Consider the following 72,089-nt stretch of genomic DNA (forward strand, 5'->3'; position numbering starts at 1 on the left):
CTAGGAAAATAATGAGTGGAATTGTGGAATTTCACCGTAATAATCAACCCAATGGTAGGAGGAATGGATCATATAAGATTGGGTGGCCCGAATTGTAAACACAAGACATGATCAAGGGGGAAAACAGACGGACAGTAGCAGCTTTGATGGAAGAGACAACTATGGAAGTTACATAAGAAGAGTATAATGGAACTAAATGGAGCTCTAATGAAAGGAAAGTAATAGCGGGCGTTACCTAGTGAATAAATGAAGTATAATGAAGCATATTGATGAAGAAATAAAAGCCAAGGAACTCGGATCACAATGGAGGACCAACACACACAACAACAATCAATCGATTAAGCACATTCAAATTTTCTCTGTTTTTTTCTTCCATTTCATTCTAATTTTTATTTTTACTTCAATCCCTCATGCATTTTCTCATTTTTTATGCACTTTTTCAATGTTTCTTACTTTCTAATTCAAATCAAATTCGATTAGTGTGTTTGTTCCTTGGTGGATTTAATTTCACACCACCTATTTACCAATCCATTTGACACAAAAATTTATCCTAAGGGCTTTATGAAATGCCTTAAGAAACCTTTACATTTATTTTTTGACAAATTTTCTTAGGTTGTTCGACAATAGAATATCTGAATTCTTTTGATAGAACATGTCCAATCTTTTTCTTTTTTTTTCATTTTTTTTTAACAAAAGCTTTCAAAGCCAATAGTCAAACAAAAAAATATTTTTATGCTATGTGTGTTTGAGGTTTAAAAAAAAAAATCACTATTGAGTATTTATATATATATATATATAAAATATCAAGTCAAATGCATATTATTCATTTTTATATTATATTATATTATATAAAAATTTTATATTTAAGATATCACATCAATTTCATATAATATTAAACAACTATTTAAAATTATTTTTTTTTATAATTCAAAATATAAAGGTAAAATTGTTTATAACTCCCATGTGGTTTCGAAATTCAGCGTAAAATCTTCATGTACTTTAAAAATTGCATGGCGCCTCTTATACTTTTAAAAACATTGCATGAAATCCCACCGCCATGAAACTTCCCTGGTGTAATAAGAATATGATTTCCTATCTATATTTTCTGCATGATGAGAATGTTTAATTCAACATTTTTTTAAAGTATAAGGGAGCGTCATGAAAATTTTTAAAGTAAAGAGAGGATTTACGTTGAGTTTTGAAACTAAATAGGTGTTTCATGCAATGTTTTTTAAAGTATAAAGGGACGACATGCAATTTTTAAAGTAAATGGGGGATTTACGTTAAGTTTCAAAACCACAAGGGAGTTGTGAGCAATTTTTGACAAATATAAATTCAAAACTCAAGCCTCGTACAAAATACGGACCATTAGATTTGTTAGTTCATGTTGGCATATTTATTTATTATTTGTGTGGGATTCCATCACGTCCTTTTTCTATTGTTGGAATAACCAGAATAACCTCAATTTCTCAAAAGGCAATTAGCGTTACATTGGTATATATATATACATATAATAAGTGCATTGATTAGGGTTTTGTTATGGATTTAAATGGGGTTGAATCTTGGCATATAGCAAATGATCAGATATTGAATTAATAAAAAGCATGTCATCATGTTAATTTGTCTCTGTCATCACAATAATCATCCTATCGTCACTATAAACTATTTGATTTTGTTCTATGATTGTTTTTCTTATCATCTCACCATATTTTTTTTTTAGGAAAGATCAATAGATATATTAATACCGAAAGAATAAAATAACAAATACACTGAGCATATCCAAAGGATCAATGTCGAACTACCAACAAAATTTGACAATATGGACTATTCAAAATCAAGCACCTTATGGATCATTAATAAGTACAACGGCCAAGTAAACAAGTCCAAAAAGACCATCGGCCAAATGCTAAACTATATATATGATAAGCGAAACCTTGAACTTAAAACAAGGAATTTATTATGAGTTTAATGAGTGAAGCGTGTATTATTGAGCATGTTCTGATATAGATAAAAGAAGTGAAGTTGTCGACCCTAAATTGCATTATCACAATTATTTATACTTTTTGTACTGGTGAGTTTCCAGGTAGAACACAGGGATTTTAAATCGTGAAATTTAATGAAGAATCTATGCAAGCAAGGCACAGTGGAAAAGCATTTGAGCTGGCTCACTTACGAGCGAGCCAGAGAATAACACTACTGTGGAATTAGAATAAAGCAAGTAAGGTGAGCGGATGGTGAGACGTTCGGCGAAGGCAATATGCAAGCGATGGAGGCAGCGAGGGTAGTGGTGAGCGAGGGCAAGTGTGGAAGGGAAGTGGACTATAGATATGGGAGCGTTATTAGGTGAGCGATAAAAGGGACCAAGTAATGTTGTGTGTGATTTGTATGTTCTTAGATGGCTAGAGTTCCATGGTTGTAATGAGCTAGTGATATTAGTGAGTAAGCGAAATATATATATTTATAACACGTAGTGACAGAAGAAGTGAATGTAATTGCTCAAAATATTTAACACAGAATTTGAATTCTCTGGTACTTGACCTGAAGGGATTTACAACAAGACTTCAATGACCGTCAAAATCAGAACATTATAAGTAAGAAATTCTACTATCACTAGAAATTTCTATAACCAATAGAAAAACGCCTATACCCCATTAATTATCTTAATCTCTGTCTCATTTGTGGTTTTACCCTTTTGTTACCTCTCTTAATTGGAATTGAATTCAGGACAGCAATTAAGCAGGTCGACAAGGCTCCCGCGTACTTAACTACATTGTACTACCTAAATTCTCTTAATGAATACGACGCAATTATAGGCTCAGATAATTGATTCTTTTATATTCTTTCTCAAAGAAACATATAGACATTTTGACACAAATATGAAGCGGCGGTGAATGCGATATGAAGAAATCATGATATTTGATTAACTACTAAGAAAATAGTAAAGATTTACATTACCAAAACAATAACAAAGCCATAAATCAAAAACAGTAAACTATTTAAAAAACAGTAAAGTAAGCGGCCAGATGAGGAGAAAAGCTCAACTCCTCTGGCAATTTCTATCTAGAGAACTCCCTTACAGAGTTGGAGCTCTCGGAAAACACAAAAATTTGCAGAAAATAAGAACTAAAGTAGTGTATTTCATTATGTATATTTATAAATGGCATCTGCCCCTACTTATAGGTCTATGAGAACAACGGTTGCAGAGCGGTTTAGCGGAGGTTGGAACTACTAACCAGTTAGGCGGTTTGCAGCAATTAATCTGTTGGAGCAGTTGCAATGGTAATAACTTCCTGATTGCTGCTTCGCTCGCTTTGGAATATAAAGTCATAGATCTTTCTCACTTGTCTAGATGGTTGAAGGGCATCTGCACAGCTTAAGCGGTGTTATCCTCGCTGGTTGGTAGCGGAATGGCTTGACCGCTGAGTGACGAACACTTAGTAAATTTTTAGAGTGGTCCAATCTCGCTTTGTAGAGGCGGATGTCTAGTGGTTGGCTCTAGTGCAAGTGGTAAGTTCGTCGCTTGCCAAGCCGGAGCGCCGTTGCTTGTCTTACAACACTTAGCTTTTCTGGGCCAGAAACATCATTTAAAAAGGTCAAAAACATTAATAATCTCAACAGAAAAGCTTTTGATCATACCAAGCGATGCAACTCAATAAAGTATGTCATAAATAAGATATTGTGATGGTTTTCACAAAAAAATTCAAGTAAATACACAATTTTATCAAGCAAAAAGTATGTTGTTATTTGGATTTATCAATATATAAAAAAACTACATTAATCGACCATACCTAGTGATCATAAGGAATTCTGAAAAAAAAAAAAAAAAGAACAGTCGAAAAAGGTCAGAAATTCTAGTTCTAAACTGTTTTATGCAAGCATCGAAAGTCAATGGCAAATTGTACACATCCCAGAATAAAAAAATGCTTTGTACCTTTACTGATCAACAACATCTCAAATCCAACAAATGTGAAAGAAACTTGCTCTTGAACCTTTGAATAAACACTCTTGAACAACTAAAAAACCTACTTCTTTAAGCCAACTCCCAACCAGTTGCTCTGATAGATAGCACAAGCATCTCTCAGAATATTGCAAACCAATATGGTATGAAAATATGCCTCGCATATGTAGCCTACCTCATGTTTAATGAATAACTTTCATCGTCAAGCCAAATCATTTTTTTAAGAGATAAAACCAATCGAGGCATACAAGATACAATACTAATTATGTTTTAATCTTCATCAGTGTGATTTGAGGATTCATAGAAAATTTCAAGCATGCATTTGTTTCGAGCGGTCTATAAGTAATAGATAGTTGATGCTAAAGCAGTCTTTTGCATTTTTTTTAGGCACCGATTTTCTATGTTTTTTCTTACTAAACCAAGTGGTGGCACAAGTGAGTGTTTTCAAGTCTGGTCAACCAAGCATTAATTAAGATCCAAACATGAGTAGAAAATAAATAACAAAAGAAAAGGTGTTGGTTGTCCTCCGGCTGGACCTTGCAAAGATCATATATCGGGTCGATGTCAAGAAAGCTCAACCTATATTTGGTCTTTAGTTTCTAAAGAGGCAAACCAAAGAATAAATAAGTGTTTTTGGAGCACAAAAGTAGTCCAAATGATGGAAACAACAAGCCATTTACAGCTCTTAGGTTGGAGAGCATCGTATGACAAAAGAATGTTAATTTTTTCCAACTTTAAATCATTTAGAGGTTTTCCTCAAAACACATTCAGTTAAGCCATATATATCAATTTATTCAGTCTGTTAGATCTCTTCTTCTTTGCGTGCGATTCTCTCTTTATTCTTCCGTGTGCGATTCCCTGTGGGAATTTAGGGGTTCTTTCTCCGGTGTTGTTTCAACCTTTTTCTTTCATTGATTTTTCCGGTGAGTTCTTCTTCTTTATGCACTGAGTGATCATGGAGTTTGATCGGAGTGAAGAGTTAGAGTTCGGTGTTAAAATCCGTCAGTTTAGGGTTTGTTTGGAGGCGGTTAGGTAGTCCCTAAGTGAGTCATTCACTGCCAAGAGAGGTTGTAGACTGAGCAAACTAAAATTTTCCCTAATCATTCTTGTTGAATTGTTGTCCGCTACTTTGTCGAAAGAGGGTCGTCAAAGTCATCTTGCTGCTGGAACCACCATCATTGTTGCTGCCTTTTTCTAGTCCGAGGACTAGAGACTGCCGTTGCCCGGAGAACATCACCATCACCGCTGCCCAATATACGTCGTTGATCGATTGGAATTTTCGAAGTGCTATTGACGTATGGAGCAATTAGGCTTTCTTTGTCCTTCAATTGCAATGACATCGAGGGAGTATTGGTTAAGGATTTGTTTGTTTATAGGGCTATTTCAGTTTAATTCCCTGGTAGTTAAATTGATATTTTTAGCCTTCATTTTGGTCCGGTTAATTTCTAATTACAAAAAATCTTTAGTTTATGTTACATTTCAATCTTGAGACATATTCTAGTTGATGTATTTTATTGTTTGACATATCAGAAAATATAACATGTGATGCATCCATTATACCCAAAACAACTCATTTTTATATTGATGAATCCAAATAAATTTGGCTAAGAATACCAAATTCTATGATGAAAGGTAACAAAGACTCAAAACTTCATTTACTATCTTGTATATTGATTTTCAAGCAACCATGGTTGTTTTGATTTTCTATCGGAATAATGAAAAGATAGAAAGACAAAAGAAACAAGTACCTTGAACCATTGATTGCATCAGATCCAAGTGGCCAACATATGAAAGACTGTAACCATTCCAATGTCTAATATGGTCTAAAGTTAAACCAATTAAGCCATAAAAATGGGTGACTCTAAATTTCCTGAGAGAGATCATCACTCCAAGATAATGTAAAGGCAATCTACCATAAGAGAAGCCTGAGAGTAAAGAGAGTTCTTCTGATTCCTCAGTCGATGTTCCTGCAATAAGGATGCTAGATGTTTCTCATATTAGTTTCAACCTCGAAACTCTTCCGAATCAATCAATAAAATCCATTAAAGTACTCAACAAATGGGAAACCCCACAAGATTTCGAATGTTGCCGCCAAGATGACACAATCTTGCCGATTACTTTAAAGCCAGGTTTTCTTGGAAATAATAGCCAAGCAATTCATAATGCCAAAAACAATTTATATCCACAACAACATCAATTGGAATTACACAAGTGTCACATTTGGGAATATAGTGAAACTCGATATACAATTTTGAGAACTTACAATTTTGGCTATTTTCTCAATCCAATTTGGTAATTTTTGGTGAGTTTTCTCCATAGAAATGACCTTCATTATATCATTTGACAAACTACTTTCACTTGACGAATGAGCGGAGACAAGAAGACATTTTGAGGGACTCTAATTTCACACGGTTCAAATTTAGCTTCCGAAAGTGATTCATTTCAATACGATAAACAAGACATCAACCACCCAAATACTATAGCAGCCAACCAAAATAAATTTGAATCAAATAAATAGATGAAAAGTCTAACTAATCCAAAAGAAAAATGCACTGCTAAGCTCTAAAAAGCAAAAAATGTAGCATGAAGGAATGTGCTCACTCACCTCCACCAACAAAAACACAACACCAAACACACTCAAACAACTGACACTTAGAGAATGTCTCAAACACACTTGCAACAACGACAAACAACTACTAAAAAATTGGAGAGAAACACCACAATAGCTAGCCCAAGCACCTCAGACCTTCAATCACAATATAATAGGACATCACAACATTTGAGATGAAAAAATGGGACACCCATACATCCACTCCACTCAAATGCCACCAAAGGAGAAGATATCTTGCCAAACAAATAACACAACAAAAATTGAGCAAAACTCCACTCAAATGAGAGAAGATGACCAATTGGATTAAAAAAAAAAAAACTTTAAGAGCTCATCAACGAGCATCAAACTCATATATTGGTCGGAGAAGCCTCCTGATGATAGACGAAGACCCAAGTCTAATGACCTAACTCAAAAAATAAAGAAACCAAGAAAAAAAATCTACTCATTATGAAGGCATAAATGGTCAATTCTATAAGAAATAAAAGTATGAATAGTTAATTCTATAAGGAACAAAAAATATCAAAACATAAATTTGATGTCCAATATCAAAGGGCGTATAATATTATTTTTTATAGTATTTTATATTTGTTGTTAAAAAGTGAAAATAGTCAATAAATGTGATAATTCATATATTGACCATAGTGCATTATTTAAAATTAATTATAATTGAAATAATATTATATAGAAAATGATATAATAAAATAAAAAATAAACATATTCATATATGCTTCCTCCGTCTGGGATATTTAGCTCATTTGGGCTCGGCTCGCAGATTAAAAAATAAATATTTTATTTAAAAAATAAAAAAAAGTAGAAAAGTAGTTGTGGGTATTTTTGAAAAATTAATTAAAAATTAAAGAGAATGGAGAAATAATATAATAAAGTTAGTGGTATTTATGGTAAATAAGTGTTGAATGAATAGTAATAATTAAATATTGACTTTTTAACTTTTTCAAGTATAGTAATAAGATAAATTTAACGGACAGGAGAAAAAAAAATATGAGAATAAATTTGGCAGACAAAAGAAGTATTCAATCACACACTCGAGTTTTTATCACTGATATTTGACTTTTGTTACTATGCTAACACCACAACCAATATGTGCAAACATTACATATATTATTTTTTTGGACCTAGTTTTCAGGGTATTAAGTTCGTTCAGGGGTTTACTCACAGCGCACTCGTCGAGTAATGACTGTCAGTTCCCACATTATTTTTTTAAAAAAAAACATTACATGTGTTATAAGCTAGCAACACATTTATATTAATATAATGCAAATATATCAAATAAACTAATAACATATAATAATAATCCACACAACATATAATACTATTGATTTCAACACATAAGATGTGTTAATACAACTCATTTATAAAGTATAATTATCATCACATGCTTCAATTGATACAACATGTGTTCTACTAATTGAAAATATGTGCTTTTTGTTTATCTTTTATGTGTTGATTAGAATTCATCATCTTTAATGTGTTGATTAGAATTAATTATTGTGTTTATTCACCATAATCAAAACATGTTATCTCCAAAATTGATTTTCTTTGGATGGCCTACGAACTAAGCCGGTCGGAAAGCTATTTTGTGGATACTCCGGAGAATTCAAAAAGGCCTTCGGGTTTTGTCTCACATATAATCGGTAAATGAAAAAAAAAAGATAAAGAAAATCGAATTAAGAAGACAATAAACACTCAAGAATGTTGAAATAATGGATAAGAGGGCAAAAAATTCAAACAAAATTAATAAAAAGACTAGATGATAAGCAAGAATATTTGAATGTTAAATTAAAAGACAAAAGAACAAAAGCAAAAATAACAATGAGACCTAATGCATATGATGCACACACTAAAACTAAAAAGAAGAACAATGAAAAATGTTAAAAAAAAAAAAAAAAGCAATGAAAGTTATTGTTAGAGTGTTTATATTGTTGTCCATATGTCTATTTATCTTAGTCTTTATCTCCTAATTATACTTTACAAACACACTTTATTAACAAAGTAACTCCCAAAGTCTAAATGATTTTATTAATCCTAAAAAAAATAACCGTTAGTGTAGAAACTTTAAGATCCTTCATCCTTCTTGTGGATTGGGTTTCTCTCATGGACTCGTGAATTTATACTTTTGGTACTGTGTTGAATTAATTACAATCGTTTCATTGAAGTTAGATAGTGAAAATGATGATAAATTGAGGAAAGAAAGAGTTGGGTCCAATGTGTTGATCACTGAATCTTGATTGGTGGTTGAGCAATTGATGCTTGGTGGTGGTAGAGGTGGCGGAAACTAGAGTTGTTAAACAAATCGAGCCGTTCGTGAACTCGGCTCGGTTCGACTCAAATCGGTTCGGTTAAAGTTTGTTCGCAAACGTTAACGAGCCGAGTCGAACCGAACAACATAAACAAGCTCGTTTGGTTAACGAACGAGCCCGAGTTTTGTTCGTAAACGTTCGTTTAAATCATATATTTATTATTAATATTATATATACATATAAAATTATAATTTATAAATAAATAAAATATTAATTTTAAATATATAAATAAAATAATTTTAAATTTTCCTTTTAATTTATATATAAATTTAAAAAATAAGACAAACGAGCTCGAACGAACTCAAATGAGTTTAATCGAGCCAAACACGAACACGAACTCAAACAACAAAAATCTTAACGAGCCAAACTCGAAAACTTAATAAACGAACACGAGCCTTGTTCACGAATGTTAACGAACACTTAAAATTTGGCTCGACTCGGCTCATTAACAGCTCTAGCGACAATTGAGCAACCAGTGAATGTGAAGATGAAAATGTGGTGAAAGTAATGGTGAAGGAACAACTGGATTTTGGTGGTGATGGTGTTAGCGGCATGACAGGTAGTTAGAGATAAAAACGGATGTGGGAAAAATGAGGAGAACGAGGCTTTTGTAGTGAAAGATAACTGATATTTTCTAATAATTGATATATTTTTCATTTTTATCTATTCCATAATAATTGACATATTTTTATGAGTAAAATTTATTAAATTAAAATATATTTAAAAAATATAAATTAACTTAATTAACTATCTAACATATAATATCATAAATTATATAGGACATATTCAAAACTCTTTTATTTATTTTTGTCGCTCTCCTATAAAAATAAATATTTTTTTTCTATATTTAAAACTTCACCTTTTTTTTGTAAAATTAGTTGTGTTAATTATAAATAAATAAAAGTATTTTTTATTTATTTTTATTATAAAAAAAATTTATTCTCTACAAAACTATATCCATATTGCATATATTTTTTATTACGATATAATTTTTAAAATATTTAAATACATATTCTAATTTTTTTAATTATATATTTTAAAATTTAATTTAAAAATATTAATATTGTCAATAATATAAAAATAAAAAATAAAATTATAATTAACTATTATTAAGTCAATTAAAGATTATTTTTTTAAATATGTATCACTAATGAAAGAGTTCAATTATGTTGAGACGGAAGTAATATTGATTTCAATTTAAAAATTAAAAAAAAAAAACACATAAGATTTGATAATAAATTATCTTATAAATTTATGAATTAAAATGAGTAAATGAACAATGTTGTTTGTATTATTTGACTTTTAGTTTGATTTAAATAATATTTTAATTTAATATTTTATAAAAAAATAATATATTTTTATGAAAAATCGTATAAATTAAATTATAATATTTTTTATATAAAATAAAAAAATAAACACATCCATATATTTTCAATTTAATCAAGGTACTATACATTTTAAAAAAAAAATTAAAATATATTATATTCAATACTTCTTTTCTTCATTAAATTTTTTACAAGTAAATTAAATTAAATTAAATTAGTATTTTATAAATATATAATATAATAAAATAATATAATATTTATTTTATAATTAATATTAAAATAAAAATAATATAAAAATAAAAAAATTTTAATATTTACTTGAAAGTTATTTTTTAAAAAAATAAAATAGAAATTTTAACTTAACAAACAAAAAAAGTAAAATAAGAAATTTATGTTTTGATTAAAGATGTATATATTTTTAAATAAAAGTAATTATTTATAGTAATATTTTTAAAATCACCTTCAATAAAAATATTTAAAAAAAGAATTTGTTCATTTTATATTTTTAATAAATGTTATATTTATAAGAATCATATTTATAATATAAAAATAATATTTTATATTAAATTATTAATTATTTTTTATAAATTTTAAAAATATATAGTATATATTATATATTTAATAAATTTTAATCATTTCACACATAAATGTTAGATGAACAAATTTAATATATCTATATGTTTCTTTGGCTCGAAATTTAATTTTTAAAAAAAAAAATATATTTTTTTATATTATATATTATTTTAATATCAAATTCAAACTAATTTTTTTTTAAAATTTTTTTAAAGAAACGTACTAATTACAAATTACAATTTTTTTATTAAAATAATAATAAAAATTGGAGTATGGGCATGAAATCGTTCACAAGCAACATATCTCTATCTTCATCCCCAAAAGCGAACCCTAAATTTCTCCGCTCTGCTTCCATCCCCATACGCTCCGCGAATTCCATCCTCCCGCACTCAAATTCGAGCCCCATACACTGGATTCCTCTTTCAATTTCTCTGCAATTGATTGAATCATGTACAGAGATCGCGGTGGGCGCCCCTCCAAGGGCGGAGATTTACTGGATCGGAAGCGAATCAACGATGCGTTGGATAAGCACTTGGAGAAGTCTTCTACATCGTCGTCCAGAAACAAGGGTGCCTCCATTGCCGCGCCGTCCACCTCCTCCGCTGCCGCGGGGAAGCATCTAGACCCTCGGGACAATCGCTCTTCGTCCACTCTCACTACTAACAAGAATAAGGCTTCCGATGGTGAGTTGTTTCATTTTTTTTATTTTTTATTTATCATAATTATTATTCGTAATTATCTAATTGAATCTCGTGGTTTTTATATACCAGTAATGGGGCAGGCAGTGTGTATTGTTTAGAATTTTCTTAGTTGTTTTAGTTTTCCTTCATGATAATTTTTTCATGTTACTTTTCTTCTTTGGTTATCAGTTTATAATATATATATATATGTATGTATGTATAGATAATTTGGGTGAATGTTGTTGCTGTTACGGATTAAAAGTATCCTCATTTGCTTCTGTCAGTGACCCGCTAATATGAGTGAGTTACTAAGACCATCCCCAACCCACAGAAATTACATGAAACATTGAAATACAATAATTTAATACGGAGTAGTATAAGCATTTCCATCTCCATCGATATGATTGAAATATTCGGAAAACACATTTGAAGTAGACTGAGGATTTGGTTATGAAATTCCATTGCCCTTTTACATAAAATTTCTTCTTTTTGGAGTTAATAATAAGCATGTTGAGTATGAACAAGGAATAAAATTAAGTCTGTGTCCATATTTTTTTTTTTTCTAAATGTGTGATTCTCTTCAATGTTAATTTCTTTCGTTCTATTTATATAAATTATTGTCTGTAAAAGATGATTTTTTTAGTATTTCTGGAACCACCTAATTTTGTTCTTTAGCTTCAGTAATATGGGCAACAACTTCATCTTCAATTTTTGTCTTCCACTTTGTTTCTTTCACTCTTATGCACCCGTTCCTATGAAGAACCACCAATATTATTATATAATTAAATGGTGGCCGACTCTCATCTTCATTTAAGTTAATAGAAAATGATGAATCTACGGGAGATTCAAAACAAGTGCTATCCGATGATGATATCTTGGTGGAATCATTATTTTGAGATATTTTATAAGGGTATCTAGCTTCATTGTGATCATTAAGTGTTTCGAAATCTTTTAATAAGTTCCAAATGCGCTCAAATTTAAAACTTTTTTTCTTTTTAAGCTTGCATCTTATTTCATTAGTATCTCTTTTGTTTGATTTAACTGCAAATAATACTTTGAAGTTACAAATAAGTTTTTTTTATATAGAAAAAAATAACAGTAAATGTAAGGATAAAAACTTACAATGTCCATCTCTGATGCACCATTGGGTTTTGGGATTTTTACTTTCTTGATGCAAGCAAATTGTTTTCTGACAGCTTTCTCCATGACTTGGATCTGGTTTTGTAAAAATTTGGCGCTATGTATCTCCCAATCAGTGTTTCTGTTTTGGTTATATGCATTGGTGACTCGATTATAAAATTGATCCCTTGATTATTGGCTGTCCATAATTGGATCTTGGAAGATATCCAAATCTTGTTGACCAATCGCAGTTGATGGTTTGGATTTCATCTTTGTTTCATTTGTTGAATATAGAACTATATTATTCAAATAATTATCATATATTATACATTATCAAAAATCTAGTCATCCATCTTTGACCAATCCCAAGTGATGGTTTGGAATTTATCCTCATTTCATTTGTTGGATATGGATATATAATATATTTAAGTTTCACTTGAGCTACTCATTCCATAAATTAGTATTCATTCGGCCTATAATTATTCATCAAACACATCTTTGACCTATTAGAATAATATTCTTTCTTTAGATTACTTTTCATCTTCAGATGATGATGAAGGTAGAAAACTTTTCATAGAGTCCATTCAAGAAGATGAAGTAGCAATATTCACAATACTGCAAAATAATGCTTATTTGGAACAATTACTCAACCCCATCAAGTCAACCCATCGAGGTTCTATCCCAGGTCATCGAATTATATAGTTTTGGGTTTTAATGTAAAAGTGGTTGATATTGAGTGCAATTTATAAATATGAGAAGTTAAATAAACTAATATAAAAGTAAAATATGTAGGGACTATTCCTTTTAAAGTAGAATTGGAGTTTGTGGATGGAGCAAAATTGTTGTATATCTATTGCATTTTCACTGTGGTTGCAACATTTACGGAGTTTGTGATTGCCGGTGGCCTAAATGTTGTGTTTTTGAGTTGTGAGTATACCTCATTGGCTTTGTTCTAAGCTGGATGCTGAGACTAACTAGAGAGTTATCATTGTGAAAATGGTATTTATATATTTCTTCTCTACTTCTATATATCTATCTATATATATATATATATATAAGCATTTGAGAAATTGGGAAAGCGCTGAAATCCGCCATCATTAGAATTTCATGGCTTTGTTAATTTTATATATGCCTGTACTTGAAGGAAATTAAGCCAGACACTTTAGATATCTAGAACCAGAGAAAAAGCATGTGCAATTATTCAGGTGTTCTACAGGGTTGCCAGAGTCTAAAGGTGAAAAAGAGATGCAAGAAAGTCATTGTTTAGGGCTGTAGTTTCAGCGTTAAGTTGCCTAGGGAAGGAAAACTATGCTTTAACATAGCAAGGCTTTGGAAAGGCTATGTTTCACATGTGTGTAAAAGAATACCTGTTTTTGTCCGCTTTCTTGAAGGGCAAAGGTTTATCTAATAAAGGATCTTTACACAGGGCGATAACTCAGTGATAGCCATAGAAGTATATAAACTACTCTGCTCACTGTATAGACTCTTAGCAATTTGATGTTTTTTTTAGATGATGATAATCTGCCCATTTGGAGCGCAGAATCTTATGTACATTAGCAGTTACTGTGTTCGAGGAAGCATGTTTGATAGCATCTACATTGAAAACAGCTAGATAACATTTTGAATGATGATACAACTAGATTGTAAACAACTTGCTTCTATGCTAGAAAGTTCGTCTAAAGAAAAAGTGTTAGATTGTATCTTACCTGCTTCTGTAGTTTTCCAAGTTACTATGTACTTTGCTGCTTCTGTTTGTTGACGTGATATTCTGACTCATACCATGTTTGCAATGGTATAAATGTTGAATTTAGCTTGTTATATATGTAATTCAGGAGTACTTCATTGTCTTATTAATGTTTTTGTACAATTTTTTAAAACATTGAAGAGTTCATTATTTTACATCCTTGCCCTACCATATGAAACACAAGGTTCAGTTGCATATCTTTGTTATGTATGTATTTTTCATGTGTGATAATCTACTCATTAATAGAAGTTAAAGTTGCATATGTATCCTGTTTTGCAGAGGAATCTGAAACAAATAGTGAAGAGTCCGACGTCAGTGGTTCTGAGGGTGATGATACATCCTGGATTTCATGGTTTTGCAACTTGCGTGGAAATGAGTTCTTCTGTGAAGTGGATGAGGACTATATTCAAGATGATTTTAATCTGTGCGGATTGAGCAGTCAAGTTCCATATTATGATTATGCTCTCGATCTGATTTTGGATATTGACTCCTCTCATGGTAAGCAATTTATTTTATTCTATTGTGACAACTTGAACAAGAGCTTAGTGTAGTATCACATGCTTCTTTTTTTCTTTCAAATTTGTTATGCCTTGGTGTACATGTTCCTACTTCTAATAATTTGTTTCAATATATGTAAGGCATTGCAAACTATCTTGTTACTTATGTCTATTAGAACATCATGACGTTTCTCCTAGTCCGATAAATTTATAATCATGCATTGCTGGAATTCCAATCAATTGGATTCTATTCCATTGGTTTGATTTTAATGTAGCTGAAGAATGTCGCGATTCTCATTGACGTAAAATTGAATATTACAATATACAAAAAACCCTAATATAATACAACTATCCAAAATACCTAAACTGCCCCTATACATAATATATCTAACTCTTTGCCTCATATTGGAGAATACACATTGTATTATCCAAGTGTAATACCCCGAAGTTAGGTCAGTGCTAGGCCAACTCCCGTGGATGAGCCGGTGCTATCCCAGGTTGAATATATGTTAAATAGATTGAATAAATTACTCATGTCAATAATGTGCGCATTCCTTTTCGGAAATACTATTGAAAGAACTCTAGAATTAAGTGTGTTTGTTCTAGAGTAATTTGAAGATGAGTGACCCCTGGGAAGTCTCTTAGAGTGCGAGTAAGCGAGGGCAGAAGCGCGCTAGAAAGACTCGTATTGACCTGTGAGGCAGTCTACGATCCAAACATGCTCGGCTTCGCGTGGCTTGCGGGCTGGGGTGTCACACCAAGTTTGTCACATAGAAATTTAATTTGAGGGCCTTTATGAGATTTACTAAGAATGTCTACAAGTTGATCATTTGAAGCAACATGGTGAGTGGCTATACATCCAGATAACACCTTCTCTCGAATAAAATGACAATCAATTTCTATATGTTTAGTCATCTCATGAAACACCGGATTGGACGCAATATGTAAGTCAGCTTGATTGTCACAAAAGAGTTTCATTTCTGAAACTTCCATCATCTTAAGTTCATGAAGAAGTTGTTTTACCCAAATAAGTTGACATGTCGCTAATGCCATGGCTCGATATTCTGTCTTTGCACTTGGTCGAGCAACAACATTTTGTTTCTTACTTTTTCATGAGATAAGGTTACCTCTCACAAAAATGCAATATCCCGAAGTAGAGCGTCTATCAACTGGAAATCCTGCCCAATCAGCATTGGAGTAGCCAATTATTTCAGTGTGACCTTGATTAGTGTACAATAATCCTCTACCAAGAGACCCTTTGATGTACTTCAAGATTCGAATGGCAGCATCCAAGTGACTATCGCATGGAGACTGAAGAAATTGACTCACAACACTTGCAACAAAAAAGATATCAAGTCGAGTAAGTGTGAGATAGTTAAGCTTATAAACCATTCTACGATATCTTTCTGCTTTAGCTAATGGTTCCTTCTGTCCCGAAAGAAGCTTCAAATTTGATCCATGGGAGTCTACTAACTTGCAATCTGACAAACCAGTTTCTTCAAGAATATCCAAGCGTACTTCTGTTGTGAAAGAACAATACCATCACGTGACTGAGCAATCTCAATACCAAGAAAGTACTTTAATGGTTTCATAAATTTTTTTTGAAAATGCTTAAATAGGTGTTGCTTTAAAAGAATGACCTATTTTTTATCATTTCCAGTGATAACAATACCATCAATATACGTAAGAAGATATAAGCACTTGTGTACTTATAAAAGACTTAATGGCCTAATGCACTTTGGATCATGCCAAATTCTTGTATAATACTGCTGAATTGACCGAACCAAGCACGCGAAGATTGTTTTAATCCATATAGGGAACGGCATAGTTTGCAAACTAGACCAGACTCCCCCTGAGCAACAAATCTAGGTGGTTGCTCCATATAAATTTCCTTCTGAAGTTCACCATTTAGAAATGCATTCTTAATATCAAGTTGATGAAGAGGCTAGGAGTGCATAGCAGCCAAAGCAATAAAAAGACAGATTGATGACATTGTGGCAACAAGTGAGAAGGTTTCAGTATAATCCTCACCAAAGACCTGTGTGAAGCCCTTAGCCACCATACGGGCCTTGAGACGAGCAACTTGATCATCCGAATCAACCTTAACTGCATAAACCCAACGGCAAGCCACGGGGGGCTTACCTAAAGGCAAAATACACTTAGTCTCAAATACCATTAGCATGCAAAGCAACTATTTCATCTACCATTGCCTACCGCCAACTTGGGTGAGAAAGAGCTTTACGAAAGGATTTAGGAAGAGAGACGGAGGATAAGTTTGACACAAAGGTATAGTATGTGGGAGACAAACAATGAAAACTAAGAAAATTGTAAATGGAATGAGGATTACGAGAAGAACGAGTATCTCGTCGTAACGGTGCAGGATCCGGCAAGATAGGAGCCGCAGGAGAAGAAAACAATGGCAAGTCTTGAGAGCCGGGACAGTCGATAGACGTTGGAGGAACATGAGCGGTAGAACCATAGGAAGGGAACACTTGCGTGTGAGGACAACGACTATAAACCTGAAAAGGTGGACGCAAAAGAAGAGGAGAGGAGAAAAAAATAGGTAACACGTGGTTGACAGTCGGGATCGATAATGACGTAGAGAAATAAAGTGTGGATTCAAAAAAGGTAATTTATCCCGACCTAAAGAGTGATTATGAACAAATGCAATACACCCTAAGACACGAAGGGGTAAATGATATAAAGGATCTTGAAGGAACAAAATCTGATGGGGAATTTTATTCCGGAGGACCAAGGACGGCATGCGGTTGATAAGATAGCAGGCACTAAGAACAACATCAGCCCAAAACTGGAAAGGAATGTGGTGATGCACAAACAAGGTATGAGCCGTCTCAATTAGGTGGCGATTTTTGCATTCAGCCAGCCCATTTTGGTGAGAAGTATAGGCACAAGAAGACTGATGTAAAATACTACGAGATAACATAAATTGAGTCATAGGAGTAGAGAAATATTCAGTGGCATTATCAGTCCGAAATATTTTAAGAGACACCAAACTGATTTTGAATTTCAGCATAAAATGTTTCAAAGATAGAAAATAGTTTAGAATGAGCTTTCATCAAATAAAGTGAAGTACATTTTGAGAAGTCATCAACAAAGGTAATAAATTACCGAAACTCAAATACAAAAGTAGTTCGACACGGACCTCATATATCAGAGTAGACTAAAGCAAAAGGCATATCAACTCTATTATTAATCTTTTGGGGAAACAAAACGTGAGTTTGTTGCCTAGTTGACACGACTCACAAGACAATGAAGATATACTAAAAAGGCTTGTAACAAGCCGACGCAACTTAGAGAGACTCGGGTGATTCAACCGTTGGTGCAATAGTTGAGAAGAACCGGCAGTGAACATGCAATTGAGAGTGAAAGTGGTGGAGGTTGGTCAAGGTGGTACAATCCATGGAGCTCAAGCCCTTTTCCAATCATCCTCTCTGTTCTACGGTCCTGAATAGAGAAGGAATCAGAGTAAAATGTTATTGACCAGTTCAAAGTTTTGGTTACTTGACTAATAAAAACAAGATTAAATGGACAATGAAGAACAAAAGAACAGAGCATAAGAGAACACATGGCAATGGTTGAGCATCACCAACAGCCTTTACAGAAACTCGTGACCCATCAGCTAAAGTAACATCAAGTAACGAGGTAGACTTATGAAAATTCGGAAAATAATTTTGGATTACTAGATAGGTGATGAGAGGGTGTGAGCGATAGAGGCAAGGGATGAAGGACATGACTGCTTTGAAGCTTGGTATGCAATATGCTCCTCATAGTCGGAGCCAATCAAAGTGACAGAATTGCACGATAATTGAGGAGTTTCAGCCTGCGCAACAACAGCCCGAGGTGGCCGGCCATGCAATTGAAACATTTATCACAAGTATGGCCTTGCTTGTTGCAATAAGTGCAACATGGACGAGAGTAAAACTAAATTGAGTTCAGCTTTGATGGATGAAAGTACCGAGATACTCTGGAATTGTCAATCCGGGTTGACAAAGATTGACCAAATTAGATACCACACTATAGAAGCGGTGAATATCATTGGTATATAAAGTCTTCGTATGTCTCTAGAGATCATAATAGTTTGTAAAATTGGTAAAAATTGGATGAAGACTTGGATCAATAGATTGCTAAAGCAAACTGCATAATAGAGCATCAGCCTTAAGCCATGCAGCTTTCTCGATCAGCGATCTGAGCGGATGGATGGAATAACAAGATGATTTTTTAAACATTGACCCATACACCACATTTAGACAGCTTTAGACCAAGAGCCATAGTTAGAATCCCCAACCAAACATTCGGTAGCAATGGCCGGGGTTAGAGAAAGAATACCCGTAAAAGAAGTAGAAGCAGACATGTTTAGGGCAATATTTGAATTGAATCAAGCTCAATAAATCCAGAATCACAAAAGCAACTGAAATCTTAAGCCACAATCTAATAACAATCCAACCCAAGAAGAAAAAGAAAACAGAACAGCCTTAACTGGACAACCAGACCGAAGGAAGGGAGAGAGGAGGACAGCGCGACGGCGGTCGGCGCAGCGGCAGGCGGCGGTCGGTGAGTGGCTGGACAAGGTTAGGGTGGCTTCGATACCATGAAGAATATCGCGATTCTCATTGACGTAAAATTGAATATTACAATATACAAAAACCCCTAATATAATACAATTATCCAAAATACCTAAACTGCCCCTGTCCATAATATATCTAACAGTAGCATTGGTAGTGTTCAATTTACAGGTAAAATTTTGGAGTTTGGTTGCGTTTTGAGAATGATAAAGTTTTGAATTGAAATGATCGTTTTACATAATACAAGTATGTGTTTGATGTGGTGTTAGGAATGTAAAATAAATGTTAATGGTGAGACCAAGAGTTTGACGACACAACCAAACAAACCCTTGACTATTAGAAATTTGGTATTATTGAACCCATTGGAGTTTTCTACAATGTGGCTGCCTTGAATCTTGATTTGGACCTTTGTACTTGTGAATTTTGCGAATCACATTCTGCTCGCTTCTGTTGATGCTGTTTGGCCTTTCTGTGGTGTTCCTTTCTCCATGTTTAGTCAAAGCTGCAATAAAAATTGTTTAATTTCTTTCTAGTGCATCTGATTTCCAAATCTGTACCGTAGAAGTTGAATATTTAATGGTGATACTATTTACTTTTCGATTAACATATGAAGGTGATATGTTTACTGAAGAACAGAATGAATTGGTTGAATCGGCTGCTGAAATGCTTTACGGCCTTATCCATGTCAGATACATTTTGACTACCAAGGGAATGGCTGCAATGGTATATCATTCTTTATTCATGGACTATCATGCATCAGCTGATTCCATCTATTTTTGTTTCGGTATTTATGTATATCGACTTGTGTAACTAACAGTTAGAGAAGTACAAAAACTATGACTTTGGAAGATGTCCAAGAGTTTACTGCAGCGGACAGCCTTGTCTTCCTGTTGGACAATCAGACATCCCGCGCTCGAGTACTGTGAAGATATATTGTCCCAAATGTGAAGACATTTACTATCCACGATCCAAGTACCAAGGCAGTATCCTTACATTACGATCTTTTGAAGCTTTAAGCCTTAATTCGTTTTTCATTTGATGCATCTACCTTTTACTGTCGAACATGGCATATTAAATGTGTACATAATTTATTTTGGATGAAGAAGGGAAAACACGCGCACAGCTTAACGTGTTGGGATAGAAAACTCACTTGATACTACATTTTAGGCTGCGATCAATTGTTGTAAATCGTTATGGTGATTTTTTTCTTGACTGCCAAAGATATCGATGGATCATACTTTGGAACCACATTCCCTCACCTGTTCTTGATGACATACGGCCACCTCAAGCCACAAAAGCCGACGCAGAATTATGTTCAAAGGGTTTTTGGCTTCAAGATTCACAAACCCTGAGAAGGAAATTTACGTGTGCTCTTCATCTGTGTTGATCAACCAATTCTCGTCTGGCATCTCTATTTCACAGGTCCAGTGGCAGTGGCAATGGCACTGCAGGCTATTCACAAGACGAAGTTGACTGCTTGATGGAGAAGTAGCTATGAAGCCAATTTCATCTTAAGCCATGTAAGTTAATTTTAATTTTTCATTCGGCGAAATGTTTTTTCGATGCTTCTTGTGCTTGCTGCTATCTTGACAAGAGTATAATATGCTTTTATTGTTGTTGTTGTAGACTTAAAAAATTGCGCCTGTGTGTAGCATTGGTAGAAGCTGAATTTTAACCTTAAGTTTTGGACTATGCTATGCTTCTGGGTAACAATGTAGCCTTAAATGTTTGCATTATTCATGTAGCAATTTTGGAGTTCATTTCCTTTCATGGTTGGTCATTTTTGTTTAATTAATTAGGGTGTTTGTATTTCTGAGTGTACTTGGATGTTTGAAGTATATACCTAGAATATACTCCCTTCTTCACTCAAATGTAATTTATTGTGTAAAATATAGAATATTTTTATTAAAAATAAATATATTAGAGTTACATTGGTAGTGGATGGAAGGGAGAGACTATAATAGAGCATTTGATGTAGTCCATTTCTTATTATTTTTATAATTATTTTCACTTCTTACAACTAATTACCTTTCTCTATTCTATATGTTCGATAAATTTATTCAGTTCTTTTTTTTTTTTTTTTAAATATGTCTGTGCAAAATTAACAAATTAATATTGAACTATTTTTTATTCAGCATTTTTATTTACAACAAAGGTTAATACTTTTATTACATTTTTCTCTTAATTTTTTTTTTTTAATTTCAACTAAAATTTTAAAAATATCTCTAATTATCGTTTTACTTTTATCATTTTTTTTAATAAAATATTTATTTTATTTTATTTGAATGTTGAAACAGGTATGATGTTGATGAGAAATGTTGATGAGAAAGATATTTGTAAACGAAAAACTTATTTTAACAGGCTCTGCACCTGATAGGTTGGGTCTGGATCCAAACATATTAGGGCGTGTTTAAATGGGGGATTATATTTAAAAATTTTGTTTTTAAAAAAATATTGAATTAAATATATATATTTTTATTTTTTATATTATATTAAATATCAATTCTATATTCAAAATATTAAAGATATTCAAACAATTGTTTAAATTAAAATTTAAAATCAAAACTTCCAAATAAACACACCCAGATTGTGTATTTATTATTTATAATTTTATATGTTTTTTTGTAAAATACAGATAATTGTGTTTTGAGTTTTAGGCCTGTTTGGATTGCTGAACTTTTGTCTTCTACTTTTGAAAAAAAAGGATTTGTTTGTATTGGTTTCAAAAGTAAAAACAGTTTGAAAAGTGTTGTTTAAGAAGCACATTTAGGGTAATTTCTACAATAAGCAGAAGTTTTTTTTTTAGTTAAAATTATTGTTTTAATTTTTAATAATAATAATAATAATAAAATACAATGATACGACCCCACTTACACTATACTACTAACGCCATTTCAACCTATTTGTAAACAATAAATATGCTATAATCCATCTTAATTACTTACATCTATAACAACCTGTTCACCTGTTATAAATTTTTGTTTTCAGCAAAACATAACATAACTCAACAGTAACCTATTAATATTAACCAAAAGGATCTCAAACCATATCAAAAACTACACAATCGACATACTATTTATAATAATACCATACAACTTCTAAAACAGACGTAATATAGCACAACGAAAGCAAAACAAGCCACGGTCAAGCCACGGTCCTGCCCGCAGGTCGTCATCTATGTACACGGTAACTCAAAATGCCTGTAAGAGCGTCATGGCTACTCCAGTCTGTCCACCAAGTCATATATCATTAGGATTACCTACAATGCATAAACTGAGTGAGATTTATAAATCTCCGTAAGTAGAAATTATGCATGATGTGAAGTTTATCTCAAAATTCTCACTATGCAGAATGTGCTCTCATTTGAAATCACCAATTTATTTATGAAATACTTTCCAGGGCCCCTAGACACACTGTCATACACCGGAAGAGCTCAATATCCATATATTCAAATCAAACGGTGGCCTACACCAGGTAGCCTACACCGGTTTCCTCGTAAGGTTTCCCCGGGTCGCTTCTTCCCAGGTCGCCTCTTCCGAATGCATTGTTTAAGCATTGTATGCAAAGTCACAATAGACGGTGGCCTACACCAGGTAGCCTACACCAGGTTTTCCCAGGTCGCTTCTTCCCAGGTCGCCTCTCCCGCCCTCGGTGTATAATCAGCAGTCGAACATAGTAAAACCATCTTATTTCATTTCAATGCATGATATGCATGTTTAATGAAAATGCAATGCAACATATTTCACAATATACATATATTATTGAACTCATTGGTTCAAACCACATCAATTTTGGAGCTCACAGACTCCTTCAACATCAAATATAGAGTTCACAGGCTCGAACCACACAATCACATAATATTAATCACAGTTTTCTGATATTCACATATTATCAAACGAACATAAATAACTTACAAAATAATATATTTATGCATTGTAGTTGCAAATGAGTTTCTACTTACCTGAAATTCGTCAAAACGTCAATAATCCTAACTCTTAAAGTCCTTTTTCCGATTCCAGTATCGTATCTAAAAACAATTAATTACAAATATTACCCCAATTTACTAAATAATTATTTCTACTCAAAACTTCCTCTATTTAGTAAAATAGCTATAATTCGTGAACACAAAAAATACCTGAATTAGACTTTTAATAAATTCGATTAAAATTTTTTTTTGTTTTTCTTTTCTTCTTCGCGTTTCATTTCCTCTGCCTTCTCCGTGCATTCTTCAAATTGAATTGAAATGGATAAGGTGGGGCTGGGGGTTATTACCCCGCCCCACCGCCTTAGATATATATATATATATATATTTTTTATTATTATTATTACTATTATTATTATTATTATTTTCATAATTATTATTTTATGTATTTAGTTATTTTATTTATTTTACTTTTTATTTAATTACTACAATAAATTTTCAAGTGATCTATATTTAATTTACATCAATATCCAAATAATTTACCAAATCTATTTTTATCTACTAGAATCTCATATAAATTATGATAATATTTTATTATTAATAAGTAGGTAAGCGCATATACCAAATTATAAACAATTTAACATATAAGTAATATATCAGCACCTAAAATATAAAATATATATTGGCCAATGAGTAGTGAGAAACTCGGGTATCACATACAATACTATAATATTATATAATATAAAAATTATTAATTTATATATTGTATTTTAATAAAAATTAAAATATATTATTATATTATTATTAATTTATATATTATATTTGAATTAATATTTAAAATGGAGATATTAAATTTAGACAGGAGTATATAATTTTTTTAATTATACTAAAATTATTATTAAATACAATTTATAAAATTTTAAAATAAATTATAAAATACAAATAATTTAATACTCTCTTTCGTTCAAATAGAATAAATATTTACTTTTGGTACGGTATTTAAGAAATAATAGTATTTTATTATAGTTAGTGGTTAAAAGGAGTGTAATTACATTTTTGTCTTTACTTTTTTGGTGTAAAAGTAACGATGTGATCTAAAGTAAGGGTATTTGTGAGAAAAGTAAGGTATTTAATGAAATGTTTACTTTATAATTGTATTTTTAATTGATATATTATCCTTCAATTAAAATTTAAAAAAATAAATAACCAAATTTTAAAAAATATATTTTCTATACTTTAATTTAAAATCTTTATAATTAATAAAAGTTAAAATAAATTATAAAAGTTTTATAGAAAGTGCTACTCCCTCCGTCCCTTATCTATCTATATGTTTGTTTTTTGCACAGAGCTTTAGGAATATTAGTATTATATTGAGATACGGTATGAATAAAGTAGAGAAAGACCAAAATAACCTTATTAGTATTGTGTGACATAAAGGTAATGACATTTTTGTAATATATTATAAGTTGTAAGGGTATTTTCAATGTTAGTAGAAAGTTAAGTTATTAAAAAAAGAAATGAGACGGACCAAAATTAAAAAATAGATAGATTGTTAAGGGACGAAGTCCTTTTGAGTAATTTTAATATTTTATAAGGACTATCAACTCTATAACGTCCAAATAGTTTTTTTTACAAAAGGCTGATTTTATAATGATTTATCCAAATACAAAATCGAACTGTTTTTGCTTTTGGGTTCTGCTTCTGCATTTTCCTTCTACTTATTTTTTTAAGTCAATCCATCAAATTGACAATATTTTTGAGATAAAATAGTTATTATTTTTTTTTTGAAAATTGTAAAATAAAAAAAAAAGATAATATAAAAAGAATAAAACTTTTTAAAAGTAGTATTTTAAATAAAAGTTAGATATTTAAAATAATTTTTATTTTTAAAAAGGATATATATACATGTAAAAATATTTGAAAACGCATGTTTATTTAGGGTGTGTTTGTTTGGGGGTTTGGATTTTGGATTGGGATTTGAATAGTAAAAATTTTGAATTTGAATAGTTGTATGATGTGATATAAATAGGGTTTGATCTGATGTTTTGAATGTAAAATTGATTTTTAGTATAATATAAAAAATGAAAAATAGGTGTTTGATGTGATGTTTTTGGGGGGAAAAAATTGGATGAATAGTAGAAATCCTCCAAAATCCTTCAAACAAACACACCCTAGAGTTTAAATATTTAGATTGTATAGACACGGTTATTTAGATAATATAGATTAATTTTTTAATAATAAATTATAATATTATTTTATTATTATACGAGTAGTATTATTGGTATTTTTTTAAAAAAATATTTTATTATTATATCTCAATAAAATATATACAATATGAATATTATTTTGTAGATAATAAAATTTTATATTAATATAAATAAATAAAAAAGATATACTCCCTTCGCCCCCTTAAAGAAGTATCCAAATAAATACTTTAGCATGGAATTTTATGTTTATTAGTATTATATTGGTATGTAGTGGAAATAAAGTAAAAATGACAAAAATAACCTTATTAGCGTTGTATGATATAAATGTAATAATATTTTTGTAATATATTGTAATTTATAAGAGTATTTTTAATGTTAGATAGATAGTACAGCTACTAAAAAGAGAAATAAAGACAGAACAAAATAAAAAAGTAGATAGCTTGTTAAGAGACGGAGAAATATTTATTTATTTATAATTAATTTAAAACTAAGTTTTTATATAAACTTTGGAGTTTTAAATACAAACAAAAAAAATTGGTTATTGAAGAGATATATAAATAAAGAGATTAATATGGGTTTTATGTGTAATAGTTTATAAATGTAATTAAATTAATTTATATTTATTAAGTATTTTCTCCATCCCAAAACAATGGATCTCTTTCATTAGTGATGCGATATTTAAGGTAATAATGCTTAATTAGTTAATAAAAGTGAGTTGTGAATTATTTTATTATTTTTTATGTAATTAATAATATTGTGGTTTTATAATAAATTTAATATATATAATTAAAAAAATTTAGAATATTTATTTAAATACTCTAAAAATTATATCTCAATAAAAATATATTACAATATGAATATTATTTTGTAGTGAATAAAATTTCATATAATATAAATAAATGCGCTTATTTATTTATAATTAATATAGACAAATTTTATAAAAGAGATGAAATTTTAAATATTTTTTAAGAGAGGGATAGAAATACAAAGATTTTGACATATGTAAATAATGTATTATGTTATATATTATATATACTTATTAAGTATATTTTGTTTTAGTCACTTTTACCCAAAAAAAAAAATATATAGAGTAAAAATCATTTTTGGTCCCATTCAATATCATAATTATCAATTTTGGTCCCATTCAATATCATAATTATCAATTTTGGTCTCATTCAAAAAAAAATTATCAATTTTGGTCTCATTCAAATAAAAATTTATCAATTTTAGTCCCAAAATGGTTGACTAGGACTGAACACGGCCGTGATGGCTTGAACACGGCCATGTTAGATGACTCAGAAGGTGACTGGGCATCCCAGGCAGCCAATATGGCCGTGTTGGTCTCAACACGGCCGTGTTGATTACCCTGCACTTCTGAACACTGCCGTGTTCCTACCCGTGTTCTGAACGTTCATGCCCATGTTCCTGCCTATGTTCTCAACATAGTCATGTTCTAGACCATGTTCATGCCTATGTTCTCAACACAGCTATGTTCTATGCCATGTTCACGACCATGTTTTCAATATAATTATATTGTAGATCATATTTATTATTATTTTCACTTTTTGGTTAAAATTATTTGATATATATATTTATAATTCAACAAAAATATTTTTTACAATTATTTCATAATATAAAAATTAATCAATTTTTGATATTTTAAAAATATATAAAAATAATAATATATTAATATATTTTTAATAATACTCCCTCCGTCCCACTTACCATGCCACATTGCCGTTTCTGTCCATCCTACATTCTATATCACTTTCTTTTTTTGAAAATAATTACACACTTTTTTAATTTATTTTTTTTAATTTTAATTAAACTAATATGTTATCTTAATCTTAATTTATAATTATTTATATTATATGATAATTATTTTCAGTAATACATTCTTAATTATCTACTAATTATACTTATTCTAAATTCTCGTGTCTACAGTGACCCAATATCCAACGTGAGACGTAGGAAGTATTATTTTAAATATTATTTTGAATAATAAATTTAATTTATAATTTATAGAAATAATTAATGTAAAATAATATTTTAAAATTTTTACGATAAATTTTTAAAAATATATAATGATTATTAAAATATATATATTAATATATTATTATTTTTATATAATTTTAAAATATAAAAAATTGATTATTTTTATATTATGAAATAATTGTAAAAAATATTTTTGTTGAACTATAAATATATATATAATAATTTTAACCAACAAGTGAAAATAATAATAACTATAACCTACAATATGATTATATTGAAAACGTGGTCGTGTACATGACTTAGAACATGACTGTGTTGAAAACATGTGCATGAACATGGCCTAAGCTGTGTTGAGAACATGGGCAGAAACATGGTTGTGCTCAGAACATGTGCAGGAACACGGTCATGTTCAGAATTGCATGGTAATCAACACGGACCGTGTTGGCTGCCTGGATTGCCCAGTCACCGTCATCCAACACGGCCGTGTTCAGTGCCAATCAACTATTTTAGGACTAAAATTGATAAATTTTCATTTGAGTTGGACCAAAATTGATAATTTTTTTGAATTGGACCAAAATTGATAATTATAATATTGAATGAGACCAAAAATAATTTTTGCTCTAAAATATATATATATATATGTAAAACATACAAAAGAAAAAAAAAAGTTATCTATTACGACTTTAAGATATATAACTGAGTTATTTATTTATTATAAGACGGATTAAAAAAAAAAAAAAGAGTTATATGATGGGGATATTTTGGAAAATTATCTTTATTTTTTGTAGGTTAAATAATGGGCTACAATATATTGCTTAGGAATTGAATATTTTTATAAAATGATAGAATTGTATAGTATAAAAAAATAAACAAGAAGAATACAAAAAAGATTGGAACCGTTAGATTTTGTTTGGTTGTGTTTTTCAGATTTTTTTTTCTATTTTTTTCTTCAAAAGATTATATATTTACTTTTATACTCCCGTCCCACTGCAAATAAATTTTTTATAATATATAGTAAATTAAAAGATAATAATATTTTATTAATTATAAAAAATATGTAAAAAAATTTGACATTTTTATCATTTGAATTTATATATAAATTAATTATGCATAATAATATATTTACAATTTAAATAAAAATTAAATATACTTTGTATTAGTTTATTGACTATTTCTATTGAAAAAAGAAATCTTCAAGACAAATATAAAAAAAGAAAGGTAAAAAATAGTTATTGAATTTATTTAAAATACTGCATCAAATAATATTTCATATCATATTAAACATATACTTTAATTTAATATTTTATTTTTATTTTTTTGTTAAAATAACAAAATAAAACTAAATAAATTTATAACTTTTATTTAAAATCTCACATAAAATCTTGTTTACATTCATAGTTAATAGTAGTATTTATTTTTTTTTGGCAAAATTACCCATAACTCTCTCGTGGTTTCGAAACTCAGAGTAAATTCCCCATCTACTTTAAAAATTGCATGATGTCCCTTTATACTTTAAAAAATATTGCATGAAATCACTTTGTGGTTTCGAAACTCAGCATAAATCCCCATTTTACTTTAAAAAATTGTGTGACGCTCACTTATACTTTCAAAAATATTGCATAAAGCCCCCTATCATGCAAAACATATAAATAGAAAATCATCTCCTTATCACACGAGAAAAGTTTCATAGTATGGAGTTTCATGTAATGTTTTTAAAAATATAAGGGGTATCATGCAATTTTTAAAGTATAGAGAAATTTTATGCTTAATTTCGAAACCACAGCAGAGTTATAAGCAATTTTACCTTATTTTTTTATTATTTACCCATGACCAACTATTCCCAAACCTACCATCCTAAGAGATCCTACTCCATGTAGATGTTCATACGCTTTTAAATATATATATATATAAATTTGTATATGAGATAAAAGTTTAGACTCTGATACTATCCAATTATATTCATTTTTTTATTAAAAAACATCAATTTAAATATTATTTCCTGCACACAATATTATATGTAGATGACCAACTTTTTTCTTGTTTTTAAAAGTTTAAAAAACTAAACAATTTTGGAAACTTGAACAAGATTTGATTTGCTTGCGTAGGTTGGAAAAACATACAAAATTATCAAAAGTGTTGTGTATATATATCATACATCTTCCGTCATTCAAATATATGTTCGAATTGTCAATGAAAAATATTCTCGTTTTCTTTTTAAATAAAAAATTATTATATTTTTATACTTTTTTTTACTATAAAAAAAAAAATAACCATTATTACTCACTTTTATTAAAAATCATGCCCGATCAAATGAGCACACATTTGCACAACGGATGAAGTAACAAAAAATAACAAAATACTAAAATTTCGGTATGCCAAAAAATGCCATACAATAAAGATATAATTTGATATTATATATATATAAACACATTTCATTTTGATATTTTTGGTTTCACTATATTGATAGAGACATACGAAATACTCCCTCCGTCCCATATCTATGTGTTTTAAAAATATTGGGTAAAAAGACTAAATTAACCCTATTAATATTATATGATATAAAAATAACGATATTTGTGTAATATATTATTAATTGAAAGAGTATTTGTAATATTAGATAGACAGTACAATTAAAAAAAAAAAAAATTCTTTTTATAAGACAGATCAAAATAAAAACATTGCATTCAACATCTACTTTACCAAAACAAAATAAAATATCCAAAACACAAAAGAACATACCCATAGTTGCAAATAAAAGCATCGGAAAATTGCAATTTAGCCACAAGCGTAGAAATGAAAGTTGCAAATAAAAGCCTAAAAAATATCACAGCTATATCGATATATTTCAAACTAAAAATCGAAGAAACCGTGCTGCGGCGCACATGATTGGCAATGAAAAACTGACCTCACTAAATCTAACTCTCCGTCTGCTCCCTCAGCCTTCTGATGGTGCTTCTAACTGTCACTGCGCTGGCCGTGCTGTAGAACAGATACGATAAACACGTCGTAACTTGATAAATAAGAAATCCAACTTTATGATATATGTAAAGGGGGAATAAAGTTTTACTTGAGTGTGTAGGCACCGCCTGCTTTCACTTTTCCGCAGTCCTTGCAGCCCCAAATGCCAACGGCCTTTCTCTTTACTGCGTACTGTGGCACAAACCAACATTAATGAATTGACAAACAGAATATGGACAAATCATGAGATACAATAGAAGGGGGGGGGGGGGGGGGGTGGAGGGATCATATATGTATATCTGCTTAAGCATACCTTTCCACAAAACTCACAGAAAAACTTGGAGTGCTGGCTCACTTCCATCTTCTTTATCTGCTTTCTCAAACTTGCACCGTATCGGGTGCCTGAAATGTTGCAAATAACATATGAATAAAAATTACATTCTTGAGATGCCAAAAACCACCAGAGATTTGACAAAAAAATGGAACATGCTCAAATATTACATCCGGAATGGGGGGGAATTGCAAGAGCTGTGTAAGTAACATATAGAAATGGAGTAATTATAAGAATGAAGCACCTACCATACTTCCCAACAATACCAACCTTCTTGGTTCTCTTGGCCTGCAAAACAATTTAAAAAATTAGTATTAGGTTAAGGCACCTAGATCACTTTGAGTGATAGGGCAATATTACCTAAGTGTTTTAAGTGATATGCTAAACTTTTGGGAAGTTGATCACTTCAATGGTCTATTGATCTAACAATTATTATATAACACTTAACTATGTTTTACTGTAAATATTATATAAGAGCTATACATATAAATTATATTTGCCTTAAAATTTTTGGTTTTGAAAAAAGATGGATTAATCAATCACACAACAGAGCATGAGATCATATCTTAAGATTTCCTATTCATATTTCTTAAAACATGGATCATGAATGCAAATATTCCAAGTAAGAATTGAATAACAAATATGAGTTACTTGAATTCATTAAACAATTCCAAAAGCAATCCTGCAAAATTACATGTCAATTGTGAAGATAAAACCAATAATCATTGCACAGATAAATAGTAATAACATAAAATAGCACACATCTAGTTATCTGCACATGAACATCTCTACATAGATCAAATTAATGCAGGTCACACAGTGACAGCGAGGTTAACCTCCACATAACCTACAACATTACATTCGCACACAAATTACAAAATTAAAAATAAAATAAAATCACGACATGTGCAAATCACGCTGATCAACAGGCTCCAGAACAAAAACTCATAAAAGAATAGAAACAGAACTTGTAAAAACAAATAAAGTCACCACGAAATTAACGCCGCAGCAATTACGCACAGAGGAATGGCAACACTCACAAGCTATCAAGCAAATTCACGCAGTATCAAATCACATAGCAACAGATTATGGCTGCAATTGACAGAGCAACGTAAGGAGAAGCAGCACTTACCATCGCAGATCTGCGAGAGAGGCGAGGAAGCGCAGAAACCCTAGAGTCAGCTAGCTGTTCTTACACACCACCAGATATTCCATTGTTCATATTTATAGTCTTACGGATTTATTAGACATTAGGCCCATTACCTAATAGTGGGCCTCAAAAAGGCTTATTTCTTAAATTGTGCTTACCAAAACCCATTAAAATTATTATTATTATTAGAGAAAAAATAAATAAAAAAAACTCATGGATTTTAGTGATTTTTTTAACCGTTTGATCAAAATTGACTGAAATTGTTTATAATTTGACCAAAATTAATCTCTTCATTTGCATGTTAAGCTTTTGGGTGTGTTTATTTTCTATCTAAATTTAACTTTTATATTTCATCTCAGTGTATTATTTTTATTATTTTTGTTTTTCTTATTAAAAAAAATATATTTTTAATTATAGTAAAAGTAAATTATTTATAAATATTAAAACACCTTTAATTTTTTTTAAATTATTTATTTTTTGTGTACTTAAAAAGATAAAAATATCAAAATTATTTTATATTTTTATTAATTAATAAAATATTATATTTCTTAATTTAGTACTCCTTCCGTCCCAAACAGGATGCAATATTTGCTTTTGGCACGTGTTTTTAGGTGGATAGTATTAAGTAAGATAATTTAAAAATTAGGTGATGTGATGGAGAGACAAATATATACTCCCTCCGTCCAAACAATAAGTATACATTTACTTTTGGCGCGAAGGGTAGGGTAAAAGTAGTGTAATGACATTTTTGCCCTTATCTTTTTGGTATAAAAGTAATGATGTGATGTAAAATAAGGGTATTTATGAAAAAATGAGATATTTAATGAAATAGTTACTTTATAATTGAACGTCCCAAAATAGAAATATGTATACTTTGTAGCTGGAGGGAGGGAGTATTTTATTTTTTTATTTAGATGATGTGATGGGATAAAGTGTGGTAGAGATTAAGTATAATTAATTATTTTCTATCTTGTAAATGTTGCAAGATATTTGGGACCTACCAAAAAAGAAATATTGCAGGGTATTTGGACATATCAAAAAGAAAATATTGCAGTGTGTTTGGATTTGGACATATCAAAAAGAAAATATTGCAGGGTGTTTGAGACGGAAGAAATATATATAAAAAAAGAAAAGTACTTTTTATTAAAAAAAAAAAAAATACTGACACTCCAAAATATATTTATGCAAACCTTGTAGTTATGGTATTAATATTTTCTACAAAGTGACTATATTTTAAAAATAAATTAATTAAAACTTAAAGTTTTATTTATATACATACTGTTAAAAATTTTAATACTTATTTTATTAAATTTAAAAATATATATTTACTTTTGAAACAAAAATTTAAACATATATTTAAAGTAAATAGTTGTTAGTATTTATTTGTATAAAATATTTATGTTATTATTGAAAAAATAATTGTAATACAACAGTATAATTGTAAATAAATACTCCTTTGTCTGAGTAAAAATATCTCTTTGACTTTTATACGAGAATAAGAATTTAAGTATATTAATATGTTATAAATGTGTAATATAATACTCCCTCCATCCCATATAATTTGTTCTTTCTATTTTCGTCCGTCCCATATAACTTGTCCTTTTTATTTTTGCACTTTAATCGCATTTTAAATTTTAAATTTTATAATTTTCTTAATTTTAATTAAACTATTATTTTATTTGTTATATGATTTCATAATTATTAGACAAAATTGCTCATAATTTATGGGTGTGTTTGTTTGGGGAATTGGATTAGATTTTCACTATTCATCCTATTTTTTTCCTCCAAAAAATATCAAATTAAACACCTATTTTTCATTTTTTTATATTATACTAAAAATTAATTTTACATTCAAAATATCACATCAACACCTATTTATATCCCATCATATAATTATTCAAATTTAAAATTTTTACTATCAAATCCTAACTCAAAATTCAAACCCCTAAACAAACACACCCATATATAAAAACTCCTAAAAAAAAAAATTTTATGTAATATTTTATTTAAAAACACAATAGAGTTTCAAGTAATTTTTAAATTACCACAAAAAATTGTACAAGTCTTTCTAAAATACAAATGAATTATGAGCAATTTTGTCTAATAATTATGAAATCATATAACAAATAAAATAATATGGTATTTAATAATAAATGGATTGTTATCAAATAAATAAGGCTCTATTTATGTATAAACTTTTGAAAATTTTGGTATTATTAGTAATAATAATTTCATTTTTTATATATAAAAAAATTATATCAATATGTTTCTTTTTTTATTTTTATTTTTTCTCTCGTACACATTAAATACCATAGAATTTTGTGCTATTTTAATTTTTTTTTTTTCAAAACTTCATATATAATTTATTGCTTATTTTATTTTATTTTCCAACTACTATTAAAAATACCTCTAATAAAATGTACGAATATATAATTGAAATGTTTATTTATATTTTATTTTACAAAATATTTAGTTAAATTTTCTCCGTGAGTAGGTATTTTTAGAATTTAATTATTAATTTTAAAAATTAGAAAAATTTTATTAAAATATTTATTTTTATTTTTTTAAATTTTTTGTAAAAAATTAATATAATTTTATTAAAAAAATATATATATTTTTTTCATTAAAAATAGTATAAATATAAAAGAACAAAAATCATTAGTATATATATTTTTATTAAATTAATTTTTAATTAATATATATTTACATCAAACATATAATTTTAAATAAATATATTATCTTTAATATAAATATTATGTTATAAAAAATATATAAATAAATTAATAATATCAATATTTTTATACTATCTTTGTTTTAAAAGTTTAAAAATTTTATAAATAAATAATTGACATATAAAAAAATAATTATTTTAAATTTATAAAAATGAATTTATAAGTTATTAGAAGAAAATATAATTTAATAATTAATAAATAGTGTAATAAAAAATATATTAATATATATGAAGAATTCATTAATTTTAAGGAAAAATATATGAATAAAAAAAAAAAACTGATATGAAACAAAATTAGCTTTATAAACCCAATAAACTAAACACTAATTTATCAAACAAAAAAATTAACTGATTTACTAGTCAAATAGCTAAAACTCTTCGATAAAGCTAAAAAACTTTTGGAAGTTATACACCTAAACATCAAACAGGAACTACAACTAAATAATGTAACAAAAAAGCTATTGCAGAATTATTAGTATTGTTTTTATGTTATAAAAGTCACAAATACATATATATATATATATATATATAAAATCGATGTAAGATCCACTCCACCAAATTTTTTTGTCATTTTTTATTATTCTTTTAATAATTTAATTTTTTTAATAAAATAAATATGTATTAAATGCTATTAATTATATCATAATAGTTATATATATATATAAGAGATTGATGTGGAATCCACTCTATCAAATCTTTTTTATCATTTTTTTAAAAATTTTTTTTCATAATTTGATTTTTTTTAATAAAATAAATATGTATTAAATGCTATTAAATATATCATAATTAATAAAATTATAATTAATATATTTTTAAGATAATAAGAAAATTTATTTAATTTTATGATTAAAATAAATTATAATATAATTTTATTTTCATTTATACCCCTATTTAAGAGTAATGAAAATTTAATAATTTTAGAATTTAATTTTCATCATTTTTATAATTAATGCTAATAGATTAATAATAAAAAAATAAATCATTATATTTTCTAAGTCTATATATATTTATATATATATATTTAAAAGTCTTATAATTTTATAATTTTTTTTTCATTTTTTAATATATTTATTGAAAGACTATCCATAGCATTTAAAACCTCTTTAAATATAATTTTTATTTTTAGAAAATTATAACACTTAATGACTTTTATAGGTGTATATATATATTAGGATTAGAAAATATAATGATTTATTTTTAATTTTATTGATTATTAATCTAATTAGCATTAATTATAAAAATGATGAAAATTAAATTCCAAAATTATTAAATTTTATAGGGGTATAAATGAAAATAAAAATTATATTATAATTTACTTTAATTATAAACTTAAATAAATTTTCTTATTATCTTTAAAAATGTATTAATTATAATTTTATTAATTAATAATATATTTAATAGCATTTAATACATATTTATTTTATTAAATAATTAAAAAAAATGACAAAAAAAATTTAGTGAAGTGAATCTACACCAATCTCTTATTTATATATATATATATATATAGATAACTAGGAGATCCTTAATTCCACGAAATGCTATTGTATAGCATTAACAACCCTCATTTTAACGAAATGCTATCATATACCATTAACAACCCTCGCTACAAGCCATACATGGTTCTTTTAGTTTCTTCTTCAAAGTTTTGCATTAGCTAATTTTCAAATTCATTTCCAAACTTTTATATATTGTTAGGATTGTATCGGAGCTATTAACAACATAAGAACAATCACCGTGGTTGTTTCAGAACAAATACAATTATGATATAAAGAACGAAAAGAAACACCAATGGAGTTTGTTTGTTTTGTATTTTGGTTTAAAATGATATTTTTTTATATAAGGTATAAGAAATTGTATAGTTAATATAAAAATAACGAGTATGTATATATATTTATATTTTTAGGGAAATGTGTGTAGTTTTTTCCACAAAAAGAAATACACCGCAAATATTAATGTTCTAGCCATATACAATTTCGACTTATTATTAACTTTACATTTTGACCGGATGGGAGGAATTCATACATGGTGCACGTAAAATTTTACACTATCGACAATCCTATATTAAACTTTCCAAAACCTCCCATAGGTAATTTTTTATATTTTAAATATTAATTTAGAAATAATTATTTTATTATACAATAATATTATTGTATTTTTAGGAAAATATTATTTGGTAGACAAATTATCCAAAAATAAATAATTTTTGACCATATACTCAAAGACAGTGCCATCAGTCAATCAGAAATTCGTGAAAATGATCCAAAGGAATATCGTGAAACATTCCATTACTATCATTCATTGTTAAGAAATTGTATTGAAAAAGGCTTTTAGAGTTCTAAAGTCTCGACAGAAAATACTAAAAGAAAGGCTGATGTATTCAGTGAGAGACCAAAAAAAAATCATTTTCGCATATTTTACTTTGCATAATTACATTTGACTAAGCAAAATTCATAAATGATGATACTAATTTTGTCTTATCTAGAATTTGCGTTGAATAAGGTGATTTCAAATCTAATTCCAAGCATGACAATGTGGGATGATCAAACTCCAAATAGATATTAAGAATTCGAGACAATGTCGCTTATTGTCTTATGTCAACTCGGCCAAATAAGCGACATGGACAGTTTAGAATGTATTATGAGTTTTTAGTTTTTTTTTTTTTTTTTTTCCAATTTTTTTAATATGTTTATCAAGCTTACATCTAAACTATAAAAATTTAACTATTTTATCCAAAAGAAACAAAAAGCAAAACACAAAACACACAAAACACCAAGTGAAGATCATATATATTTTTAACTAAAAAAATAGTTACTAGATTTAATGAAAACCCAAACAAACAAACCCAGTGTGGGTATGGTTGCGGGGTTGCTCCAACTCCCACTATTCACATTCCCCCTAACATAAAATCGGAACATCTATTTATATTAGGTCCAACAGAGCATCGATTCCTCGGTCCCCTACAACACCAATCCAACTAATCAAATTATGAAACATGTTAATTATTCAATAATTTTTTATTTTAATAAATTATATATTAATTACAATTTAATTCCTAAATAATTAACTTATAAACTTCTCTTCACCCTTAGCCCCAACAACTGACTTAACAGCATGTCAGTTATCATCTCCTAATACAATTCAGAGTCAAAGTACAGCTAATTTTTCGAAGACAGAAAATGAATCAAACAAACATTTCTCCTAGTGTAGGGTGAAAAATGCTTTATTATAATTTAGCATTAACATAAAGTCAAATATACGAGAAAAAACATGACATTCTTCCAATATATCATATGGAAAATTTTGAGCTGTTAAAACATGGTGGTACCTCTGTTAAGCAAAGATCTCATGAAAACAAAGACCTTTGGCGGTTGCGTTCCAGTCGGGCTTCCCTCTGTTTCAACCAACAAAAAGAAAAAGAAACTAACGTTTGATCATGGAGTTCGGTATGTAATTCTAAAAACAATTAGCTAATGAATATAGAAAAGGAAGTGTTGCTGCCTGAGATGAACATTGTATACCTCCTTCTTTCGGCATTCCTTGTATACGTCAAAATATTCTTGACATTTACTCTTGTCAGTGGTATTCGATTCTAAGCCTGAAATGTTAGAAAGATAGCAATAAAGTTCGACAATCTATAATTGCAGTATCCAGAAAATTCAACACAATGAGAGATGATTAACTAAGCTTTCATGAGAAATCACTGCCATGGAATTTCCTCAACATTACATATGTACATAACTTCATCTTTTACCATACAACAACATAAACATTGCCGCAAACTTATTGGCACTAAATCTAGGGCTTTATTTATTCTGAGATTTTTTTTTTTTTTTTTAATTCTATTACTATGCAATCCTCACGGTTTATTAAAATATACTATTTTATCTCATAAAGCATAACATCCAACGCACTATTTAAACCAGAATCCAAAACCCAAAAAAGTAATAAGAATAATAATAAGTCACCAATTAAGAGCACCAGGTGCTGTCTCTGTTCAAATACGAGCCAAGTAGGAAAAGAACAATATCAATAGGCACATTTCTAGTACAAACACCTTCATCAATATTAATGTGATAAATTTGGAACTTTGCATAATTAAAATTTTTTAAAACTGCCAAATTGGTTCTACAACATTCTGCCAATCTTTTCTAACGAATTCAGATCAAATGTGGAAACTTGGTGTACTAACCGATCTCAGTTATGCACAAATGGATAAATTTGGCACAAACTTGATATGCAAGTATGCAACTACACAAAACCTATAACAAGTAGACAACCAAGAATGAAATTAATAAACTTTACCAATTCCATGTGCTGAATTCAAAATCCCTACCACTGATTCTACAATCCTTATGACCAACTTCACTGTGAATTCCATTCATCGAATCTAAAATTATTGATTTACCGAGTAAATTACAAGATTCCAAAAGTTTGAAACACTGAAGCAAATTTAAATTCTTTGGAGATCACATAACTTGGATAGTCTAGTGGGGAAGCGTTTGATATGCCAAAATGTTAACCAAGAAACATTTACCATTTATCACTGTTACTATCCAAAATCAAAATATAAAGGAGGAAGAATTCTCAAACTATGAATCCTCCGGTTGAAACTCAGGCGAAAACATAAGCTTCGAAAGAGAAATCAACTTTCACTTCTCCAATAAAAAACTTAAATTCAATCACTTGCTAGCAGAGTTTTGCAGTATAAATTTATCTGGTCTACACTCTACAGCACTCGCTTGCGTTCTATCCAATAAACAAAAGTACATACATGTGTATATGTATAACTTCGACAATCAAATTCCTCAAATTTCTAACCCTAAAACCCAACAATCACATATCATTGCCTAATTGAGTTCAAAGCTAGGGTTACTAGTTTTTTAAATTGAGAATTTACAATTTCCAGATGAATCGATCATGCCTTTTCCCGAATTCCGAAAACCGCAGAGTTCTCAGCAAAAGATTCCGAATTAAACATAAACGAAAAGGTAAAACAAAGCAGAAAAAGCAGACATTTGAGAGAGTCACTGTAAGCAGAGAAGCATTCTGAATCGGCGAGTCTGGAAGCGCTTGGATATGGCGGTGATTGCGATTTTGACGACGCCATTTACACCTTTGAGTCGATGCTGCTGTTGCTTTGTTTGGTATGGGTGCTCGCTCATTTGTTGTGGGCCGCCATTTACGTTTTTTTTTTTTTTTTTTTTTTTTTTTAAATTATTATTATTATTATGATTTTAAAATATATGATGGAATTTTTGGGTCGGTTAACAAATACTACGAAACAATCGGATAAAATCGGTGTTTGTTTTGTATTATTATTATTATTATTATTATTATTTGTTTTTTATTTTTTATTTTTTAATCTGATATGGAAAAGCCAGCAGTTAATATAAATAATAATAATAATAATACTTAACTTGAATTTTTAAAATAAAATATGTAATTTATATAAATAATAAATTTTAAGTATGATATTTCGTAAAAACATAATTTTAGAAAAATAAAGTAAAACTAAAATTAAAATTATAAATAAATCAATTTATTTAAGATTTAATTTGAAATATAATTTATATTTTGATTTGAATGGATGATACTCCATTTCTCACAATTTGTCAATTATTTCTATATATCCGTATATCCTACAGAGAGGAGAAAAACAAAAAGTTTGCACAAAAACAATGATAGCGATTATGCAAACACAGACCGCGGCGGCGACTATTTTAGATTTGCAAACATATTTTATAAGTATATAGTCCACAGTATTATATTCTATAATTATATTATAGAATATTATATATTATTAATAACGTATAATAATTATAGAATAATAATATTTTTATATATTAATATTTTATATTTTATAATTTTAATTATATTACTATTTATTATATTAATTTGTTTTAATTTATTAGAATTTTAATATAATTTTTTAATATGTGTAGATGTATTATTAATGTAACAAATAATGCAAACTGACAATGAGATACAATGGATATGGGGAAGAATAATATCTCATTGTCAAGTGATTTGGGTTCAAATCATCTTCATATTTTTTTTAATTAAAATTTATTTACATATTTTTGTATACAACCAAAAAATAAGAATTTGTTGTAATATTATTATAGAATTAGTCAATAAATACAAATTATTTCTACTGCTAACCATTATTTTATATTTGATATTATATTATATACTGTGAACATATAATATATAAGTAAACATATATATATAGATGTATAGTATATATATAAAGATATATATATATAATATTATATAATGCAGTAATCAAATGCAAATGCAGAGAGAAGAGGAAATTGCAGTGCGGTGTTTCATTTCATTTAGAACATGTTGAGTCATTGACCTCAACCAAACACATTCTCGACTAGCTTCATGTATTGTCAATATTTCAGCATGATTTGAAGAAGTGACAGTTAAAGTTTGTTTCATCGATCTCCAAGAGATCACTATTTTGCCACAAGTAAATATATAGCCAGTTTGCGACTTGGCTTTATGAGGATCCGATAAATATCCTGCATCGGCAAAACCAATTAATTCATGTCGAGAATCTTTTGAGTAAAATAACCCGAGATCAATTGTTCCTTGGAGATAGCGAAAAATGTGCTTAATCCTGTTCCAATATCGTCGAGTAGGCGATGAACTGAATCTTGTCAATAAATTTACAACAAATGATATATCAGGTCGGGTGATGTTAGCAAGATTCATCAATGCGCTTATAGCACTCATATATGGCACTTCTGGGCCAAGTGTTTCTTCATTTTCCTCTTTTGGTCTAAATGGATCCTTTATTGGATCGAGTGCTCTGACGATCATTGGGGTACTTAGCGGATGTGATTTATCCATCATGAATTGTTTCAGTACCTTTTTGTATAATTTGATTGGTGGATGAAGGTTCTACTTTCCAAGTGCTCAATTTGCAGGCCAAGGCAAAACTTAGTTTTTCCAAAATCTTTGATCTCAAACTCCTTTTTTAGATGTTCAACAACTTTTTGGATTTCATCATGAGTTCCAATTAAATTGAGATAATCGACATATACAGCGATGATTACAAATTCAGACCCATTTTTCTTTATAAAAACACATGGACATATAGGGTCATTTATATAACCTTCTTTGGTTAAGCTTTCGCTGAGACGATTATACCACATTCGGCCTGATTGCTTGAGCTCATACAAAGATTTTTGCAATTTGATGGAATATGATTCTTTTGGCTTTAATTTAAATGATTCAGGTATGTTGATCCCTTCTGGGATTTTCATATAGACGCCATTGTCTAAAGAGCTGTGAAGATAGGCAGTAACCACATCCATTAATCGCATATCAAGATTATTGTGTACTGCCAGGCTCACCAGATACCTGAATGTTATTCCATCCATGATCGAAGAATATGCTTCTTCAAAATTAATACCCGGTCTCTGGGAAAAACCCTGGGCTACAACTCTTGCTTTATATCTTGTGATATCATTATTTTTATTTTTTTTTCTCACAAACACCCATCTGTAACCAACAGGTTTCACATTTTCCGGTGTTTGGACTATAGAACCGAATACTTGCCGTTTTTTCAATGAGTCCAGTTCAGACTTAATTGGATCTTTCCATTTTGCCCAATCATCTCTTTGCCGACATTCATCAACTGATTTTGGTTCATAATCCTCGTCATCTTTCATTATATCAAGTGCTACAAAATATGCAAATGCATTATCAATATTTGTTTTCTTTATGTTCCAATATTTTCCACTGGTGGTATAGTTAACAGAAGTTTCAATAACTTCATCATCACTTTCATCAGAATTTTTAGTATCAACCTCTTCAGGGGTTGTACTGACCTTTTCAGGTATTTGATCATTATTGATCTCTTCACCAGTATTTACAATTTTCTTCTTTCGTGGATTCTTGTCCTTGGAAACCAATGGTCTGCCACGTTTTACGCGGGCAGTATGCTCATTAGCACTCGACACTTTCCCTTCTGGGATATTTATTTTAGCTGGTGCATTTGCTACTGCAATATATGATTTCGTAACTCTGGCAGCATCATTAAAAGCATCAGACAATTGATTTTCAATTTTCTGCAAATGCACAATTTTTTGAACTTCAAGTTCACTATGTTTCGTACGAGGATCAAATTCAAGTGGTGTTTTCCACGAAATTTCTTTTTTCAGTTGATTACTGTTTCCCCCTAATGTCGGGAAATGAGAATCATCAAAATAACAGTCTGCAAACCTTGCAGTGAATAAATCACCCGTTGTTGGTTTAAGATATTTTGCGATCGAGGGTGATTCATATCCGACATATATACCCAACCTTCTTTGAGGTCCCATTTTCGTGAGTTGAGGTGGCGCAATTGGAACATAAACAACACACCCAAATATTCGCAGGTGAGATATATTTGGTATTTTTCCAGAAACCAATTGAGTGGGGGAATAACAGTGATAACTTGTCGGCCTTATTTTCACGAGGGCTGCTGCATGCAATATAACATGTCCCCAACATGATACGGGGAGTTTAGACCTCATTAATAATGGTCTAGCAATTAATTGCAATATTTTGATAAGGGATTCAGCCAGGCCATTTTGCATATGTACATGGGGAACAGGATGTTCCACAGTAATCTCAATTGACATGCAGTAATCATCAAATGTATGTGATGAATATTCTCCAGCATTATCTAGACGTATTTTCTTTATCGGGTGATCTGAAAATTGTGCTCGCAATTTAATTATTTGTGCAAGTAGTCTAGCAAAGGCTAGATTACGAGTAGATAACAGACATACGTGTGACCATCGCGTTGACGCGTCAATTAGTACCATAAAGTACTTGAAGGGTCCACATGGTGGATCTATTGGTCCACAAATATCACCCTGAATTCTTTACAGAAAAGCTGGGGATTCAAATCAACCTTTGTTGGAGATGGCCTGATTATTAACTTCTCTTGGGAACAGGCAGCACAAGCAAACTCATTCGGACTCAAAATATTGTTCTTTTTCAATGAGTGGCCATTTGAATTTTCAACAATTCGCCTCAGCATTACATTGCCAGGATGCCCAAGTCAATCGTGCCAAGTTTTAAATTCGCTAGTAGCTATTTAGTCTACTAGGTGATATGTTTCAATAGCACTGATTTTTTAGTAATATAAGCCGGAAGAAAATGATGACAATTTTTCTTTCACAATTCTTTTGTCATTCACAACCTGAGTTATCAGAAGATATTCATTTTCTGCATCATTTAATGTTTCAATGTGATACCCATTTTTCCGAATATCACTGAAGCTCAGTAAATTCCTTTGAGCTTTGCTCGAGAACAAGGCATTTTCAATTGCCATTTTTGTCCCTTTTCGGAGATATACAATAGCTTTTCCTGAGCCTTCAATTATTTTCGATGCACCACTTATAGTAACAATTGTGGTCTTTCCCATATTAAGATGGGAGAAATAACTTTTTTTTTCAGAATACTGTGAGTCGTAGCACTGTCGATAAGGCATTGGCTCCAAAATATTTGGCATCCATATCTTTGCAAGAAGGTAAAAATAATAAAAGACATGTATTAGTAACATAATCAAAATAGTCTTACATTATAGGAGGTAATACAAAAAGGGGGGCATAAAACATCAAAATAACAAAATAGATACAATAATATTTTATCATTTAACATCATCAGCTATATCAAGCAGATCATCGGCATCCAGGTGCGTGATATTTTCATTCATCATATCGTCAAATGTGTTATCGTGGGCAACGTGATTTTTTTCGGGGGAAATTCTTCCATGTCTTTCTTTTGAGGCCCGATATAGTTCAGCCAAGTGACTGGCTGTGCAACAAACATGGGCCCAATGGCCTTTGATTCCACACCGGGTGTATTCCTCGTAATTATTTTTGTTTCTTCCGGTGTTGAACCTCTGTTGAGGTATGTACGGCCTTCTGTCATTATATCGCCGATTTGGCACATATCGGGGCTTGTTTTGATAATTATTGTGACTGTATGCGTTTGCCCGGCCCCGTATGCGATTCTGATTTCGATCGCGATCAATTCGCTGATTTCTGACTTGCCCACGACCACGCATCGGATTTGCCGGCTTATTGTATTTGCCTCTGGAAATGGATTTGCACATGTCGGCCGAGATTTTTTTATTTTTCAGCAGCAATTCATTATTTTGTTCGGCCAACAAAAGATAGGTGATCAGCTCAAAATATTTCTGGAAGCCTCTTTCGCGATACTGCTGCTGCAAAACCATGTTAGAGGCATGAAAAGTGGAGAAAGTTTTCTCCATCATATCAGATTCAGATACATTTTCGCCACAGTGGCGCAGCTGTGATGTTATTTTAAACATTGCAGAATTATATTCTTGGACTGTTTTAAAGTCCTGAAGCCGTAGGCTTTGCCATTCGCTTCGTGCCCTTGGCAACAATGTCAGCCTCAAATGATCATATATTTCTTTCAATCTGTCCCATAATTCGAGTGGGGATTCCAGCGTGACATACTGCATTTTCAGTGTTTCATCGATGTGATGGCACAAAAAGATCATGGCCTTTGCACAATCTTGGCTCGGAGAGTTTTTATTCCGGGTAAAAGTATTTTCCAAGCCCATTGATGCCAGATGCATTTTAACATCGCGAACCCATGCCATATAATTTTGGCCAGAAACAAAGAGAGGGAAAAATTCCTATTTGGCAAGGTTAGTCATAATAAACAGATAAAATATAAAATATTACTTTGCGGAAATTAAAATATATAATCGTGCTGATAACATGTTGTAATATTATTGTAGGATTAGCCAATAGAAATATTAATTATTTCTACCGCTAACCACTATTTTATATTTAGTATTATATTATATACTATGAACATATAATATATAAGTAAACATACATATATGTATATAGGTGTGTATATTATAATATATAGATGTATAGTATATATGTAAAGATATATATATATATAATATTATATAATGCAGTAATCAAATGCAAATGCAGAGAGAAGAGGAAATTGAGAGGAAATTGCAGTGCAGTGTTTATAGGTATATTTATAGGCAACAAACCCCAACACGAAGGAAATAAAAGCAGACATATCGAATACGTAGCACCTTCGTAGGCGCTACGTGTATAACAAAATTATTAAATAAAAATTTTCAATTAAAAATATTTATTTTCAAAAAAAATTGGTATAATTTGCTATTATATTATATTTTTAAAAATTATTATCATTTTTCACTAATATATTTTGAAATTATTATTATTTTATTAAAATATTACATAAATACTATCCTAATATTTATCACGTATAATAATAATAATAATAATAATAATAATAATAATAATAACATATTTTTAAGAATCCATCATGAGAGATTTTGTATTATACAATTTTTTCATAACTTTCCTATAAAATCAAATAAAATTCATAGACATTAAAAATTTATGGATTGTTGGATACCTTCACATTTTAAAAGACTTTTAAAAGTTTGAATTGAATACCCCAAATTTTAAAAGACTTTTAAAAGTTTGAATTATATAATCTTTAAAAATTTGGATTGAATACACCTAAATTTTAAAAATCCAATAGAATACACCTAAATTTCATATTTTTTTAGTCCGTATGGTTTTTAATAAAAGTATATAATTATTTTTTATCTTAAAATATCACAATAAGTATTTATTTTTTTTACTAATTTTCAATTTTTTTTAAATTTTCAAAACTTTAAAAAACTATGAGTGTGTTTGGCAATTAGTCGATAGCTTTTAGTTGTTAGCTGTTAGCTGATTCAATTAGCTGGTTTGACTAGCTGATTCAATTAGCGGTTTGTAAATAATTAATAATAGTAATTATTTTAAATTTACAAAAATAAAAATATAATATAATAAATTAAATATATTAAAAATAATTAATAAATACTGCTATAAAAATATATTTATATGTATAAAATAAATAATTAAATTTTAAAGGTAAATAAGGAATAATCAAAATTAAAATGAAAAAAGTTCTTTCAAAAAGCTGGGCAGATGAACTTTTCACAAATTAGCTTTTTGGGTCCAAAAAGCTCTTTCAAAAAGTTAATTCACCAAACATCTAAATTATCTTTTTGACTGATCAAACAACTAAAAACTGTTCAATAAACTAAAAGTTCTTCAAAAAAAACTATTTCCCAAACAGGCTCATATCTAAACAGGGTTTGAATTCCTTGTGTCGTTGAAGCTCTTCATTAACCTAAGATACTAGAAATCACCATGTTGCATATATTTTCTTAATAAGACAAATCATACAATTTAAAAATGCAAGTCATTTATCAATCATATACCAGACTTCTGTATAATCTTATATTAAAACTATATTCACTTTTGCTTTTTAGTGGTAGAATTTTCTAGAAATGTCATAAAAATAATATATACGCATATTAGCACAATATTTAAAATATATACACTTTATTAATTAAAAAAAAATCAGTAATTCAATACAAAATATTATTTTTAATATTATTGACATAATTTTTCATACCTATGTAAAAAAAAACAAAAAAAAAAAAATACACACACACATCCATCGCAAAATATATAATAAACAAACATTATATCCCCTCAAAAATATCAAATCAAACACCTATTTTTCATTTTTTATATTATATTAAAAATTAATTTTACATTCAAAACATCACATCAACACTTATTTATATCACATCATACAATTATTCAAATTCAAAATTTTTACTATTCAAATCCCAACTCAAAATCTAAATCCTCAGACAAACACACCCTATAGGTTTAACTTATACTACACTAACTCTCTTTAAACTTAATTTAATTAAAACTTGAACTTATATAGTATTGACAACCTAAGAGGTTTACGCTACCACTACCAGAAATTTGAAAATCGACTTCGAAAAAAAGCTTCGGAATCAATTATGAAGTTATTAAAAATAATATTAAATAATTTTTATTCCAATAGCTTCGGAAATTCCAAGACAATATTTTATATAATATTATTTAATTTAAAAGACACGGAATGTCCGAGGTCATTCCGTGACTATTGCTACAAGATTCGGAATTTTCCGAGTCCATTATAAATAGTCTCGGAATTTCCAAAGCTTTATTATATATATATATTATTTTATTAAAAATTTGTCTCAGAAATTTCGAAACAATTTATAATATATATTATTCATATTTAATTATTAAAATAGTCTTAGAAATTTCGAAGCTTTTTTATATATACAATTTTTTAATTAAGAAAGTTGCCTTAGAATTTCCGTGACAATTTATTATATATTATTTATATTTAATTAATGAAATAGTTTAAAAAATTTGTAGCTTTATTTTATATTATTTTTTAATTAAGAAAATTGTCTCGGAATTTCTGAGATAATTTATTATATATACTATTTATATTTAATTAATAAAATAGTTTAAAAAATTTCGAAGTTTTATTATATATTATTTTTTAATTAAAAAAGTTGTCTCAGAATTTCCGAGACAATTTATTATATATATTATTTTTATTTAATTAATAAAATGGTTTCAAAAATTCCGAAACTTTATTATATATTATTTTTTAATCAAGAAAGTTTTCTCGAAATTTTCTCGACAATTTATCATATATATTATTTTTTAATTAAGAAAGTTAGTCTCAGAATTTCCGAGATAATTTATTATATATATTATTTATATTTAATTAATAAAATAGTCTCGGAAATTTCGAAACTTTATTATATATTATTTATATTTATTAATGAAATAGCTTTGGAATTTCCGATCTTTTCTTAAATATATTATTTTTTAATTAAAAAAAATATTTCGGAAATTTCTGAAGCTATTAAATAATTCAAATTTTCCTCTTTCACCCTCTCTTAAATGTAAATATACTACTAATAAATACTACTCCTTTCATCCCTTTACACTTGATACCTTTGAGTTGGACACGATATTTAAGATAGTTGTATTTAAAGAGTTAATGATATTGAATTATAATATTAATTTATTAATTTTTTTATTTAAGTGGTGATAATAGTAATTTTAAAATATTTAAATGTTACAATAAAAAATAAATTTATTTTTTTTATTTAAAGATATTAAATTAAAATGGTTAAAATTAATAATTTTAATTGTAAATTGAAGAAAAATTATTTATTTTATTTAAATATTTAAAAATTGTGTTTATTGAAAATTAGTGATCAATTTACAAAAACACCAAATGAACCATTACAAATCGATTAGAAAATTGCCTAGAGTTCTCAATGGCGTCTGTTTTGGTTGTGCAGCAATATTGCCCGCAACTGCCTCCGGAATATGTGGATTCACTTAAGGCAGTAGACGAAGCTGGTGAGAATACATATTGAGTTTATATATATACATATATGTATGTACCATGTATATGATATGTACATGTAATTTATGTAGTAGCAGTGCTGCTAAAACTACAAGATGAGCTGATCTTGTGCACACTCAGTTATATAAATACTCCCACCAACAACAAAACTAATACTATCAATATCCAAACAACATCAAACAACAACCAACAATTTCATAAAAAAACAAAACTATTTCCCTCGTAATATTTCCTTCAAAAAGGCAATCATTACGGCTAATATAAAAAAAAAATTACAATTGTCAAATATTCATTTCCATCCTAATATTTCTTCCAAAAGCAATCATTACTTTTAATATCACCAAAACTAACAACAACAATATCTAACATCATTAAAAATACATTTAGTACCTAATCAAATTTTTCTCCTAATATTTCCCTCCCAAATAGTTGAGGTGCTATAAATGCACTTGAAAGGAGCACAACCCATATTCATTCAATGCATTGTAGAATAAAAGAATCAATAATATTCTGGTATTATCATGAAGGCAAAACAACAAGAAATATAAAGCTTTTTCGAAAAAGGTACACAAATTCTTCAACATTAATAAATTTTTAATGCATTCAAGTATATAGAGTAATGAAATATACTGTTTTTTACCTTCTTTTCAATTATACTTTCTCTGACATCAAATAACACAATTCTTTCTTTTACCTCAGGCCTTCAATGACAAAGAGTAGAGAATTTAGTGACAAAGAAAGGAATGCTATAGTGCAATTTTTACTTATAAATCTCAAAAATGGCAAACCTACTTTTGGTAAAATGTTGGAAGTGCAAAAGATGTTTTCATGTTCTAAATTTACAGTTAGTCGGTATTGGAAATAAGCCAAAAAACAATTAGAAAAATTGTGGAGTTGTGCAATTAAGTGGTAATAAAAAGACTGTTTTGAAGCGTAAGAAAGTGCTTCCAAACTATGAAATTATTGCACGTGTTCCCTTGAAAAAAAGAGGATCTATTCGTAGTCTTGCTGCATCTATTAAATGCTCAAAAACCATTGTTTGGAGGTGGTATTCAACGGGAGTCTTAAGAGCCCACACAAGTGCTCTTAGACTTGATTTGACAGCTCCAAACAAGCTGCTCATGCTGGAGTTTGCACTTGATCGAATTGTTGTTGCATCAATACAACAAGCTATTGAATTCAAATGCATGGATAATGTTGTACATATTGATGAAAAGTGGTTTTATATCACTCGAGGATCACATAGATTTTATATGACCCCAGAAGAGGAAGATCCACACAGGACATGCTAGAACAAAACATTTCTTACTAAAATCATGTTCATGTGTGCAGTTTCTAGACCACTATACGGGTTGGATGGTTCGTTGATTTTTGATGAAAAAATAAGGATTTTTCCATTCACATACCAAAACATTGCTAAAAGGAGTAGTAAAAATCGTGCAAGAGGCACACTAGTTACTAAGCCCATTGAAGCAATCACAAAGGATGTGATAAAGTCTTGCTTAATCAACAATGTAAGTATATAAAAGTTTATTTATCGAAATGTTAGAATAAATTATGTTTGTTTTTGTACTAGTATTTCTAACTAGCACAATCAAACATATTCTATTTCAATGTTTGCATTCACTATGTTTAGAAGATTGGATGTTAATGAACTTATTTTCTAATTTTTGATAGATCATCCCAACAATAAAAAAGAAATGACCAACCAACACGACAAAGAGAATTTACATTCAGCAAGATAATGCAAGACCACACGTTAAAAATGATGATGCGGATTTTAGACAGGCTGCCACAAGTGATGGTTTTGACATTATATTGGTTCAGCAACCCCCTAATTCTCCTGACTTGAATGCTAACGATCTAGGATGATTCTGTGCCATACAAAGCATTCAAATTGAAAAGGATTGCAGCAATGTGGATGAATTAGTGAATGCAGTGATCCTATCTTTTGAAGAATTGAGTGCTGAAAAATTAAATAAAGTTTTCTTGAGCTTACAAGGCTGCATGGTAGAGATAATGAAGACTAAAGGACACAACAAGTACAAAATTCCGCACAATGAAGAAAGATGCACTAATTGCACAAGGTGCTCTACCTAGACAATTGAATGTGACAAAAGATTTGGTAATTGATTGTCTTACATATCTCATGGATCAAGGAAAAGTAGACTACGCTATGCTTGTGTTGCAAGGACTAAATACTGAGGTACAAGATGCAATCATGTCTTCTTTTTCAAGAATAACACTTGAATGAGATAAAAAACACCTTTTGGTGAAAGAAGTACAAGTATGCACAATTACGCTAGTAGTAATGCAAGCTTTAAAGATGCATAAATATTAGCCATGTAATATATGCACTTTTTGTAATGTTTATATTGTGCTTCCATGGTGAATGAATATGCAGTTTTTTGTAATACAAAATTCAATACTACAAAGATTTAGTTTTATGAAAGCACATCATTTTCATATGAAACACTTAGATGCATTTCATTGTCACCAAAATATTACTTTCATCATATACAACAAATACAACATACATACTTATAATAAAAAAAAGGGCAACACAACTAGTTTTTTATTCTACAAAAATTTAGGCATATTCATAATAAATTTATCATATCAAATTAAGAGAACTAACCAATATTTTCATCATGTCCAACAAAGGAAGACAACACAGAAACAAAAATTAGCCTAGAAATCTCATATCAAAAAATTTAACAATAAGTACAAAATTGAAATTTAATTATCTCACACTGTGAAGATGGAAGGAAAATAGAGCAATTAAAACTCTTCAAATATAGTTAACGGGCGTTTGAACCGCAATGGTGAATTTGGACAAAATGAAGAAACATATCCATCGACATGGCTATGGGGCTGTTTTTTAATGGGTGTTTCAGCCACATAGGAGAAGGGGTGGTCACCAAGCGCCGCCACCGCCGATTCATCAGGGGAAGAGTATCGAAAACAACCTCAACTGTATCTACCTCATGAATGAGAAATCGAGGTCTGTATCTACCTCGTTTGAAACCCTCGGCGGCGGCGGCGCGGCGACCGATCTATCTTCATCGTTGGAAATCGGCTCGCATATCGGATGAGAAGAAAGAGATCGGCTAAGTTTTCTTCGCGGCGTTTGAGAGGAAGAGATCTGTCTTCTATTTCTATTTAATTAGATATCGCCGCGTCGGGCCATTTTTGGTTTCTAGAACTTTGGTTCCGTCTTTCTTTCCCCGACGCGTTCCAACTTGGCCGTCCTCCTATTACCCCAACACCCCACAAATCTTTGGGATTAGCCCTTAACCGACTTTGCCTAGGCCACAACAACCTCCAATCATCCGATCCCATCATCACCGCCATCCTAGCCGACGATCGTAGCAACTCCCATTTTTATGTATACAGGAAGTATGCTTGCTATGCGGTCGGTCTCTTTTGGCCCTTTCCTGTGTCTTCACCCATTGCCGAACCTAATCCTCTTCCTCATCCGACCTATCTCTTCTCCTGGGACTCTGCCCTTAAACCCAGGTCTTTATTTGTTAGCAAAAAATTTGATAAAAAAGGGCCAAAAATCATTTTATACTTTTAGTTATCAACCTCAATTTTTGGCATGCCAATTCGGCTGCCGCTAAGGTCTACCTAGCCCCATCGCCCGTCCTCACCTAATACCTCAGAGTCCCGACGAACGGGTCATCCCCGAATTGATTTCTTCTCACATTTCCCAACTCACCACTTACATAACTTCCAATTCTTACATTCATTTCAATTCTTCTCCTGAAATTGTCGAAACCTTCTGCGAATGGTGGTCGGTTACATGGGCCCTCTTTGCCCCGGACAAGGATTGGCTACTAGGTATTCTCCTGCCCTAGCCTGCTTTGGTTTTAGGGGCGGCCCGACCTATCAGCGCCTGAAGAAAGATAGCCGCCCCGGGTGCCGGGTCAAGCACCCCAAAGAGGAAGAGAAAAGCTTCCCAGATCCAAACAGTCCCGACCTCTGGAACAGACCAGTAGGCCACCGAGGACTAATTGTCAGTTTGGATGCCAATAAGGACCCGGCCCTGTCTAGGTATGCTCGAAAGTCTTAAATTATTTCAATATTTCCTTAACTTTCTAACTTATATTATTCTTCATATCAGGTCCGACCTTGGCAGCACCGACCGCCCAACCGACTCCAGCACCGGCCGACCCGTCAAACCTTCCAGGTGACCAGCCTCAAGTAACCGATTCGTATTACTATTCTCCTCATACTTTTAACAATTCAGGTACTGAACTATGTCATTCCATCGCAGGCTCTACCCATCCGAACACATGCACCACTACTTGCTTTGCCGATGATCAGTCGGGAGGGGGACCCGACTAGGAGGCAATCCCTTCCCTCACTGCCGATGAGTGGTCGGGAAGGTGCCCCGACCAGGAGACAATCTTTGCCAGCACCTCCGAGAGATCTGGTAATTTTCCTGAACACCCGATTTCTATAACTTCAAACTCCATAATTGGAATAAATATCTAACATATTCATTGCAGACGCCTTCACCACCCGAACCGGCGATAGCAGCAGCTTCGTCTGATAGCGAGGCAACTGCCTCACAGATGGGCGGACTACCGGCTGAGATTGCGGAATCTTCCTATCTTAGTGAGGAGCCAACTGCCCATCCTGCAGCCGCCTCCATTGCAGCCGCCCCTATCACGGTTGCTCATGCTGCAGCCGCCCTTATCACGGTTGCTCCTGCTGCAGCCGTCCCATCCGCAATTGCTGCCGCTGGAACCGTCCCGGCTGCGGCCATCCCATCGGCGGCCGTCCAAATTGCATCTGATGCACCGGCCGCGGGCACCCCGGCCGCAGCCGCCCTGGACGTGGACGTCCTGGTTGCAGCCGTCCCACTCCCAGAGGCGGCAGGACGGGCAGCAGAACCACCTGCGGCCGTCCGGCCAAGAGGTCCCCCTCAGGACATAGAAGAGATTTCTTCTTCCGATTCGAAGACCTTTGTTAACTTGGTAGCCTCTTCAGAATCTCCTTTCATTACTGAATACCAATTCTATCAAATACTAAATACTTCATATTTCAACTTTAGGGGCCCAGGTCAGCACCGCAACGACCTTTTGCAGCAGCCGAAGAGTCGGCCATTGCGGTGCCGGCTGCCCGTACTCCCCGACCGACGACGCTCCTCGCGCCCTCCATAACCACGGTCCGCCCGGAAGTAAGTAAAAATCCCATAAGTGATCCTTAATATATTCTCTCCATGAAAACTAAACATTTGAACTCTCTCTTAGGGACATCTTGATCTAGCCCCTCTGTCGGCCATTCCGATTCCGGCGGAAATTAAGGCTATCTTTGATCAGGCCGTCAATCGACCTTTCCCCAACTTGGGGTTAGACTTCCTGGAAAGTCTCCTTCAGGCGGTTGGTGGCCTTTTATTTCAAACCCCTTCGGAATCGGCGGCCGCCCCAATTCTGCATCGGCTGATGGAGAGATTGATTGAACTTCGAAACGACATCTTACTCGTCCGACTCCTATCAGCCGAACCATCCCAGCCAAGTTCGGATCAGATAAGTCTGGAGGCTTCCTTGGCCAAAACCAGGGAATCCCTTCAGTAAGCCACTGGACGGTTGGACAAACTCTTAAGCGCCAAGACTCAAATAGATGAGTCAATCAAGAATAGTCCATCCTGGAGGGCCACGTGGCTGACGAGCAGCGCCTAATTGAGCGATATAAGAAGAATGAGGCCGACTTGGATCAAGAATTAAAGATTCAAGCCCGGTCTCAATTTATCAGAAGATATCCGACGGCTGTCCAGGGCCGAAGATAAATGGTCCCAAATCAAAACTTCCCTGGGGGCCCTTTTGTAACTTTTTGTAAATTCTGACTTAGTAAACATTTTTTGTTTCTCCTATCGACAAGGATCACTTTCCGTACTCCGAATCTCTAGGGACCAAATCAAACTTACTTCCCTTATAAAAATCATTTTCCTTTGTGATAAAACAAACAAACTTCGAAAACAACTTAAAATTGGGACATACCTGAAGTATTAATTAAAATGTCACACAATCGACCCCATGTTCCTTCAAAAAACTGGGAATGTGCCATTCAACCCTTCTTTGTGGGTAACCATCCCGTCGGTGGCCATGCTGAAGACTTGTTGCACACACTCAAACAACTGGATTTCAAATTCAGATTTTCCCAACGAGGAAGAAAGACCATTCATCGTGTTATTCGTCTGATGGAAAATGTTCTGGGAGGATATGAAACTCTTCGTGATATCCTAAACCGCCTTCCTGATATTGATCACCATATGGACTTGATTGAACATCACGTGACAACCATACTTCCAGACCTTGGTTGGGATCATATATTTTCCAATCAGCGCACAGTCTTTTCAAGACTACGCACTCTTGTTGATCGTGAACGACAGGCCATAACAGACATGAAAGCCCGTACTAATCACGACTTAGAAGAAATGCAGAATCAATGGAAATGATACCAACCTAATTTAGAAGACCTTCTTGATGAGGAATCAGAATTAATTTCTAATCACTGGGATGAAGATTCTGACTCAGAAGAAGGAGGTCCCCCGCACATATCAATATCTGATAATGAATGAATCCTATTTTGGGTCCGAACCCCCTATTTTTGGGTTCTGAATAAAATTTCATGTTTCATGCATTTTTCTTATCTGAAAAGGCAGGAAAATACCTTTTCAGATATCTATCATTAATACAATCATGTACTCTCTTACCTTTTTGATTTATCATAATAAATGCACAATTTCCAACTTCCTTATGAATAATAAATGGCCCTTCCCAGTTCAGAGACCATTTTCCTAATTGATCGATCTTCTTATATGTAGGAAGAATGGTCTTCCAAACCAAATCCCCTTCTTTGAAAGTCTTATAAAGGACTTTCTTTCCATAAGACTTTGCCCTGATTCCATTCTGCTTTACAATCTGATCGATTGCATGAAGTCGGTTAATATCCAGACTTTCCAATTGCTGCAACATAACTTGTTGATATTCCTCAGTAAACTCTCCAGTAGTAAAACTTGTACGATGATACCTGAATTTCGGATGGTAACACAGCATCTTGCCCAAAAGTAAGTTGATATGGTGAAAATCCCGTGGCCGAACTTCCGTTATTCTTGTATGCCGATAAGGCCTGAGGTAACAGCAAATGTCACTTTCTTGGATTCCCCTCAACCATCTTCTTTATAATTCCAATAATAATCTTATTAGCCGCCTCTGCCTGTCAATTAGCTTGGGGATAATAAGACGAAGAATGATTTATCCGAATACCAAACTCTGCCAAGAAACTTACAAATTTCTCCCCCATTGAAAACTAAACCTTGGTCGGTGGTTATAGAATGAGGAATACCATACCTATAAATGATCTGATTCAGCACAAAATCAATCACCTCATTTTGATCCACATTTTTTAAAGCAACCGCCTCGACCTATTTGGTAAAATAGTCTATTGCAACCAAAATAAAACAATGATGTTTGGATGAAGGGGGATGTATTTTGCCAATGATGTCCATGGCCCATGACTTGAAAGGCCGTGGTTTTACCATAGCTTGCAACTCAGTAACTCACAAGTGATTCAACTGTCCGTGCTTTTGACATTCTTGGCAACCTTTTGCAAATTGTATGCAATCTTCGAAGATCTTTGGCCAAAAGAAACCCAAACAATGAATAGTCTATCTCATATTCAAGCCTGCTCGATGAGCTCCACGGATCCCACTATGTACTTCTGTCATAACTTCCAAAGCCTATTTAAACCCTAAACATTTTAAAAGTAACCATTTGAGCGTCCTTTTGTATAAAACTTCTTCTATCAATTGGAATCGTAGAGCCTTTAACCGTACCCCTATCGGCACATTTTCTCTTGGATTTTGTAGATACATAACAATTTCTACCCTCCATTCAGTCCCATATTCTGTTTCTGACTCGTCTTCTGCACAAATCTCTTTCGGGATTCCTTTACAAGCTTTTTGAGTTAACTCATCTACAAGTTGGTTTTCCTTCCTAGGAATGAACTCAATTATCACCTCTGAGATTCTTGATAACAAACAATATACAATATCTCTATATCTGCGTAGATGAGGATAATTGCAAACATATTGTTTGGTTACCTGATTGATTACCAATTGAGAATCTCCTCTTATGATCACCGACTGAACATTCCTGACTATTAAAGCTTCCAATCCCAAGATTAAAGCCTCGTATTCTGCCGAATTATGGGTCATAGCTTCTAATTGCAGCTGTAATTTGATCTTTTGGCCATCTGGTCCTTTTAACAAGACCCCTGCACCTGATCCATTTTCAGAAGTAGAACCATCAAAAAACATTGACGAAGTTCAGGTACTCACATAAGATATGCATCTGATATGTTCTTGATTATATCCCGAGAATTCTGCCAAAAAATCTGTTATTGCTTGACCCTTAACTGCCTTCAACGGAGAATGTTGCAAATCAAAATGGGCTAACTTGATAGCCCATTTCATAAGTCTGACCTGCATGGTAGGTCTTTGCAAAATTAATTTGATAAGATCTACCTTTGAAATGACTTCTATTCTTTTAGGCGGCATATAATGCTCAAGCTTGGTGCATGCAAATACCAATGAGTAACACATCTTTTCTGGCATAGTATAATTTAGTTCTGGTCCTACGAGAGTCTTGCTCAAATAATAAATCGCCTTTTCTTTCCCATCATCACCATCTTGTGCTAGTAAGGAGCTCACCACTTCGTGTGTATTGGCCAAATAAAGCTTGAGGGGCCGATTAGGAAGCATTAAAACTGGAGGTTGAACCAAAGCTTGTTTTATAGTATCTAATGTTGTCTGCTGGTCTGGTCCCCATTCAAAAACGTCCTCCCCAGCCTTTAATAACTTAGTAATTGGCCTAACTTTTCCAGCATCATTAGAAATGGATCTCCTTAGATAATTTACCTTGCCCAAAAGACTTTGTACTTCCTTAACCATCTTGGGTGATCGGATGGATAGAATCGCTTTGGCTTTGTTGGCATCGATTTCAATTCCCCTTTCATGCACCAAAAAACCTAAAAAACTTCCAGCTGATATACCAAAAACGCATTTAGTTGGATTCATTTTCAGTTTGTACTTCTTCATTCGGTTGAATGCATCTTTTAGATCTCTCAAGTGTTGCTCGAAACTGGAAGATTTGACAATGACATCATCAATATAAATTTTCATAGACTTGCCAATGAGGTCATGAAAGATCGAATTCATGGCCCTCTCATAAGTTGCCCCTGCATTCTTCAAACCGAATGGCATAACCGTCAATTCGTAAATACCTAAAGCTCTTGGACACTTGAAAGCTGTCTTATGAATATCTTCTTCTGCCAAAAAGATTTGATTGTAACCTACATAACCATCCATCAGACTGAGGATTTTATGTCCTGCTGCTGAATCAACCAGCATATCGGCCATAGGCATTGCATATTCGTCCTTAGGAGTGGCTATATTAAGATCTCGGAAGTCAATACATATTCTAATCTTACCATTCTTTTTAACTACTGGTATGATGTTTGCCAACCATTCTGCATAATGGCAGGGCTGAATAAAGCCCACTTTAAGAAGTTTCTGGATCTCTTCTTTGATTTGAGGCATCAAATCAGGACTCATATGCCTTGGAGACTGCTTGTAAGGTTTAAAACCTTTTCTGAGTAATCCCAAGGTAAACAATCACTATTATTCTTAATAACCTCAAGTATCTCCACTTGTTGCTCTTTAGACAAATAATTACTTATTCTTACCATTTTCGGAACCAAGTCGGTTCCTAAATTAAATTCCAACAAAGGGTCTTGAGCTGAAAAGGTTGGTTCTGTCTTTTCTAACAAATATGGCCACCGAAATTGTTCATCTTCCTGATAATGAACATCATACATCTTTTGAATTTTTTTCTGCCTATTTTAAAAACCGATTTAAGTAAAACTGATTAATAAGTAAACTACAATCTTCCAAATTTGTACTATCCATAAAAGATATATTGTCAGATAGGTTTGGCTTCCTTACGAGCCATACATGAGGGTTGTTCTTTTTAGAAGAACATAGAATTCTAGCTGGTGAATCTATAACCCTTCCTTGGGTATTCACTAGCTATAAATGCCTGAGACATTGAGGGTAAATGACTAGAATAAAACACTGACTCCTTAGCCTTTTCTGATGCGCAAAAAGGATTGTCATTTGCTTCCATTTTAAAGACCTGATTACCCTCCCAAAATATTAATTGCTGATGCAGTAATGATTGCACACATAGAGAGGCATGAATCCAGTCTCGCCCAAGTAGGACCGAATATGTAGTGTCTGCATCCACTATAAAAAATACGGAAGAAATTGTTTTTGGTCTTACTTCAATCGGGGCTACCATCATACCCTCCAGTTTTTTCGGTTGCCCTGTGAAACTAGTCATCTTGAAATCCACTTGAGACAAAATCGTGAATTCCTTTCCCTAACTTCTTGAGGGTCTTTAATGGCATAACATTGAAGACGGCTCCATTGTCTATGAAAACCTTCGAGATTGGTTTCCCGCAAATGTGCGCATTAACATACAAAGGTTTCAAATGAGAAGTTGTGCCCTCTGGGATAGGAGGAAAGACTATGGGAAGAATTTCTGACTGGAAATCAGGATCTAAAATCTTCGCCCATTCTGGTTCCTCCGTAGAACCATCCACCAGACTTGCCCATAAAGGTTCTTCCTCAATCCAATAAACTTCTGTCATTCGGCAGGGGACTCGTGGGCCTAGCCGAGATTTGACAGATCTTGAATCTACTTCTGTTGTACGAAATTCTTCTCCTGCCTCGTTTCCAGGTTAGGCTGTCAGTGATTCTAAAAGAAATTCTTCAAGAGATGGATTAATGTTGATTTGTTTACAATACTGACATCTAAAGCCTTCAATTTTTTCGTCTGATGCTTCTTTACCCCTTTTCTGTATGGACCGACTTCTTGCCGGATCATCAAAAGCACCTTGGAAATCGTTTGGTTGTCCCGTTGAAGGGACTCCTTTCCTGTACCGCGCAGCATACCTACGTTTAGCATTACGAATTTGGGTACGATTCATACCTGGAAATCGAGGGTCAATATCAACTGGTAGAGGTTTTTTTTCCGAACCCAACTGCTTCCGACCAGGCCGGTCTTTCTAGTCGGATGGTCTCGGACCAATACTTGTTCCTTCAGTTCCACATCAAAAGAACCGTCTTGGTTATCCCATTTTTCTGCTACTGGCTTTTCATAAATCTTGAATCTTTCTTTTTGTTGGCAATTATTTGATTGATCTATTCTTCTTGATCTGAGAGTTGCTCGTATGTCAACCATTGTTGTAGTTACTTTTGGAAAAGGCTGTTGTTCTACGCCGAAAGTAATATATTTGAGTCGTCCTGCCTTGATGGCCTTTTGAATTTCCTTTCGGAAGTGTGTGCATTGGCTTGTACTGTGTGTGAAGGAATTATGCCGCTTACAATATGGTCTTCCTTTGATTTCTTCTTTAGTAACCAATCTTTGCCCTTTCGGAATTCGGATCTGTCCATTTGTCAATAGGATATCAAAGATTTCGTCAGCCTTTGAACTATCGAATGTCGGTTGATCTCTTCTCTCAGTTCCTGGCAATGGCTTCAATTTGGAGCACATATAAGGCTTTCCAAAGATAATTTCGGCTGTCATTTCTTCCGTTCGATCAAAATCAGGGTTGTATGTTTCCGTCTCCATACTAGCCATTTGTTGAACTTTACTACGCCTGAAATTTTGATCTTTTTCTCTGAAGAGAGATTTTAAACGTCCAGCCTTGGATGCAAGACCTGCCAAATCTTCTACGTCATGTGCAGTGAGTGTCTCTCTCAAACGAACATGCATATTGCGGACCACTAAATTGGTCATCTCTTTTTCATTAATAATAGTGGGACATCGTCCTTTCATCAATCGTACCATTTCGATAAACTGCGAGGCTGACTCTTCTGGAAATTGTTTCATTTCCAACAAATCGGTTAGAGAAACGGTTTGTAAAGGGTTGAAGAATCTAGCATGGAACGCCATCTCTAAACCTTCCCAGGTTTGTATTTGTCCAGGTGGTAAATTGACAAACCATGAAAAAGTTGTCATAGTAAGAGACAAACCAAATAGTTGTAGTTTATAAAAAGGATTATTACCGATTTCTCCTAATTGCGCCGTGAAACGACCCACATGTTCTATGGTGGAGGATCCATCTTCTGCTGAGAAAGCATGAAAGTCGGGTGGTCGATAATTCCTTGGGAGAGGATAATCGTTAATGATCCTTTCTGAAAAAGGTCTTTGATAGGCGGGGCGGTTGGCCACATGGGGATTCAAGCCGAAATGAACCCTCAAAACATGCGCAATTTCTTCAGGATCCAAACGAGGATGTTGATGATCAGGGATATGAATGGGATCATGCATATGTCCTCCTTGCCTATCTTCCCTTACGATGTTCGGCTGAACGTTATCAACTCATGGTCCCAAAGGAACACTATTAGGGAAAGTTAAAGGAGTCTTCCCCATATATGTTCAGTTGATAGTTGTGGCGCTAGGAACTGTACTATCAACATATGACGACCATACAAATGTTGATCCTGGAAAAGTTGCCTGAAAGCGAGACGGTGACAAGGCTGGAGGCGTGTTTGAATGTAATGAGACTTTGGACAACGCCTGATCCAACATGTTCTGCATTAAATTATGTTGATCGTGCAGCATCGTTCGTATGGTAGTCATCTGTTGATTGTTCAATTGCTGAACATAAGTCAACCATTCAGGTTGCATTTGAGATGTCCCTCCTGAAGTAGGAACAACTGTGGTTGGATTTGAAGTCGTTGCAGAAACTCCGACACCGGTGGTGTTGTTCTAAAATTGAGTGTCTGCCATAGTATTTCTACTAATAATTCGTCCAGAACGCAAACGTATGAAGTTGTTGTTGGAAGTAGGATTAGCTATCTTGCTTTCACTCCCACTGTGGTCACCAATTTGTTGTTTGATTTTTTCAACAAAACAAAGTAAAATTCGAAAATATTATCGAACTTGAAATGAAAAATTTATTTGTAGCATAAAGCAGTGAATGTATGAAAATAAAATGTGACCCTCAAAAGGAAATTTGCGACTAATTTTGCTTTTTTTGAATATCCTCTCCTAGAAAGGACCTGAATCTTTAAATATTTTCTAAGAAAACGTTTTAAAACATCGTCTGGTCAGTTACAGCAACTGCCGTCAACCGCCCCCACATATTACTCCTCCACTGACACGTGTCTTAACCGTCTCACAAACTGCTCCCGCTAGTTCCAGAAGCTAACTGGCTCAGCCAACCGCCTCTGAACACCTTATCTCTTCAAATGGGTGGCTGGTCCAACCGACCACTTAGCCATCGATTCTCCTGCCTAAAATAACCCTTGGCTCATTGGACGGACGGCAGACCAACCGACTACCTTGAGAAAACCCGTAACCACCTGATGGGCCCAAAGACGGGCCCGCCTCTCCTCTTATTTTGTTTACCCTTATTATAAATTCCATACTCAACAATTTCTTTATCGATGATAGATATAGAAATAAAAATGTTTTGAATGACCCCGGTAAGAAGTTAAAATTTTAGTTAAACTGATTTATATTTGTTAAATATATTTAAAATGAATGAATTTATTAAAAATAAAAAATATATATATGTTATGAGAAGAACAAAAAAAAGGATATGTAGCAGGACAAATGGAATAATTATTTATTTATTTTAGATGATTAAAATCCACAATGATTTAAGGCATTTAATAATAGCTATATTTAGGATTATTAATCCTTCCTAAATAACTAGTATCAAATTATCTTAAATATTTGTTTATATTAAAAATCTATTTTACGCTTTATTAATAGCTAATCTAAAAATAATTATTGTGTAAATTAATATATTTTAGGTATAAATCACAATTATATCTACCAACATTTTATATTATGATTATATAACCAATTCAAAAATCATTTAAATTATAATTCTTCCATACAACCAAAAATCATGTAAATTATATCTACCTACATTTTATCTTATTTGATCGTCCTTATAAATATATATATTGTTAGAAAATTTCGGAGAAATTAAAGAGATTGTTTTATTGATCATTAAAATAAGGAATATATATAAGTAATACAAAACAGACTCGATATATTCAAATCTAATTAATTTAATATATGAATAAGATCAAATTTAAATTTAAATATATTAAATTTAAGAGTGAATATCTAAAATATCATATATATATATATTTATATTTATATATCAAAATTTTATAAATAACACTCTTATAATGCATCATATTTACATAAACATTCTAAGAGTAAGAACAAAAACAACTCATGGTTAATGATATACACTCTCCGTTCCATAACTAAGTATTCATTTATTTTTTGTATGTTGATCTTTAAATATTAATTATTATATCAAAACGTATTACAAATAAAGGAAAAATTGCAAAAATATTTCTATTAGTGTCTTATAATACTAATATAATGACATTTGTATACAAAATTATACAAATATAAAAATATTTTTAACGTTAAGTACAATGAATACCTTGTTATGAGAACGGAGTGAGTATTTGTTTTCCTATTCATCACAATTACTTTTTTATATATAATATTATTATTTTTAAAATCCATGGATATAAAATGGAGGTAATATAAATTTATATATATATATATACATACACAACTATATTCTTTTTGTATTTTAAATATTTTGGCTTTTTTTTAAATTTTTAAATGAATGTTTGCTTGTTTAGTATTTTGATATTTGAAGAATCTTTTGATATAAATTATATAAAATTGTGTTGGTGATATAAAAAATAGTATTTTATATTAAATATTAATTTTTATGAGAGGATAAAATATACATTATGAATCGTGTTGAAAAGAAAAGTCTGGGCAAACAAACTCTTTGTCTCACTCAACGATCGATATTGACTATAAGTACCAAAGCTTTATTATTTTATAATTTTAAATTTAAATCAATATTATTTACTTTATTTTCAATAAAAGAAATATATATATATTATTTATTTATAAAAAATACATCAAAATACTATTTAAATAAAAATTTAAATCAATATCTAATTTTAAATGAGAACGAAACAAACCTCAAATTTTATAATATTTATATTTGGTCAATTTTGATCCTTCCAATTTATGAATGAATCCCCTAATATTTTATTCCATATTGCCGTTTTTTAATGTTTGAATTTGGATTTGTTAATTGTAAAGATTTTAATTAATGATATATAATACTTCATCTATTATTGGAAAAATATATTTACTCCGTCCATAGAAAGTATGATTATTTTATTTGTAATTTACAAAGAAAGTAAGTAATTTTTTTTTGAAAAATTGAATATATATTTATTTTTATGCAAGTGTTAATATGGTGAGTGATTTTTTACTTTATGGAGTATTTTTTATAATAAAGAAAAATCTAAAAAATAATAGTATAAAAGTAAAAAAAATGTACTCTCGTCATCCCAACTCAAAGTACTCTTTTTACCATTTTCGCTAATATCATTTCAAAGTATATATTTTATATTTTAGTAAAAGTAATCGTAAAATATTTTATATTTTAGGATGTGTTTTGTTGAGTTTGTGTAAGATTTTCTTTTCTTTTTTTTTTTATTTCTTTAAAAATATTACATCAAACATTTAATTTTATATTATTTTAAAAAATAATTTTTATATTCAAAATATTATATTAAAATTTATTTATATCATATATCGAGTAATTATTTAAATTAAAATTTTTTTAGACAAAAATCTACCTTATATGTCATACTCAATGCAAAGATTTTTTAAAAATGAATGATACAAAGCATATTTCAAAATATTATACTCAATGAGTATTAGGTACGTTTCTTTAGCAATTTTTTTTTTAAGTTTTACTATTTGGACGCTGTGTTTTTAAAAAGAAAATATATTTTTTCTTTCACAAAATATTTCATCAAAATACTATTTTCATATCAAACTCAAACTAAATTTTTTTCAAACTCATCAAAAGAAATACACCCTAAATTTTTATTTTTAGTTTTTTTTTTAATTTTATTTTCTACCATTTAATATTTATTCATGATATTTTGAAATTATATATTCCATCCGTCCTTTTTGAACGTGGCTCTTTAAGATGTTGTAATAAATTAAAAAATAATAGTATTTTATTAGTTAGTGGAAGAGTGTAAAATATTTTGATATTTTTATTTTTGATTTTTTATATAAAGTAATTGTATGTATAATAATATATTTGTAATTCAAGTACAAATTAAAAGTATTTTAGTATAAATTTATATTGACTTTTTAATAAAAAAAATTCAAAATTTCAAATTCAATCCAACTTAAAATAGATATATATATATATATATATTTATACCAAATAATTCTCACTCTATCTTCGAACCAATTTCTCTCAAAATGTAAAGTTATCCCATTGCTTCTTTTGTTTTTTTTTCTCAAAATGCTAAAGTTTCATACCATTTTTTTAACGAAAGTCGTACCATTGTTTTTTTTTTTTATTTTTTATTTATTTCTCTATGGATCAAAGTCAAATACACCAAGAAATACATACATACATACAAATCTTTTCCGGGTGTGTTTGTTTGGGGGGTTTGGAATTTTGATTGAGATTTGAATAGTTAAAAAATTTAATTTATATAATTGTATAATGTGATATAAATAGGTGTTGATGTGATATTTTGAATGTAAAATTAATTTTTAGTATAATATAAAAAATAAAAAATAAATATTTGATTTAATATTTTAAAAAAAAAAATTAAATAAATAATATATTTAAAATTCAAGCCCCAAAACAAACATATATCCGACGACACTCACCAGTTATGGCGCATTAAAACGATCCCACTCGTAATCTTTTTTTTTTTTTCCCTCTCTCACACCTCAAAATAAAGCAACTCTCCTGCACTTTCCTGCTCAACATTTTCTTTTATTTATTTATTTTTTATTTTTTATTTTTTTTTTAAAAAAAAAAGCCCACAAAGAAAATCCTTCCCTTTACTTTTCTTGGCCCCCCAAACCCTTCAAAACACTCCCATGGCTTCTTTTACTCATCAATTAAATACCCTCAACACAAACTGCAAAAATATTCTCCCCAAATTCCACATTAATTTGCCCTAAATTGAATTTAGGGTTCTTGATGTGACAAAAAAAAAATAAATAAATAACATGAGTGGAAATATTAGCAATAGCAATTCTTCTGTTTCTGCAAATTCCTCAGCAGCTACAAAATTCATCAAATGTGTGACTGTTGGTGATGGTGCTGTTGGCAAAACTTGCCTTCTCATCTCTTACACCAGCAATACTTTCCCCAGTGTATGTATTTTTCTTTCTTTCTTTCTTGATTTTTGATTTTTTTTTTAATTTTTTTTATTTTTAATATTGGGGTTGTGTTTAGTTTATGGGTTTTTTTTTTTTTTCTTTTTTTGAAATGGGTTTTGTGTTTCAGGATTATGTTCCTACAGTGTTTGATAATTTCAGTGCCAATGTTAGTGTTGATGGGCAGACAGTGAATCTTGGCTTGTGGGATACTGCTGGTATGTATGTAATGATCATCCAATTTTTTATGTTTTTTTTTTTGGCTAATCTTATGTAGGACTGTCTGTTTGATGATATATTTTGATTCATGTTTTGAATTTAGTGATTCTCATCAATGTTGTTGATGGATTTGGTCACAATTTGCACAAACTGAGTGTGTTTTGTTTAGTATTTATAGTTTAAGATGTTTTTGTTTTGAGGGGCAGAAAATGTGGTTTTGTTTGTTTTTGTTTATTTATATGTATATATTGTTTTTTTTTTATTAATATTTTCCAAAAATATGTACGACTAAAATATTAAAATATTAAGTGAACAAATTCAAATTTTCAGGTCAAGAAGATTATAACAGGCTAAGGCCATTGAGTTACCGGGGAGCCGATGTCTTCCTTCTTGCATTCTCCCTAATTAGTAGGCCGAGCTTCGAGAACATTTCCAAAAAAGTAAGTCTCTTTCTTTAAATTAATTTTTTCAAATTTTATTATTTGAACTCTGTATTTCCCTAAAAAAATACGCTTTTTTATTTCATAAAATATCACATCAAACATCATTTTAATACCAAACTCAAACAAAATTTTTTCAAATTCAACCAAAAGAACATTAATATTATGTATTCAATTTTATTTTATTTTTTATTATTTAATAAAATATGGGTGTCAATTCGTGTTTTCAGATTGTATTCATGTCAATTGAGCCATTGAGTGTAACAAAAAATGTCAATTTGAACCCCAAATTTGATCCGAAACTCTAAATCTGAACACGCCACAAATTTTTTGGGTCAGATTTATATAAACCTGATTTAGTTTCAAGTTATCCAAAATCCAATCAAATCGGACTCGAAACAGGCTTGAAAACTTAAAAGAGTCAATTTTACCTAAACAAAATCCATTTTAATTTAATTTTTATATTATTTATATTTAATATAATATAAATAGTATAAATTAAAATAATAATAATAAATAATTTCACATCAACTCGAAACCCGAAACTTTAAACCCGATATTATTTTTATATTTCGGATTATCTGGTTAACCCAAAATTCGATCCGAACACGACACAATATTTTTTTGGTTTTGAGTTCGACTCGACCCAATTTTTCGCAAACTCAGAAACATTAAAACTCGAGCTAGAAAAATTTCAAAACATATTCGATTTTCCAGGTCGGATTTAATTTTCCAAACTATTACCTAAAGAAATGTAGTACTATTTCTTTTCAATTCACTAATGATCTTTGGAGGAACCATTCGAAAGTGGTGGTTACTAATCCGTCTATCTTTGTGTGTTCGAATATATACATATAAATATTTTGGCTACTTTTCCTTTGATTTTGCGACGCTGCCGGAGCAGTGGGTCCCGGAACTGCGACATTATGCGCCCTCGGTGCCCATTGTTCTTGTGGGGACAAAACACGGTGAGCCTCTCTTCCTTCGTCCCACACGAATGATTTGTTTGTTTGTTGCATTTTTAAAAACTAAGTATAACTTTTTAATCTTTTGTTGCATATATTAACATGTTGCTCACTTTGCTTTCCCCTAAAGTTTGCTCCTTTTTGTATGTTCTTGATGGGCTCCCCATACATTTTTGTTTTGGGGTTTGGATTTTGAGTTGACATTTGAATAGTAAAAATTTTTGAATTTGAATAGTTGTATGACGTGATATAAATAGGTATTGATGTAATGTTTTGAATATAAAATTGATTTTTAATATAATATAAAAATAAAAAATAGATGTTTGATTTGACAGTTTTTTGGTGAAAAAAATAGGATGAATAGTGGATTGGAAATCCAATCCCCCAAACAAACACACCCTTAAAGCCTTTTGCTTTTCTACTTACGTCATGATGAGGAAACATTCTTACACATATATAACTGAAGTTGGCGCTTTGAGCTAATCCTTCCGTTCCATATATTTTGCTATTGATAATGCTAAATTAACAAAGTTACTAAAATACCCTTTTCAATGTAGGTTGATGTGGGCCTTTATAATCTAATGATATTTTAGTTTTTACCCATTTAAACATTATTTACCAAATGCTTTATATCCCAGAACTATAGTATTAATTGGATTGGATACGAGATTTAAAAAATATTGATATTATATTGGTAGTCGATAAAAATTATAGATAAAAGACTTTTTTGCTCTTGTGAATATATTAGTGTAAAAAGTAGTGACAATTATGTAATAAAAATGAAAAAGTAGGGATAGTTTTATGGTGATATGGTTATTTATGGAAATAAGACTATTGTTTTGGGATGGACACAAATAGTAAATAAGACTATTGTATTGAGAGAAAGAGAGTATAAAATATTAGTCTTTTCGTTCCAATTAAAAATATTACTTTTATTATTTTCGTTTGTAAAATTGAAAATTATTTATTTTTTATTATAATATATAATCACATACTAATATTAAAATATTTTTTAATTTTTACATAAATTAAAAATATATCATTATACATATTCATAAGGTAAAAAGGACAAAAATGTTAAAATCATCTCACACTTTCACTATCCAATAAGATACTTCTCACTTTGTCTGGAAAATTTAATCCCACTTCTATGTAAAAATAAAATAAAATAAAAAAAAAAGACTAATTTTTTTGGACGGAGAGGTTATTATTTTTTACTTTATTTAAAAAAAAAAAAATAGAATGAATACATTAGTCTGCTATAGAGAGATTAGTAATTAATCAACATTAAAATAAGAAATGTATCTATACTTATTGATTGAGCTTAATAATATTACATTGCAGATCTAAGGGAGGACAAGCAGTTCAAAAAGAATTATCCGGGGGCGTGCACTATTTCCACGGATCAGGTACATATATATATATATAGCTTATACTCCACTCGTTTCAATACAATAGTCTTGTTTACCATTTTTGTCCGTTTCAAAACAATAGTCTTATTTTCATAAATAACTATATCGCTATAAAACTACTTCTACTTTTTCATTTTTATTACACAATTGCCATTACTTTTTACACTACTACACTCACAAAAGCAAAAAAGTTTTTTATTCATACTTTTTACCAACTATCAATATAATATTAATATTCCTTAAATCACGTGTCCAACCCAATTAAGACTATATTTATAGGACGGAAAGAGTATTTCACTTTTGATAGCTCTAATGGTTAATTCAAATAATATTTACTTCAAAGAAAAAAAACTAAAATGCTAAAAAAATGTAACTTACACTAGGGGTGGTAAACCGGACCGGCTTGGTTTTTGTGCCTGCCCGGTCCGACCCAACAATGTCATGGACTAGACAGGCACGGCCTGGTTTCAATCCGGGCTTAAAAAGCTTGGCCAAATTTTAAATCGGGTTGTTCCGGGCCTGTTTGGCTCATTAATTTTTTAATTTTTTTCAAGTTTTTTAGTTTTATTTTTTTTTTTTATTTTAAAATGATTTAATAAAATTTTATATGTTAAGTGTAAGAATTAAATTCATGATCTTATACTTACACTAATTAAACCATTGCACTACACTTTCATTTTAACATAAATTCATTTGTTAATATATTGATAAAATTATTTTTTAAAATTATATTTAATTTAAAATCGGGCCGAGCCAAGCACAGTTCAATCTTGATGGGCCTAGGTACAGCCCGGTTCATACTTGTGCCAAGTTCGAATCAGATATCAGATTGTACCTATTTTTGGCGGCTCTTGCTTACACTACCAAAAATACATTTTATTTTTTTCCTTAGTTAAAATTTTTGGATCATAGTTCAGTTTCTTGTAGGACTAAAAATGCTACAAGATACAAATGCATATGATTGTTTCGTTTGTGTTTTGATTTGAATTTGAATTTAAATATTATACGATGTTACATTACACTTTCACTTAAAATTATGCAAATTGAATAGTAAAATAGCGGGTTTGAAACCCAAATCGAACAAACCTTCGATTTTGATTCTTTATTATTTGAAGGGCGAAGAGCTGAAAAAGCAAATCGGCGCAGTGGCATACGTCGAGTGCAGCGCCAAGACGCAGCAGGTTTTGTCTCGACGACATGGCCGGCTTGCTCTTTTCTTACATACACAACAACGTAACATGTACGAGGTTTTTCTTGGTGATGCAGAATGTAAAGGCAGTGTTCGATGCAGCGATAAAGGTTGTTCTCCGGCCGCCGAAGACTAAGAAGCAGAGGATAAGATACAGCTCGTGCAAGCTTCTGTAAGAAAAAAATGCAGCATCAATGGTGATATATATATATATATATTTATATATGTATGTATGTATATGTATCTATATTTATATATATATATATATGTATTTATGTGGTTGGATTAATATCTGCATTTTGAGACTATAGCAATATTTATAGGTGAAGAAGAATTGTGGTTTGTATTCGTATGCTAGCTTTCATTTTTATTTTTATTTATTTTTACTATATATGTGTGTGTATTTTTTTATTAGCATTATTTTACACAACAATTGTATTGTGTTTTGTGTATGTGTACGTGGATTTGTTCTCGTTTATATATATTTTTATATATATATATATATAATTTTTTCAATATAAATAATTTTCAAATTATAAAATAATGGTAGGGTTGCATATGAATTAAGACAATTTGGGAGCAAAACATTTATAGATAAAAATTATAAAATAATGCCAGAGTCACGTATGAATTTAGACCCTTCCGCGGGCAGGGGCAGAGGGGTGGATGTACGTGGCGGCAAGGGGGCCTCCCCCTCCTCCACCTCACCCCTTTTAATATTTAATTTATATTTTATAATATATAAGGTATAAAAAATAATAAACAAATTAAAAATTGTTAAAAATGGATAGAATATTTATGAAAAATTAAAATTAAAATTTAAATTTTGAATAATAAAAAAATTTATATCACAATAATTATTTAACGCTATAAAAATAAATATGAACAAAGAATAAATAAATAATAATAATAATAATACAAAAAAATTTCAAAAAGTTTTCAAGCAAATAAATAGGAGATAATATTTTTAAAAACTATTTTAATATTTTTTTTATTATATATTAATTTCAAACAATATAAATACGTAGTTGTTACTATAGGTTGATATTTTGCATAATTTTCGAAATATGATAATTTTATTGATAAAATTATTGAATAACAAGTAAATTATAATAGTTTTGAAATTTAAAAAATAAGCCTTCATTTTCCTCCAGGTCTGGTTCCGCCTTGTGTTCAGGAGACAAAATATTTAAAAATACAAATTATAAAATAATGACGTAATCACATATAAATTTAATTAATTTTGGGGGCAAATGTACATAAATAATTAAATAAAATTAATATTTTAATACCAAAAACTAAAAAACAAAAATTGGGCTTGGACGGGGGCACGTTGCCCCAAGCTCTGTGGTTCTGTCAGTGATTGGGGGTTGGGTCTGGGAATTAAAATAGTACTCCCATTCACTACAAAAAATTAATATATTTGTAACGGAATTCCGTTCCTAAAGTTCACGTAGCTAACGTAATTTCATTCCTATTTTCGTCT

At 30.7% G+C, this 72,089-nt stretch overlaps 5 protein-coding genes and 1 long non-coding RNA gene across 8 annotated transcripts; 2 read left to right on the plus strand and 4 right to left on the minus strand.

Moving 5' to 3' along the window:
• Nucleotides 1-11,073: 11,073 nt before the first annotated feature.
• Nucleotides 11,074-21,168, plus strand: LOC127250482 (casein kinase II subunit beta-1-like). Of its 2 annotated transcripts, none has more exons than XM_051273789.1 (5): nt 11,074-11,468; nt 14,608-14,826; nt 20,040-20,131; nt 20,226-20,391; nt 20,630-21,168. In XM_051273789.1, the coding sequence occupies exons 1-5, from the start codon at nt 11,234-11,236 to the stop codon at nt 20,758-20,760; spliced, it is 843 nt and encodes a 280-aa protein (XP_051129746.1). In that variant the 5' UTR covers nt 11,074-11,233; the 3' UTR covers nt 20,761-21,168. The 2 variants fall into 2 exon arrangements, with proteins under 2 accessions (XP_051129746.1, XP_051129744.1); XM_051273787.1 differs by having other exon boundaries at nt 11,075-11,468; nt 20,022-20,131.
• Nucleotides 21,169-22,335: 1,167 nt separating this feature from the next.
• LOC127250572 (uncharacterized) lies at nt 22,336-23,660 on the minus strand. Its single transcript, XR_007838703.1, has 3 exons — nt 23,544-23,660; nt 23,370-23,435; nt 22,336-22,667 (listed from the first exon to the last, which is right to left on the minus strand). It is a non-coding gene; the product is annotated as an uncharacterized LOC127250572 (long non-coding RNA).
• A 6,587-nt stretch (nt 23,661-30,247) lies between these two features.
• On the minus strand, nt 30,248-32,052 carry LOC127250071 (60S ribosomal protein L37a). The gene is made up of 5 exons (XM_051273225.1): nt 31,954-32,052; nt 31,070-31,109; nt 30,804-30,892; nt 30,600-30,682; nt 30,248-30,511 (listed from the first exon to the last, which is right to left on the minus strand). Exons 1-5 carry the CDS (start codon nt 31,954-31,956, stop codon nt 30,448-30,450), a joined length of 279 nt encoding a protein of 92 aa, XP_051129182.1. The 5' UTR covers nt 31,957-32,052; the 3' UTR covers nt 30,248-30,447.
• A 5,437-nt stretch (nt 32,053-37,489) lies between these two features.
• Nucleotides 37,490-39,887, minus strand: LOC127250108 (cytochrome c oxidase-assembly factor COX23, mitochondrial). Of its 2 annotated transcripts, XM_051273268.1 has the most exons (4): nt 39,716-39,887; nt 38,221-38,297; nt 38,028-38,093; nt 37,490-37,659 (listed from the first exon to the last, which is right to left on the minus strand). In XM_051273268.1, exons 1-3 carry the CDS (start codon nt 39,807-39,809, stop codon nt 38,046-38,048), a joined length of 219 nt encoding a protein of 72 aa, XP_051129225.1. In that variant the 5' UTR covers nt 39,810-39,887; the 3' UTR covers nt 37,490-37,659; nt 38,028-38,045. The 2 variants fall into 2 exon arrangements, with proteins under 2 accessions (XP_051129225.1, XP_051129224.1); XM_051273267.1 differs by lacking the exon at nt 37,490-37,659 and having other exon boundaries at nt 37,907-38,093.
• Nucleotides 39,888-41,947: 2,060 nt separating this feature from the next.
• On the minus strand, nt 41,948-45,302 carry LOC127250449 (uncharacterized). The gene is made up of 3 exons (XM_051273736.1): nt 44,538-45,302; nt 42,592-42,786; nt 41,948-42,001 (listed from the first exon to the last, which is right to left on the minus strand). Exons 1-3 carry the CDS (start codon nt 45,300-45,302, stop codon nt 41,948-41,950), a joined length of 1,014 nt encoding a protein of 337 aa, XP_051129693.1.
• A 20,788-nt stretch (nt 45,303-66,090) lies between these two features.
• LOC127250212 (rac-like GTP-binding protein RAC9) lies at nt 66,091-71,026 on the plus strand. The gene is made up of 7 exons (XM_051273372.1): nt 66,091-66,375; nt 66,509-66,596; nt 66,928-67,037; nt 67,942-68,005; nt 69,347-69,411; nt 70,530-70,595; nt 70,681-71,026. Exons 1-7 carry the CDS (start codon nt 66,229-66,231, stop codon nt 70,777-70,779), a joined length of 639 nt encoding a protein of 212 aa, XP_051129329.1. The 5' UTR covers nt 66,091-66,228; the 3' UTR covers nt 70,780-71,026.
• Nucleotides 71,027-72,089: the final 1,063 nt, after the last annotated feature.

Source organism: Andrographis paniculata, unplaced genomic scaffold (genome assembly GCF_009805555.1).
Source record: "Andrographis paniculata isolate CXL003 unplaced genomic scaffold, ASM980555v1 Contig37END, whole genome shotgun sequence".
NCBI lineage: Eukaryota > Viridiplantae > Streptophyta > Magnoliopsida > Lamiales > Acanthaceae > Andrographis > Andrographis paniculata.

What these genes read in the sequence shown, in the direction of transcription:
- LOC127250482 (XM_051273787.1), top strand. Translation starts at nt 11,234, where the DNA reads ATGTACAGAGATCGCGGTGGGCGCCCCTCCAAGGGCGGAGATTTACTG. An exon ending in CAAGAATAAGGCTTCCGATG is followed by an intron (nt 11,469 to 14,607) that starts GTGAGTTGTTTC and finishes CCTGTTTTGCAG; the next exon opens with AGGAATCTGAAACAAATAGT. An exon ending in CCAAGGGAATGGCTGCAATG is followed by an intron (nt 20,132 to 20,225) that starts GTATATCATTCT and finishes TGTAACTAACAG; the next exon opens with TTAGAGAAGTACAAAAACTA.
- LOC127250071 (XM_051273225.1), bottom strand. An exon ending in TCTGTGAGTTTTGTGGAAAG is followed by an intron (nt 30,683 to 30,803) that starts GTATGCTTAAGC and finishes TTTGTGCCACAG; the next exon opens with TACGCAGTAAAGAGAAAGGC. An exon ending in GGCGGTGCCTACACACTCAA is followed by an intron (nt 30,512 to 30,599) that starts GTAAAACTTTAT and finishes TCTGTTCTACAG; the next exon opens with CACGGCCAGCGCAGTGACAG.
- LOC127250108 (XM_051273268.1), bottom strand. Translation starts at nt 39,809, where the DNA reads ATGGCGTCGTCAAAATCGCAATCACCGCCATATCCAAGCGCTTCCAGA. An exon ending in TTACAGTGACTCTCTCAAAT is followed by an intron (nt 38,298 to 39,715) that starts GTCTGCTTTTTC and finishes CTAACATTTCAG; the next exon opens with GCTTAGAATCGAATACCACT. An exon ending in AGGAATGCCGAAAGAAGGAG is followed by an intron (nt 38,094 to 38,220) that starts GTATACAATGTT and finishes TGGTTGAAACAG; the next exon opens with AGGGAAGCCCGACTGGAACG.
- LOC127250449 (XM_051273736.1), bottom strand. Translation starts at nt 45,302, where the DNA reads ATGGGCTTGGAAAATACTTTTACCCGGAATAAAAACTCTCCGAGCCAA. An exon ending in TCAAAGGCCATTGGGCCCAT is followed by an intron (nt 42,787 to 44,537) that starts GTTTGTTGCACA and finishes GTGCATTTGCAG; the next exon opens with AAAATTGAAAATCAATTGTC. An exon ending in ATCCACGAAAGAAGAAAATT is followed by an intron (nt 42,002 to 42,591) that starts GTAAATACTGGT and finishes CTATCTTCACAG; the next exon opens with CTCTTTAGACAATGGCGTCT.
- LOC127250212 (XM_051273372.1), top strand. Translation starts at nt 66,229, where the DNA reads ATGAGTGGAAATATTAGCAATAGCAATTCTTCTGTTTCTGCAAATTCC. An exon ending in TCGAGAACATTTCCAAAAAA is followed by an intron (nt 67,038 to 67,941) that starts GTAAGTCTCTTT and finishes CTGCCGGAGCAG; the next exon opens with TGGGTCCCGGAACTGCGACA. An exon ending in TCTTGTGGGGACAAAACACG is followed by an intron (nt 68,006 to 69,346) that starts GTGAGCCTCTCT and finishes ATTACATTGCAG; the next exon opens with ATCTAAGGGAGGACAAGCAG.